Here is a 72,089-nt window from a genome sequence, read left to right as displayed (position 1 = left end):
AAAAATAATGCATTGCTGGAGTGTGTCACAAAAGTGACGCAACTCCAGCAATGGGTCATTGCGCATGGGCAAGTCTCATTTCAAATGTGCCTGGGTCAGTCTTATGCCTGCTGTCAGGCAGGCGTAAGATACTGAGGCATTTGCGTCCTAGAAGTGGCGCAGTGAAATCTCATAAATTTCACTGCGTCACTACTACGAGGCTTACTTGCATGAGGCACGCCCACTCTGCATACATTATACCTGGCGCAGGTATAATGAGGTGCAGGGGTTTACAAAGTGACGCATCTACCTAGATGTGTCACTTTGTAAATATAACGCGATGGTGCATTCTTTACGCCGCTGGCACTGGTAGAGCAAAAGTGAAGCAAGGGCTCATAAATAGGCCCCTAAATATGTAGATCATTAAGGGGAATGTTATTTTGCACAACACCACATTTGTATCTGCATAGATTACATGCACGGCCACTTGAATTATGAATTTCTATGGCCTTGGTGTTTGCCGCATAATTATAGATTTGCAGCATTTGACACATAACTCTTTATTTGTTGCATAATTTATAGATTTTCACAAAAAAAATTGTTTCTAGCCAGGGCACAAGTCCTATAAAAAGAGGTGAGGGGACTGCCTGAGTTGCAGGCAGTATGCAAGTAACACCATGACGCATGCCAACACAGCACATGACGTCACGACGCGTGACTTCTCACATGGCATCACAGGCAGTGACCTCACTGGAAGACTCTGCATTACGATGAGTAGCGCTATAAAAGAAATAAAATAGCGCTATTTATATTGTTATTTGTGTAATTACTGGAACAGACCAACCCATCTGACCAACCCATTCTTACAGTCCGTGCACTTATATAAAGGGCCCTAGAAAAGTAAATCGCTTGCATCTCCTAAGTATCTGTGAAGCTTTGAACTTTTGTTTGCTTTCCTGTGCATATGCATTTAAGTGAGAGGGTCCAGGTCGCCTCCTATTCGATAATCGATCAAAATAGGCCTGATGATCCTTTAACGTCTGCTTTTATCTCTATACAGCTGAAGTTGTAAAAAAAAACCCTGTGTCCTGATGTCTGAAAATGACACTGGGACAAGTTCAACATATTTCTGAGGGGCCCAACTTATTGGCAGAGGGGACGGCGTCCACCCTGTGAAATTTAAAGTGACTAAAAACGCAGCGAGACGTGTTGCCGTGCAGTAGCAGACACTTTCCTAAGGTTCACTGATCGCCTTTTGATTGCTAATTTCTGAATTTGGGGATTAAACTGGTACGAATGAGTTCTGTCCTTTGCCCAAACAGTGTAAAAATGTTTAAGAACCTTGGTAAAGAGAACAGGTCTCGCCTTTGGGATCTACTGGCTTTGCCAATGGTTTTGTTGCTCTACAGCATGGCTACATCATTTTGTAGCTGTGCGCATGCCTAAAAGATGACGCAGGTACCTGTTTTTTTTTGTTTTTATTTAACAATCCAACAAGCGCCAAAGTTTTTTTTAAAGCTTTAAACAGAGTAGTGGCTGGATGGCCAGGGAGGCCAGCATGAGATGGAAGCTACAAGGGTTAGGGGGAAAGCTGTATGAGGACAGAGATTTGGGGGCAAGAGGTAAGCAAAAGAGGGAGAACAACATGTGTGAGAAATAGCAATGTGGAGCGCGGGTAGGGAAGGGTAGCACACAGGCGTAAGCAGAGGAAGTCATAGCAAGTTGGGGCAGAGTAGTACAGGGGCCTGAGATTAATATGGAAAGCAGGGAACAGATAAGCTCACGGGTGAGACAGGAACATGAGCGCTGGAGGAGAGACACACATGAGCAAGAGAGAGCACCATGGACCATGAGGGGAAAGTTGCACACTGGCAAGAAAGCAACATGGAGAGTCGGGGATCAGAGAAGCACAATGGGCGGGAGAGGAACACAAGCGCAGGAGGGAGAGAAGCACAAAGGCGAGAGAAAGCAATACCGAGGATGGGTGGAGAGTAGCAGATGAGGGAGACAGCTGGAAAACACATACACTCCGACGAAATGCTTGAACTAGAATCAATGGAATGTATAAAAAACAGACAGTCTGAGCAATTGTAAATAGGCTCTGATCCAGGCGAGAGATAAACACAAGATTGACATGCATCTACACAGAAAGCCATTGAATAAGAAGCAATGAGAAAGATCATTTAACCCTACCAAAAGCAAGCAGTGGGAGGGCTCTAAGCCCAGGTAAACTCTTGGTAAGTCTGCTATAGGTCTTTTGCCAACAGACAACTGCACTATCTTTTAGGTTCAAACCAATAATGACAAAATACACAGATACCTCTATCAGCTACATGATTCTATCCTGTATGTCGTACGTAGACAGCTCACACTCACCCTATTGGATCCACACCCAACACCCTAACCCGAAACCTTGGAATAATGATAGACAGCAAACTGGACATGACCACACAAGACAATGCTGTCACCGCATCCTGCCTCCCCACCCTGAAAATGCTGAGGTAGATCCTGAAATGTATCCCTAGCAGCACCAGAAAAGCTGGCACCCACAGCTCGTCACCATCAAACTATACTACAGAAAAACCTTCTACGCTGGTATCACCGAGCAACTCACCAGAAGACTACAGACCATCCAGAACGCAGCAGCAAGACTCCTCCTCAACCTCCACATAGAGTACACATCACCCCATGCCTCAGGGTGCTCCACCGGCTCCCGATACATGACCTCACTAATTTCAAACTCCTCACACACGCGTTCAAAGCACTACACAACTTAGGCTCCACCTACCTAATCAGCAGCATCTCCTTCTACTAATGACCCAGGCACCTACACTCCATAGGGCTTCGACCCACATACATTCCACAGAACCCGGGCAGGAGTTCAGGTGTTCACTTACATCGCTCCTAAAGCGTGGAATGAGCTACCGCTTCACATCACAGCCTCCTCTTCTCTTCTTGAATTTTGGAAGCAGCTGAAGGCCTAGCTCTTTAATTAACATACAAGCCCTAGGCTGGTTCAGACCCACACATGATCAGTGCCAAGATACCCTCTTGGGTGAGAGTGGGTGCTACAAATACATAAATTGGCCTTAACCCTATTACATTATTCCAGTGCCCCTGGTGATATGTGATACATCTTGGCATAGATAGTATGCATACATGGGGACTTTTAATTTGTCTGACCATCAGATCTGCCATCATATGTCATTTCATAGAAATTAATTGGCCCACTCAAAAGTAAATTTGGTACCTGGTATTCTTAAAAAATCAGCTCTCATGGCAGTATTACGTTTCCTCCTATAAGTCAATTAGTGGTAGGGTGCAATGTAGCTGTACACTGTGTCTTTTTCATTTGGTACCTGTTTGGACAGGAAGGACCTCTGCATGGTGATGCGAGCATGCACCCCTACCCTGAATTAACTGGTAACCTTTACTTGTGCTAGGTGCACAGAAGGTAGTGCATTGCCATACTGCACCTTGTTGTTTTATATGGTCCATCGTGATCAGGGCACTGGGAAGCAAACGCCTTATTTTCAGGATATCCACATCAGGTAAAATTAAAGATAACACATAACATTTAGCATGCAGTTGCATATGCATATCCTGAATATCTGGCATGGATCCGGCCCTCCTGAACCTAGATTGGACACCCTTAATGTCATGTAATGTCATGGATTTGTAGAGCGCTGCTTGTCACCTGTGAGTGTATCCAGGCACTGATCTAGTCCATAGTCCCTATTCTAGACTCCAATCTAGTCCCTAGTGAGTAAGTGCCGTCACCGTTAGTGTCCAGACGCGACCAATCAGGACTAATTCGCTAGACGGAACATTTTAGGAATAGAGCCTTTTACAGGCGAATATCAATATTGCAACAAGTTCCAAGGTCCTATTAAAGGGGTTGCACTAATTTATCAAATATGCCAGTCCTGACTCCTGTGCCTATATTTCGACATGTGACAGGTGCAACATGATTAGTTCCAGACTGCTAACTAGGCCCACCTTGGCATTTACCCTGAACTTAAGGAGTTTGGTCAATATATTCTGTCCAGCCTCAGCTCTCTCCCTAACTGTGAGAAAAAGCAAAGGTCGCGCCACCTCGCGCCATTTGGACTACAGCAGCCCACGGGTAACTGGGTAGCATTCCCACCAAACCAAGCTTCTGAGTTTGTTATGTTTCCGACCTTTCTGTTATTTTGTTAGCTGAAGCAAAAAAAATCCCCATGTGGAAGCACAAAAGAAAACACTCCCCCCCCCCACCACCCCAGCCCGGATCTGCACTTCGCTCCAGGCCTGGCAAATTCCTGATGTGTTACAGCCAGGAACGCAACAGTGATAACAACACCCTCTTTGAAGGCATGTGACGCTTGTGATTGTAGGGCTGGGAGAACACGATGAATGTTTGAATTAAATCAGCCCTCTTCTGGCTTGAGAACCACGGGCCAGGCTTGTGAAGACCCTGACGCCGCCGGCGACGCAAGACTGCGCCGTGACTCCCTTCATTTCACGCAAGGGCGGGCGCAGTGAGCGCGCGGGAGTATGCTGGACTGCGGCTGCGCACCTGCGCTCCGGTCCGCCCTGCTGTCTTGGGCGACTTGTTTCGTGAATAGTGGAGTCACTAAGAGATTTTCATAGAGGAACTCGATCTAGGTCGCAGGACCTGGGACAAATTAGATCACCGGAAGTGACATCACATGGACTTTGCCCCACATGAGAGGAACTGACATCACACAACTTGAAGAAATCACAGGAAATGGATTGAACAACGCACAATAAAGGTAAAATGTATAAATAGCCAGAATATACAAAAACAAGGGTTAAAGACACAGGTGTCTGAGATGAAGGGGAACCTATAGGACCACAGCTTTCACCCCTAAATTACGTCATTGCAAATGAAGAAGGCACCTCCAAGACAGAGTGACATGAATTCTGTTGGTGACACAGTAACTGGAGCCTTATTCTGTTGTCATCTGTGTGTGTGTTTCTGAAAAGACTCTCCCCTTTTCGGGCTTGTGTTGTCCTGAGGACACAACATTGAAGGCCCCAGTCTCACAGTCCAGTGACTCTGATAATAAAATGGAGGTGGGCGCATGTGCCCTCACTCTAGGCTCACTGAGCAGTCCTTTATGCCAGCACTCCGTTAAACCAATGCAGGCCTAAGACTCACAACATGACCAGGCTCAACATCCGCCAGCCTACATCCTAAAAGTTATATTGTTTTGTTGAACTAATGACGGCTCACCGGCATCGTAAAGAGTGGGGACAGCTCTTCTCTCTGTTAGTAGCCAAGGCTTGGTGTCGCCTACCGAGGGTGTGAGCCGAGGAGCCATTAATTGTTGAATTGATCTGTACCCGTCTTATCAATGAGTCCCTTGTTCTTCTGCCTGGAAATATTGAAGTAGCGGCCATTGTAGGACTCTGGCACCGAACACCAACCACCCACCAGATCTGCTCCAGTGAGGAAGAGGAGTAAGTAAAGGGCATCACCTATTGCCCCGATTGTGTCATCAATGTCACAGAAGCTCATTTAGGCTTGGCATAGCAACCCACAAGTGGCATGACATGCTACTGCCGTTTGGTGCCCGTACAGGAAGTCTTCACGGGTAGGAACAGTGCAAAGAATTTCAGCATCTTGACGGTTGTATTTGCCGCTTCAAGATACAATCTGGTACTCTCTGTTGTTCCTACTGGTGGCCAGTGCTTAATTAAAAAAAAAAATAATGCTAGGACCTTATGTGCGGCTCCCCCGAATTGGGGGAGCCTTACACATTGTCTTTACTTACATGAGACTTAAAGCCCAACCGATGCTTACCAGTGGTTGGCTACAATGTTACTTGCATTTCCTTGCTTCTCTTTTGTCAACCCATGGCAAATTCACTTCCTTTTAATTTATTTGCCTCTCCCATGGAGCATGGCCCAATTACCGCTTCCTACCACTGCTTGCGCTTAGGGAGCAACCTTTTGTTGTAGTTGCAGCACTCCCTAAGAGTGCCTCTGTTTACAGAATGCTTCCCGGTTCTGTTCTGCATTGTAGGCTTTATTTTTATATAGCATATGATAGGCCCTGGGCATAGGTGTACATTCCGTTGTTGCTTTCTCCACCCCCACCTTCCTGTTGTTGCTTCCACCCCTCCCATCCCGCCAGAAAAAAAAGTATTTGCAAAGGTGATACGTCTTGCTTAAGTGATCTATTGGCTGTGTCGATATTTTTAGCCATGCTGCACTGCAGCGCAGCTGCCGTGCAATAGCTGAAAGATGTTTTTTTTTAAAGCTTTATAATGTTGACAGTGTCTGCCCCATCTCGCACTTTTTTTAATTGAAAGTGGGCGGGAGGTATAACTATACCCTCCTGTTGCACCACCTTCCTCCGAGATGCTTCCCACCCCACTCTCCAGCCAGAAATGTTGAAAAAGTGATATGATGCAGCCAGCGCTCGCCACGTGATCACAGCGCTTAAAAAAAAAAAAAACTTCCATCCATGCTGCACAGTATCCTTGCAAGTGTGCAACATGGCTAAACCCTGACAAAGGAATAGCTCCAACAGGCGAGATCTATTGGCTTTGCCAACGCCTGTCTACTTTAGTTACTACAGGGAACAATATTGTGCACCTATTCTCTCCCACAGACAACATTCTACCAACTCCATACCCTCCCTGCTCGTTTTCCTACCTAGCAGCCAGACACTTAGAACAGCATACTCAAAACACACGATATTAGCATATTGAGTAAGACTACTACATTCACAAGGCTCCTTCCCCAATCCCTTGTTTCTCTTATCTTGTTCCATCCTCTCTCCTGCTCAGGAATGCTGCGAGAATTGTCTGCTGGAGGGCTAGCAGTAAAAAAGGCAATTTTCGAGCCTGTTGTAATTTTGCACAAACACTAGTTGGTTCCCTAAGGTTATGACTCACTTTTCCTCATGGAAACCCCGGACCAGCTCCTTGCCCATCTCTAAAACCCCCCAGCAGCGCTTTAAGTCGTGTCGTAAGGCGCTAACAAGAAAGCAACATCCATGAAGTGGTGCTGTGCCTGCAAGCACGACCTCCTCTCAGTACAGCACAAGCCACATGCACCTTCTTTCTTGTTCGCCACAGATCCGCAGGAAGGCATGCCTCACCGCAGATGGATTCAGCATCTTTAAACCCAAAGCACAGCGCCTTAGTGTGAACAGTGCAGCGCTTAACAGGCATGTGATTACAAGTAGGAGCCGCTTCACATCTTGGGAAGCTTTGGCAGGCAGCAGACACTTGCCCCAGCTCCCCTTCCTCTCCTCTTGATGTCCCCATAGAGTGTAATTAGGTCTGGCTGGGAAGTTTTGCATTCCTGCAGAAGCCTGGATTAGAAGAGCTTTTCCAGCAGCAACAGCAACCCATCAATCCTGGAGGGTTATCTGCCCCATCTCACCGCCATTTGTAGCAGCCATTAGCACTGTGGTAAATCTTAATCTAGGCTGAAGGGATCACCTTTCAAAGAGGGGGACCTCCTTCATGCTTTCTATTAGCTCCCTAATTCCTGTCCATTATTCCCACAGTGGTTGCAGCTCTGACATTCCAGGCCCATTTGTTCAGGCCCATACAGCATGCTTGCTTATGACAAAGTGTAATGCAGACATGTCCTTTTAGGCCCCAAAGGAGGAAGACAGATGAAAAGGTGAGCTTTGTTGTTACGCCTCAAACTGCAATTGCACCAAAGTGGCTTTAAATGTGGCCTTTGAACAGATCTGCAAGCAGTGATTACAGTCAATGCCCACCTGCCCTAGTGTATGTGCATTGCAGATTCCAAACTAAAATACAGGAAGCGCTGTAATTCGACTACTTCCTGTGACAAGTAGATGTAATATCCGTCTTGACCCTTGATCTTCACTCAAATGAGACAGAATGGTACCCTTTTCTCGCACGGCTATGGCAGGACATCTATCAAATGTAGAAATACCGACACCCAGATCCAGTATTGTAAAACAGTGGAACTATGAAAAATGTTTGAAAAATAATGTATTTTGACATGACGAATTTGTGTCTGCTACATGGTTAGTTTCAATTTCTACAAATTTATTTCGAAGAATTATATTGCATTGTGCCCAAGGTGTGCAACAGGCGTGCCCTCTCACTATGATACCACAGTAGGGGCTGCAGGCACTTGTGCGGCCCCTTCTGTAATGCTGATAGCGCTGGCAGCGCTATCTAGGGCGTGGCCCCTTGCAAATGAGGGAATCACTTTGTCTCAGCAACCAGCACTGTACCGGAAGCGGGCTCAGGGGCAAACAGGACTTTAGGAAGCGCACTGACTGTGCGTCACAAAAAACTGGTCCATTGTCAGTGCACCCCATCGAGGCAGCTCTCTAAAGGGTGAAAGGGAGTCCCATGCAGGGCTCGAGTCGGGGTACCACGTGGGTGGACGGCGTTCCCCCACTTATTTTACCGGGTGGACGCTGTCCCCCCTGCCAAACAGCTGGACTTCACTCTTTGACCTCTCTGTCATTAACTGCGAGTGCCGAATGCTAATTTGTGCATCGTCTCCTGTGGATCTCGGTGCCGGTGCGCCACTAGGTTTGTTAATTTCGAGAGGACACCATTATCTTTGCTGAGGGGAGGCAATGAGCGTGATGGTGCAAGCCACCTTTCGTGATGTCACTTCCTGTGACAGCGTCCCCCCACTTATTTTTTTAGGACTTGTGCCCTGGTCCCATGGATACCACAGAGGTCCCCCTGCAGACGGGTGCAGTGAGTGACAGCCCCCAACTGCAGGAGGGGTTCTGTCCCCTCTATAAAGTGAAGACGAGTGCTGCCTGCACTGTGAAACACCGAGTATTGAACTGAATGTGCTGCCTCCGACGGCAGCCGCGACGTTTGCGCTGCTCTGGGGACAGCGCATCGATTCTAATAGGAAACATTCTTTGTCTGCACCCAGGGCACCTGATAAAAGGTCCACCATGTTGCAAACAGGAACAGTTCGCCCATTACATAATACAGGCCCAGGTATGCAACTTTTATGCTAAATGTGCAACTTGCAAGTATGGTAGTAGCAGTGCCTAGAAGGGGGCACACATGAGTGCTTGGCTGTAAATGGCTGCTCCGCACTCCGTGGTACTGGTGTAAATTCAGTCCTAGTTCATCACACATGGTTTGTAGGTGGCCAGATGAGAAATGAGTTCAAGGTATCATGTGGGTAAGTGGCAACTCACAAAACAAGCACTGGCGTGCATTTAAGTATTGACTAAAACATTAAAAACACTCTGCACCAGTGGGGAAAAAAAACAATTATTGGTGTCTGTGTACAATGCATTTATGAGATAATGTATTTACTTAGCAATGATTCAGAGCAGCTTTGATATATAAAATATCCCCATTTGCACTGCAGTGCCACCATTGGAGGCAGAAGGATACACTAAACAGGCAACAGCAGGAGGTGACTAAATAGTCCTCTCAGCGTATCCGAAGCATACTTTATTCACAGTTTGAACAATTGGTAACGATAGAACTTTCACAAAGTGGACCTTTCAAGTCGGAGCTAAACAGATACGATCATAATATGCAAACCTTGCCGGCTATCTTTACTGGAGGCCAAGAACCCAACACTTCTAGATCCTGGCATTTCCATTGAGTTCCTATTGGACCTGAAGGATTGAATTGTGACAGTAATACATTATTCAGGTGGACTATCAATTGCTGTCCATGTAGGCCTTTTCACCATGCAATAGTACTTCACTTTAAAAGAAGTGTTATGTTCATTAACAAGTAATAAAGAAGCCGAAGAGATATTCTGCTAATAGAATTGTACCTTGTACAGGCAAGAATCGTGGCTTGTCCTGAAAGAGGCAGTCATCAGATTGTACCAAGCCGAGCCCTACACTGCCCAAGAGCTATTACATTTACCAGCTACCATCTTTGAGGGTAGAATTTACCAGTGGCAGTCGGCACGGATTGTTGGTGGCAGGGCGGGGGGATGTCGGGGGTATGGGAATTAGGGGTATATAAAAATGTAAATAAATTTACCTCCTCGCCGCATCCTCATTCCCCGCGTCCTCCTCGTCACATCTCTCCTCCGGCTGGAACACAGACCAAGAAGCACCCGGACGGAAGCTCCCCTGTACAAATCAGCGCTGGGAATGGACTGAGTGCCTTGGTTTGGCGCTCAAATGGGGACAGGGAGCCTGGGCATGTTCTCCATACAGGCTGTACTGCTGTCTGGGTGGAGAACATTCTAAGTGCGCATGAAAGTTTGACCGGCCCATGAGTGCCGGCCATAAATTCATGCGCACTTTAGCAGTGAAAACGAATCCTCCCCTCCTCTGTCAGCAGAGCAGCCCTGTCCCGCCTGGCAGAGCTGCCGTGCCTGCCACAGGAATAAATAAAATGAAATAACATTCAGTTTCAGTTACTATCATTTTATGTTTCCTTACACTGCTGATAAGCAGTGGGGCTATACCACTCTGCCTTAGCGGAAGAGCAGCCACTGGAATTTACAACATTTTCTCTGCCCAGACGGATCAGCAGCTCACCCGCAAGCACCTTGAGACCCTCATGGATGAGTACACGCGCTCTACAAACTCATTCATTTAATTGATTGATAAAAAAACAATCAAACAAATTTATCCTTATAAACCATAGGAATTGGTGCAGTGGCGTAGCTCCCCTTTTTGCCAGCTACGGCGTACCATACCTTTGCCGCCCGTGGCGGTCAAATGTAAGAGTGGGGTTGGCAGTGCTGGTGATTCCTGTATTTATTTTGCTGCCCTGCGACAGCCGCAGGTAACCGCCCCAAAACTGATGCCACCAATGGCAGATCGCACCACTGCCCCCTTGCCACGCCACTGAATTGGTGAGGAAAGACAGTAATCTCAACCGAGGGCCGTGTTTTGACTTGTCTAAAAGAACCTCTAGACGAGCAAAATGAATTGGAAAACTTAATAGCAATTTCTAACTTCCTTATGAGCATCTGTTGCCGACTGTTGTGGGCAAGTGTAGGCAGGCATCGGTAGGTACTGCGCCACTCCTTACTGCCACCTGTCTTTGGTTCCATACTGTTTGGAGGATTGGATTACAACAATAGCCTTCATATATGATCTGAGAGTTGAGATGGATCATACCTGTGTCAAATCACTTGTCATTTTATATTGACCTGCTGCCTTTGACAACATTGACCAGGATATTAGAAGACGTCAGTATCAATTGTGTGGATCTTAGATTTGGTTACATCCATGTTGACTGCACAACCTGACCTGTTGGATCCTACAGTGGTTGCATTATCACCCACTGTTCTTCAGTGCCTAAACCCTGCCTCTTGCAAAAATGAACCACTTAATTAATATCCGGAACTACATCCACGCAGATACCGGCAGCGCTTACTGATTGTTTGCCCACCCTCTGTTAAAGAAAGTAACACTATGTTAGCATCTCTAATAGCAAATGCAAATAGATAAATCACAACTGCTTATATGTGGTCCCCCCAGAAAATGACAACAGAGAGTGGTAGAGGGCCAGTTTCCAAGCACAATGCAACAGGGCTCACCTACTATACCCATGTCTGTAGTTGAGAACTTTAGTTTAATTGTGGCGCTAAGCTACCACTAGCACCACAAATTTCTAACATGTTTTATTTCCAACTAAAGATAGAGTGAATGTCTGACAGAATATCGACGAACAGAAAATCGACCTACAGAAATATCGATGCAAGAATATCTAAGTCAATAATATCGACATCCTATCTACATTATGGTAAGTACACAAATATCAAAAAATAAATATCGATGTCAAAAATATCGTTGTTAAAAATATCAGTTGTTTTAGTTAAAAAAATAATGTAAAATAAATTAAATAATACATATATTTAATAATAAACATATACGTACGTACTAATAATTTTTAATACTTTAATAACATATATATATTTTTAAAATATCATATAAATTATAAATACATCTATACACATAAAACAGTAATATAAATGCAAAAAATATAACACATTTTAAAAAATGTAAAAGAATTACTCTTTTAAATATTAATTATATACTGCATTTACTAAAATAATAGAAAAAATATTAGATAGTGGAGGTAATAAAATTACTATTCCAACTCCAAACAGTGCTACAGTAGGGAAAGTGTTGGATAGCATAGGGGTTAAAATAACTATTCCCACCCCAGGGAGTGCACCAGTAGGGTAAAAGTGTTATATAGCGTACGGGTAAAAATTACTATTCCCACTCCAGTGAGTGCAACTGTAGGGAAAGTGTTCGATAGCCTAGGGGTTAAAATGAATACTCCAACTCTAGTGAATGTAAGTGTTAAAAATGTAGGATAGCATAGGGGTTAAATTAACATACTTATTAATTAAATAATTTTTGAAAAATAAATAACATTAACAATTAATTAACTGAAATATTAATAATAGCATTATATTAATATTGACTTAAATAAAATAAAATGACTTCCCACCCTATTCCCTCAAAAACACGAAACCCGCTACACATACTAATTAACATATTTAATTTAAGTATCATTTATTAAAAATTAATGACCAATTAATACTAAATTAACAATAAATTAATTAACAATAAAAACAAATAAAAATATAACTACCTTAATTATAATTAATATTATTATAAATTAATCAATTATTAAAATGTAGTTACCAATTAATAATAAATTATCAATAAATTAATTATCAATACCAATAAATAAATAATATCTAATTAATTTATGATCATTAAATTACTTCCCACCCTATTCCCCTATAAACCCACAACCAGCTATGCATAACAATTAACATAATTAATTTCATTATCAATTAATGAATTAATAAAAATTCATTTCCAATTACTAATTAATTAGCAATACATTAATTAAAAAACAATATATACAAAATAAGTATAATTAATATGCTGATAAAGTGATCAATTAATAAAAATAAATACCAATTATTAATTAATACAATACAATACATTAATTAACAATAAATTAATAATGAATAACAATATATAAAAAGATATTAATTAATTAATTATAATTGCATTACTTCCCACCCTATTCCTAAACCCACAACCCGCTCTGATACTAAAATCCAAAAATTACATTAAAAAAAGTAATAATTTCTATAAATGTAATACTTATACTTAAAAATAATAAAAATACATTACAATTTTTTTAAACATATGTATAAAATAGATAATTAATATAAATATCGATGTTATTAACAACAACATTTTTGCTAACAATATTACTTTCTACGATATTATTGACTTCGATATTACTTAATTCGATAATAAAAAAATGATATTACTTACCTTAAGGTCGATATTCTGGTCAGCGATATTCTTGACTACGATATTCTGTCCCTATGATATGAAAAACCCGATATTACTATATGTCGACGTAAAAAAAAATCGATATTTTATCTGTTCACCAGGCAGGGTACATGCAGTGGTGGCACGTGTTCTTTCTTAATTAGACTATTCCAATAGTGCACAATGAGGGCCATGTTTATCAATGAGGTGTGTGTTTCATTTTGAAGTACACAGAGAAAGAGGAACATGGGATGTTTTGTGCAGGGAGGTGACCCTTTCTGCACAAAAACAATACTGCCTACAACGCTAGCGCTTTTATACCATGGTGCAAGGTGGCCTGCATTGGTGGTAGGGCGCACATTGCGCGCCAGCACAAAGAAAATACAGAATTGCGCTGTATTGTGTTAAATACTTTGCATTCCTGCCCTTTCCTGTAAAGCAGCGCAGCCCAGCCTAGCAAGGTATCCTGCTGCTATTCATGACTTGATAAATTGCCCTTTAATCCTCCCACTACACTGACTTCATGGCTTAGAGCCACTCCAGAACAGTGTGTCAAGCACTCTGAGTCAATTTAGTTACTTTGCGAGAACAACCCCAGCATACTATCACTGCACAGATTTCTGGTGAAAGAAAGAATGCATGTAGGGTAAATTCAACAAGGGGGTTGCGTCGCTTTTGTACCACCCAACGTGGTGCATGCATGACGCAACTCTAAAATGTGATTTATCAAGCCACACAAGGCCCTCTGAGTGGCCCTGAATGGCTTGATAAATCATGAGTAATGCGATACATCGCTATGTTGCGTTACTTTGGCCCAAGGAGGCATTCCATAGGCATTGCATGGGAGTACCTAGGCAAATCCCATCAGTTTTGACACATTTCAAGAATTAGCATTATTGGTAGACCCGAGAATGAGCCAAAACGCTATACCTTGCCAGGGAAAGCGTAACAAAGAGAAATATCTTTATTTACCCTCGTAACATCCTCTTTCTCTGTGTGCTGCATTCTGCAGCATACATAGAAAGAGGAATATGACATAGACAGAGGTATATGCCTCATGGGATTGTTTTTTGTGCAGGAAGGTGCCCCTTTCTGCACAAAAACAATCCTGCATGAAACACAGGCACCCTTCACCATGATGCAAGGGTGCCTGCATTGGCACTAGGCAGACCATTTTGCACCAGTAGTGGGAAAAAGCAGGAAAGCACTGCATTGCGATAAATATGTTGCATTCCTGCCCTTTTCCTGTAACGCAGCGCAGCAAGGTGACTTGCTGTGCTGCGTTGCTTTTAGATAAATATGGCCTTTAAAGTCTATGTGTAGGGTCCACTGTGATATTCAGTATGTATTATCTTATTTTCTGACTGAACGATTCAACTCTTGAGAGTCCCAAAGTTTAAAATAGACATACTCTGGTGGACATGCTTTGTCCATTACTGTGGAACCCCTTAACAATCAATATCTAATGAATCTCTCTCATCCTGTGCTCAAACCATCCATCTTCCTTATCTGAGCAGGTTAACAGGGAGAAGTGTGGCTCAATAGCGAGAAGTGTGGCTCAATGGTTAGAGCGGCAGACCCTGATGCAGAGGTCTAGCCCGGGACCAGGATTCAATTCCCCGCCTCGGCGGGTCTTGGGCTCTTGGGCTCAAAATTCCACGGACTTGATAATTCTCGCCTCGGTGCCTATTCCAATCATGGAGTCCCACTCTGCAACTCTGGGCAATAGCTTGCTTAATCTCCACAACGGCCCCCACAACGCTAAGGATGCCTGGCCTCCACCTTGGGGGTACCCAGGAGTGGACACCTCACAGGGAAAGCCAGGATGGGTTCCACAGCGGTATTCGTACAAGCGCCTTGAGACCCTTGCGGGTGAGTAGTGCGCTATACAAGTATCAAGTATCAATTTCAATGTGGGGCACGTGGTGCTCTGAGGCTGGTCTTCGTGGTCTGGGGCCAAAAAGCCATCACGGCGCTGAATACTGTGGTTAATAAATACATACCACATGAGCCACATGAGGGAGAATTTCAGGCAGTCCTAGTTTTTCAGTCAATAGCGCAAAGCATGTTGAGCCGTCAGATTCTCTACTCCATTATAATTATGAGCAAAAGAACTATGCACGGTGAAATGCATGAGGGTGTAAACGGCACAGTGGGTGAACAGTGACGTAGAGCCCACACAAAAGAGCCTCCGTGCCCAGTGTCATTTTATCATTGGTATTAATATTAATATTATTACTAATAGTGTAGTATTAGTTGTAGTAGTAGTATTTCTAGCATTCTTATTATTATGTGTATTGTTATTAATATTATTATTAATAGCCATATTGTTATTATAATTATTATTATTATTAAATACTGGTGATAATAATAATAGGAATAGTATAAATAATATTAAGGAATACTTAATAATTTGTACCACATATCATTATATATATATATATATATATATATATATATATATATATATATATCCAAAAACCACAATCAGGCTCCTTCTGGATTATGCCCCTTAGTAGGGTGGCGCACCTCCGGCTGAAACCCACTGCCGGTAAATTCAATCACCAATATTCCACTTTGCAAATAATGATGCGCTCCCAGAGACCACAGTTACTTCACCAACGATTTATTTTCGTTACAAAACCACTATATATATATATATATACACAACAATTATTACTATTAATAATAAAACATTATTAAATACATTACTTTATTTAAATTATTATGATGTTTATTATTATTATTATTATAAACTAACTTATTATAATTATCAATATTATTATTATTGGTCTTATTGTTCTTATTATTATGGGTACACAAATACTACTACTACTACTGCTACTACTACTACTAATAATAACTTGTTTAATGTGTCACTGGCTACTGCAGGATTTACCAGGTACCTCTGAAACTGCAACCGGCCTCTCCGGCAGCTCCCTTTCAGACTAGTCCAAACAACCAGTGTCCTCAGGCTCACGCAGTACAGAAACAATATTCTCGTCACTTGGGCATTGTCTAAGCCAAGGATGGAACCTTAAATGTTCCGTATGATTGTCTCTAGCTTCGCCCCGTAGTGACACGGGTGCCCTTCCGATGGATAATGGTCCACGGTTCTTGCTCAAAGGGCAATCGAAATTTTTTGCCAGTCCAGCGATTCTGTATCAGCACCGGGTCACCCACCTTTAAGTTGGACATCTTGGCTTGTCGACGACGACTTGCATGATCATTTAGCTACTGACGCCTTCCCTGGACTCAAAAGGATTGGGTTGCCACCCAGGATGGTGTGGAATACATACTCACGTAGTAGAGAATATATCGCAAGTTTGAGAGGTTGTTTGCTCGCATATGCAATCCGAATGACTTTATTCAAAATTCGCATGAAGCTTTCGGCCTCTCCCTTTGCCTGGGGCCACCACGGGGTAATCGTCTTGTGAGTAATCCCAAAGTAAGACATAAAGGCCATCATCTCCTGTCCATAAAAGGGAGGGCCATTGTCAGTTTGCAGTTCCTTTATAAAGCCATGAGTGGCCATCACTTTCTCCAATTTGGGGGTCAGCTCGATTGCACTCAGCCATAATGCAACCTCTACCTCTGCATACTTGGATTAGTCATCAATCATTACAACTTTATGCCTGCCATAAAGCAGACTCCCAAAGTCAAGGCTGACACACATCCATGAATTTTATGCTCCGTTCTTGGTTATTACAGGGGAGAGTGGACTGGCCTTCCCAGTGGCCTGGCACCATGAACATGACCTGACCACTTACTCAACCTTTTCATCCATCAGAGGGAACCACACCTTGGTTCGCAATTTATTCTTGGTTTTGACCATGTCTTGATATCTCACATAAGCTAGTTGTATAACTCAATCCGTGAGGGCAGTGGGTATGACAAGGCGATGTCCTCTCAAAAGGCACCTATGGAATCTTCACTCAGCTCTAGGCGAATAAGATACAAGCTCAACATCTTCCTCCACGCTTCCATGGTAAGCAAAACCCAGGCCTTCTTGAGCTTCTGCCACTGGTTGTGTTTCATAGTCTCCAGCACCCCCTGAAGGTAATCATCTTGGTGGGTAGCTAGGCACAGAACTTTCATGGACAGTGGAATGGGACAAGATCAGGCGGGAAACATCCATTACAACGAAACTTTTACAACGCACTACCATTATGACACAACTTTTACAACGCAAACCATTACACCGCATAGCGCTGGGGGGCGCTCTAGGATAGGGAATGTATTTAATATACTATCCAACACCTGCCCTACTATCCACGGGGACTGGAGTTGGAATAGTAAATTAAATAAATCACTATCCAGCGCCTAAAAGCATTATGCGTTGTAATGGTATGCGATGTAAAAACCGCGTTGTAAAGGCATGCGATGTAAAAGTATGCGTTGTAACGTCATACATCCGATCAGGCTGTCACATGTTGAACATACTGCTCGCACTCATCAACATCAGTTTCCTCTTCAGAAGTAGCCACTCGAGGATGCCGGGACAAATAATATGCTGGGTTGTGAGATCCGGGATGGTACTGCACCTGACGATTGTACTTCTATAGTTGGAGAATTCATTTTTATATTAGCTGAAGTGGCTTAACAGCCGTGCCCTTGAACAAAGGAAGGAGCAGCTTGTAATCTGTGGTTACTCTGAATGAATGACTATAGACATACAGGTGGAAATGTCGGCATCCCCAGTGAATGGCTATCGCTTCCTTCTCAATTTGAGAATATCTCCGCTCAGTGTTCATTAGTGAGCGACTGGCAAACGCCACCGGGGCCCAATCATCGTCTTCAGTGCATTGCTGCATCAGTACAGCCCCAAAGCCTTTGGGGCCAGCGTCCACCACAATCATGATGTCCTAGCGGGGGTCAAAGTATGCCACTGTAGTTTTAGATTAAAGGGCGTGTTTAATAGCCTAAATAGCCTAAACATTTTGATGAGTTTGTGTAAGGGCTGCGTCCCCTGGCTGCATCAATGTTTTAAGGTCCCAAATAAAACAGCCACAATAACTGACCATCCCTAAAAAAATGCATACCTCCGTCACAGTAGCAGGAGCAGGAGCCTCCTTAATGTCTCGGACTTTATCTGAATTTGGAGGTACTCCTGCAGACGAGAAAACGTATCAAAAGAAGTGCTACTTCTGCTATAAGGATTCACATTTGTTGCGGTGTAACGTCAGACCGGCCTCTTGCATCCTCAGGAGTACTTTCTTCAATCTCACATTGTGTCCGGAATTGTCTTCGTGTAAACCAAAATGTCATCACTGACATTGAGAACGCCAGGGAGATCAGCCAAAAGTTCCTGAAGAGTGTTCTGAAACACCTCAGCCGCGCTGGAGTTGCTGAAGCTTAACCGCTTATAGTGCCTCAGGCCTAAATGGGTTGAAAATGTTGTGTATCTCGACTCTTCATCAAAGACTAATTGTTAATATCCTGAAAACAGATCGAGTTTCGAAAACCAGCTAGCTCCACTCAAATCTCCAATCAGGTCATCAATTGCGGGTGTGTGGTGTCGTACCCTTTTTATGGGCACATTGGGCATGACCATGTCCACACATATTTGCACCTCCCCTAGCTGCTTGAGTTTTCGAGTGATCATAATACTTTGATTAAATTGTGAACAACTGCCACATGCTATGCTAAAAATCAATTTAATCTGCTCAATGCCCCTGTGGCCTGACATATGTCGGCAAAACCACAAAGGAAGATAAAAGTAATCTTGACAGAGCACAAAAGCAATATCCGAACCTACTCTGAAAGGTCACTTGTAGCAGTACACTTTACCAATCATTAGCATAATATCAGCCAATTGAGATTCTTGGTATTGGAACTGGTGCCCATATTAGAGGGAGTTGACAACAGGAAACGCTTATTGCAGCGGGACCTTATCTGGATTAAAAAATGTAACTCTTGCTATCCGAATGGTCAAATTGACAGATTGGAATACAGTTGCTTATTGTAAATATTCATGCACTCGCAACAATAGGCTGTAGATCTATCGTCTCACAATGCATTATTCATTTTTCCCGCAAATTGTTATTTTCAACATATCACATGCAAACAGTTGTTTTTTGTAAATATTCATGCATCCACAGCAATGGGCTGTAGATCTATTGGTCACGGAAGGCATCAATAGACTTTTCAGGGTGCTGTCTTACATGACGAAATACGAACCTCTCGTAGTCCGGCTTCGCCATTGGTTCGAAATGCGCAGTGAGAGTTGCTATTAGGGTGAGGTGTGTCTTGGGAGCTGCTACATTGATGGACTTAGATATTTTATACATGTCTCTTGCTCCTAAATGCAGAATCATGGCTCTCTTTTGTGCATTGTCTGCTTTGGTGGCTACAAAGAAGAGTAGTACTCTTTCCACCCACTCTTTCCATCTGGGGGCTTGTACTGACAGGGCACCTTCTACTCTAATGCCGGTATGTCATTGGGTCACACAAAGAAACTCTTAAACAATCCACTCTCTTGGATGTGATTTGTTACTTTATTTTTTTATTTTTAACTAGGTTGTAGCCTGGATCAGTACAGACTTGTCCACCTTGCTGCAACAGTCTCTCTCTCTCAGTAATTCTGGACCCTGATACTAAGTTCTTGATTATGTGTTTGCACATGTTCTGCTACCAGGCCCATTGAAACACACCCCCGCCGGGTCAACTTAATCATATATTACTTCCATTGTGTTGCAGTGGAAAAAATGGGGCACTCACCAGAGCAGTACCAACTTATTGTCGATGGACTCTTTCTGGTGCAACCACATACACCACTGTCAGACTTCCATTGACAGTAATTCTAGACCCTGATACTAAATTCTTGATTATGTGTTTGCACATGTTCTGCAACCAGGCCCATTGAAACACACCCCTGCCGGGTCGACTTAATCATATATTGCTTCCATTGTGTTGCAGTGGAAAAAATGGAGCACTCACCAGAGCAGTACCAACTTATTGTCGATGGACAGCCAGCAGACTGCTGCTGCATCACCTGTCCTTTGCGTCCACACATGTGGTCCTTGCTGCACCAGCGAACGCTATTGCGACCAAGACTGCCTGCTGAATTTGGGATACTCTTCCCCGACTGTGCTATGCAACAGGAGTACTCCGCTGTCAGCATTCAGCGCACAGCACACGCGGGGTCATCTGGCAACTGCCATGAGCAACGTGCACATTGGAGGTCCACACACAGCTGCCACCCAGTCTTCCGGGTGGTGAAAAGTCACCAACTAGTCGCCAATGTTATGTCTTGGGTTTTATAGCAGGGCATGGCATGCCGTATCAGACGAGTAGTACAAACCTAGTGAAGGGGCCTTGTACCACCATGAAAGGAGTCATGGACACCGCAGATAACTGCCTCAGCCCCGGCCCAGATCTCTTCTTACCTCATATTTGTCTGGGGTTATATTTATTAACACTGCACCATGTGGCGCAGCACCAACCATTAGGACAGAATAGTACAGGGGGGCTAGACCAACACCCCTTTATTGTGAGCTCAAATGAATTGATATGTGACACTCCTGTTACATCACAGGAGTGACCCTATAATGGTCACAGTACCCCACAGACTCGTGTGTTTACAGAAATAATAGCCATCTTGGACTTTTAGGTTTAATTTTTCTTGTGATGGTTGGCAACTCTGCTAGGTCATCTGTGCTATAATGTTGCTACAACGAAACATGACTACATGGAATTTGGTTTTTAAGAAGCAAGGCCTCAAGTTACCTACGCAGTCGATTATAGGTATTCTAACTCTCAGGTAAGTATCTAGTATCATATGTGATTTCCAAAGGAACGCTAAACTACTTTGCGCACTTGTTTCAGCGCTAAAGACTTGGGGCCTCATTTATGAAACGTGATGCATCGCTGGGTGGAAACAGCAATGCGTAACTTTTCCTCGTTCCCTCCTTGTGACATGCTGGATGCGTCATATTTACAATATGACGCAACATGTCCCAAGGAGTTACAGATAAGTTAGTATTTCTGATGTGTCTGTAGGCGCAAAAATTATCATTGCTACAGTGTGTCACAAAAGTGACGCAACTTCAGCAATGGGTCATTTAACATGGGCAAGTCCCATTTCAATGTGCCTGCGTCAGTCTTATGCTTGCTGTGAGGCAGGCGTAAGCTATTGATGCACATGAGTCCTAGAAGTGGCGCAGTGAAATCTCATAGATTTCACTGCGTCACTTCGACGAGGCTTACTTGCATCAAAACGCCCCCCCTGCATACATTATACCTTGCGCAGGTATAATGTGGTGCAGGGTGTTACAAAGTGGCGCATCTACCTGCATCACTTTCTAAATATAACGCAACATGGCGCATTTTGTACGCTGCTGGTGTGTCACAAAAAGTGACGCACCGGCAGCGCAAAAGTGATGCAGGGGCTCATAATTAAGCACCTTGGGTTATATGCTTTGCTAAAAGTTTCTGTGACAGAACGGGAGTGAAACTAACAGGGCATTTCATATGCACACAAGTATTGATGCACACAGTGGCTAACGGATTAGAATTCCACTTGCAAGCAGGATGCTAATGAAATTTCATATGTTATCAGAAATTATGATTACCATTCACAAGAGAGGGTATAGTGATACAGCATGAGTTATTATAACTTAGGGAAATGTGCAGTTGTATATATGTCTTATGTCTATCAAGATAGTCATGTTTCCTTTTGTTTAGCTGGTATATGTGGTCATTGGAGGGGGTAGGGAGAAATGGAAAATAATAGAACTTCCATTGGATCTTGCACACAAGGTTAGTGTAAACCCTGGTACTGTGTCCCCTTCTGTGAATGCATTCACCTGTCTGGGAGAAGCTGGGAAGCAATAAATAGAATTATTATTAATTGCCTAAGTAAATGTTGGTACTCAGTGTGTGGTAATTGATGAATCTATCAGTGATCATGGACCTGAAAGGGGAAGGATACATAATGAGCCCTGGCTCAAGGGTAGTATAAATTACTCCTTCACCTTGTAGGGAAGCTCTGATTTCACCCTCCCAAACCTTGAATGGTACTCCAACCAATCACTACACAGATGTCAAGAATGATCCCTGACTATCTAAGCATACATGAACTTCCAACTATGTCTGTCTCTCTTATTTCCTCATTAATTACTTTGTACCAAAAGCTTTTGCACAATTACCTAAGTAAGTGGTTAGTAGCAACTCTTCAGTTGTAGCCCTTGGGACGAAATTAGCTTTTTTTTCTTCTCAAAAGTATCATATGCTACTAATGAGACTTCCGCCCAGCTGGTCACGCCCAAATGCAGGTAACATATCAAGGAGACATAGCGTTTTCATAAAGAAATCGAAAGAAATGCATTAAAAAAAGTTGTATCTGTCTCACTGGCTTTGTAGCTACCGGTTGACACCCTTTGCACAAGCCCTGGGTGCACTGGTGCACAGTGGGTGAGTCTCACCGCATGCATAAATGCCCCAGCTGCAAACTGGCCTATACAGTGGCCAACGAATCCAGCCCTATTTCTGCATATTCATGTCTAACTTTGTGGTCATTATTCTGCTTTGCTATGGGCAAGAAGAAAAACCAGACCTAATCCTATATCAGAAAATAATATCCACTGGATTATATCTACCTATAGTGCCATACCTCTGCAATATCATTGATACAATGTCCTTTCAAATAGATGTCAACTTCTAAAAAACAAATCGTGCCTCTTATTGTCAAGGACAGATCCTCATGCATGAATAGAAGTTTGTTGCAGCCTAGATTTTAGACCACTTCCGCAGAAAGAGCTCTGTCGGGCAAACACTTCAACAACAATTCTACACTTGATCCATGCGCTGATATTCAGTATGTGTGCAGAGTGTGTGTATATGCAGTGGAGGTGTTACATTGGTATGGTAGTAGGAATCAATGTATGATGAAAGTCAGAGTACCAGGACAAGTGAGAACCATTTTGGACAGCCTCTGGTTCAGCATGACACAAAATGGAAGGAAGATACAGCTGCCATAGAAATTGAAAGTGTATTAATTGCATTGCTCTGATTGGAGGATGGAAAACCAGGCATTTAAGCAAGGGAGGATGTAGATGGAACTATCCTCAGAAATACAATGAGCACCTTGTTGGAAAAAGGCTGCTGATAAGTTTCTCCCAAACATTACCATTTCTTAGATGGTAGTGGTAATAGTGAGGCAGTATTTGTTTGTTGTTTGAAGACGTTTCCAGGCCAGGGACAATATACTTCTTGCTGGAGTTGCAAAGGGTCTGCCTAGCACCTAGAAACCTCCCTGTTTTCTAAGAGAGGATAAGGTTGTACTTGACCCTGCAGGAGGAGAGACTCCCAGAAAGAGGTGCCCGGCTCATTCCCAATGTCAGGAATACCTAGATGAAGAAGTTTATGTGGAAGTGAAGGCAGAAGCAACCTGTGTTGAATGAGATCTCCCTGAGCGCGTCCCACTGGGAACTGCACCAGGCCATTGAAGTGCAAGGCAAGATTGTGTCGTCTTGTGCTCTGCCGCGTAGCTTAAGGACTGGTGCTGCTGCTTGGCATTGGAACCATCCCAAGAGGAACCACCTTAACCGCTGATGGAAAAGCTCTGATCAAGCCAAAAGGTTGCCTCTGCTAAAGATGACCACTCTCTGAAAACCCTGCTGGGAGGCTACATTTGCCTTGGCCAAGAGCCCGTCTACAAACAGTCTGGAGGCTACAACTGCCATAGATGATGGCCTCGAGGCAGGCCTCCTACCCAACGGTCAGCAGGTAAGGCGGGACCCAGTGTCAAGCAGATTGAGAGACTGAACATGCTGAGATTTCTGCCATGTGACCAATAGACTTTTTGCCCATGTGGACTATTTATGTTAAAAAGCCATCGAAATGATCTACCCATTATCCAGTAGGGTAATCCAGAGTGGGGCAATTGTACAAAGGGATTGCAACACCGGAACGTCACTTTTTTCCTATATTAAAATTGACTCACAAGCAGCTCAAGGGCCTTGTAAATAAGCCTCTCTTAATGTGCTTAATATGGGAGTTATACAGAGGGGACCAAATACATTAGAACTCTTAGAAATGTGAGAGGGTACCTAAGGAAGTGTAGCGCCTTACTGGAGAATGAATATTTGACTGTGAGATTACACTTTGTAACTAAGAATGAGCGCTGGGCTGCACATTTCATTATTGCACAGCAGCGACATAGTATTGTTGTGTAGCAAATTACGTGCACAAAATGACCAATAATTTGTGGTAACACCCCACCAGTACCATTCAATTATGAGTTTAGCCACTTGAAATTGGGAATTACTGTGAGGACGAGGAAGTACTGTGCCGCGTTCTGAGCGATCTTCACTTTTCCGAGGGGTTTGACACACATGTGGACTTTACCACCTAGTCTGAGCATGTGGCAAATGTGTGGGGCAGAAATAGGGGGAAGAGAGGGCAGATAGGGGATTGAAGTTGAAAATTAGCTTTGACAGAGGTAAACGATGGAGTGGAGCAGAGGACAAGGCTTGGCCTCCTGAGCCTTTGGGGATTTTACCAGTTAGAATTACTGAGCAGGTTTAAAAAAGGACTAATGATGGTGCATCCATGAACAAAAACAGGTCCATGAGTAAAGATGTATAGAGATGCTGGACTCCTGTATTCATGTAGGGAGCCCCTTATTAGTAGCAGAGTACAGAAGAAACACAGGTCAACCATAGCCATTCATTGTTAACGGTATAAAATTATGGTTCATCCAATGTACATTAACACGTCTGTGAGTAAAGATGTATAGAGATGCTGGAATCCTGTATTCATGTAGGGAGCCCCTTATTAGTAGCAGAGTACAGATGAAACACAGGTCAACCATAGCCCTTCATGGTTAACTGTATATAATGATGGTTCATCCATGAACTGATACACGTCTGTGAGTAAAGAGGCGGGACTCCTGTATTCATGTAGTTATGTCACATAGGCCCTCCAGGTTTCGTGACACTAGTGCCCCTCATGTCCATTACAGGTGGGTGGGTTGCAAAAGTTAGTTATGTCAGAAGATGAACCGTTTCTCTAAATGGTCAGGGAACCACTGGTATGCAGAAATATCTGACTTAAAAACATGTTCTACATAATGTATGCATACATGTGCGCCTGCTGGGTGTACTTTTTCGGCTCCTAACTCAGGTGGGTTGATGATTGATCGTTTTGTAAAATATATTTCGGACACAATATTTATGGCGGACGATCATCTGACCACAATATGTCTGGTACTGCATATGCCTGGTGACGTGTAAACATACCACTCTGGGAAGAACGGGCAAGAATGCCAAGTACACACAGTTACTTGTCTGCGTGGAGAATTGGAAAGGCCTTGTTTGTTTACTGTCTGTTGGCAAAATGCATTGTCCATCCTTTGCCACACAGACAGGGAAAGTATGTGTCACTTCATGAAAGGTCGGACCCTCTGAGGCCATGACACTACAAGCGAGGGCATGTCTTATTGTACCTCCCTGTCTGATGTGCACATTTTTCTCTCCTACTTGACAAAAGTCAGCAGAAGGGAAATAGCCCGCGTGGGAGTTAACAACGACCTGCGGAATGGTCAGCGCGGGTGTTAGATTCCCAGCCCAGCTTTCCCAGGGCTCCTCGGAGCTGCCCTGTGACACATTTTGCTACAAGGCTACTCTTTGGCGCGGGCAGGGTGCTGGGAAGCGGGGACGGGGCCAGTTTAATCTGGTGCCGCGCCCCTGGCTCGCAACATTAGGCCGGGCTGAGGCGTCCGTGGGGAGGGCACACCTGGGACCTCGGGGGCTCCGGCCTTGAGAGCCAGGGACAGGCGCTCCGACGCGGACGGGGCTTCACGGCCATTGATTCATCCGCCTGTGTTTGATGTGGTACCACGCGCGGCTCCAGGGCGCGCCTGTGGAACAAAATATACAAATATAGAATATACCCCAGAGGATGTACAGGGGTGCTGCTGCCTGCAGGACGCTCACCCTGCCCTGCATCCGCGCAACATTTCACTGGTTCAGGAGCCGTGCGCGTCCCCATCACACTGTCCTAGTGAGAGTGCAACATCCGGCCCTGCCAAATGTCATACAAATTCATGAGCTTTGGGGCTGAGGGGCTTCAGTTAGTAATTTTTACAAATGGTCAACGCTCTGTGACACACTTTGAGCCAACAACACACCGGTGCAAGTCCTGGATCCTGTGCACTGATCACAGGTGCCGCCTCTTGAACCCGCAGACTGCAAACACCTTCTCCACAGATCATAGTCTGAAAGAGATCATATCACAGGTGAGTATATGTACTGTCTCCTTGAGTGGCCATATAGATAGTGCAAGAAAGAAGCATTGATTTGTGATGTCAGTGGTGCAAGTTGATCAGTTACCTCCATGTAGATGTACAAACCTCTGAACTGCCGGAGTGCATATCCCTCACATCCCTGGGGTCAGAACAACAAACAATAACTTGTGCCCGACATAAGTAATGGTGACTCCAATTACTTTACCAAATCATTTTTCTCCCACACCGTCTTGTTCTCTGGACCAGGCCTCTCTTTTGAACTCAAAAATGGCGTTGTTACTTACCTGTAATCTTCATTACAAGGTAGACTAGGACTCATAGTAATGAAGATCGCTGGTAACTTTCTGGGCCAAAACCTCCTTGTCTGGCTTGCTCATCCTAGTTCCAAGTTACCGAGGATGTACCCAGACCAAGGTAAGGGAGTACAGGGCTGACGCAAGAAATAAGCATTGGCAAAGCTAATAGCTCTGAAATCCAAAAGGTCTCCCATTTTGAAGCTATTGGCTTTGTGGATGTATTTTAGCCATAATGTACAGCAGCGACGAAGCACGACCAGCGCTGGCCACATCTTTGCCTTTTTCTATTCCACTGAGAGGGAAGAGTGGCAAGCAACAATGACGAGAGGGAGTAGCAAAGCAGAGACACCGTAAACGCTATGACACAGCCAATACTAGCCACGCAAAGTGCTTTCTTTCTTGCAGTAGGATGGTGGGGCAGGCAACAATGCCAGGGATGGATGGAGGAGAGGTAAGCAACGATGACGGGAGGCGGTACAAACAACAACAACAGGAGGATAAGTAACCATAGCTGCAGGGGAGAGGAGAGGCGGGAGGTGCAAGGAACAATGCAGGAGGGTGAAGCAAAAATGACTAGGAAGCAACAACGACTGGGGAAGCAACAAGTTGAAAAAAGTACCTCAATCTGAGCACAAGCAGCCAAAGGAGACTAAGAAAGCACTTAATCAGTACTTGGTCTATGTGCAAGGAAAGGACAAATGCACAAAGAGAAAGTTTAATCAGCATCGATTAACCAATAAGAAGCAAGGAAATGGGACTGACAATGAAGCCAATAAATGGTAAGCAATAGGCAGGCTACAAGCCCCTGTTAGTTAACATCTCGCAATCAACAGCCCATGCGCTGTCTCTAGCAAGACCTACAAAGAAGGATTAGTTGTTTCCAGTGGAATTTTAGGATCTTAAAAAAAGGAATCAAGGCCACAATGTAGCCAACTCTTTAGATCAGTGGGGCCCTATTTATTATGCCTTGCGACAGTTTCGCGCTGCCGTTGCATCACTTTTTACGACGCATTGGCAGCGTAAAACATGCTCCTTGTGACGCACTATTTACAAAGTGACGAGTTTAGGCAGTTGCATCACTTCTAGGACACAAATGCGTCAAAAACTTACACCTGCCTCATGGCAGGCGTAAGGGTGACGCAGTGCTATATCCATAGCCCTCAACCTGCATTGCTGGAATTGCATCATGCTTCCGACACAACTCCAGCAATGCGTCATTTTTGCACCTACAGATATGTCAGTAAAACAGTAAATATGACTCATCCATCATGTCGCAATGAAAAGTGGCACATCGTTGTTTCCACACAACGATGTATCACTTTATATAAATGAGGCCGTGAGTCGTCAGGGAAACCTACGCTTAACTGCAAACGGTAATAAAACAGGAATGTGTGGGGTTTCCAAGGTTACTGCAACGAACCTATCAAAAGCTTTTGCTGGGCCCTGTCATAAACATCACAATGGGCCCCTCTATGTTATTATGGTAGCATGGCCATCTCGGTCATAATACAAAACAATGTCCTGGAACATATTTGGAAGCAACGCCACAATATGCCGCCACCTAGTGGTGGCTAAAGGTACTAGCCACATCATGAATATCTCAGAGTCTGTCTTTTTTCTTTTAAGTGAAAATTGTATCGTTTAGGAGAAAGGAAACCAGCAGTGCTTGAGCTAATCTATACTCTAATTATCATAGCACGTAATCTATACAATAATTTGATAAGGATTTAATAGCATGAGGTTTGGGAGGTCTTAATGGGAAAGTGCATCTGAGCAGTTTTAAGGTGTTACAAGCACTTGCAAAGTTAATAGGTATTGCCTTTGGAGGTATGAATGCAAGTGGTAGGATAGCTATTAAATTAGAAACAACCAAACTAGACAAGAAAGTTGTAGTTGTAACAGGGTTTGCTTGATCTAAGGGCCATCAATTGAATGCTTGGCCCCGTGCAGTAATAGTCTTCAGATCATACTTGTAATTTACACGAGCAGTGAATTCTAGTGGATGTCTTTCTTCCTTCCGAATTTACTATGGGACCTTTTTGGCTTGAATAAGTGAATCCTGCCTATTTCCATGCCTTGGACTAAAAATAAATTATTATTGGAATTCTATATTGGACACTCTGGTATTTAGTATTGTCTGTCCTGATGATGACTACCAAATTCTAATGTGGTTGAAACGCCTTCAACGGCTTCATGTCACCCTGATTGTAGAGGACGCATTCTTCGCTATGTTCTGTTGTGTACAAACTCCATATTTGTAATTTTACACAGTGTATTTTCTGTATGGTTGTTTGTGTAACTTATTAAGTGTCATTGTTATTTTTGTCTTATTAAAAAAAAGTTTGGTATATATTTCTGTTAATTTATGTAAGGGTATCATTTGTTAGAAAGCTATTCACAATTTTGATTTTACAAAACTGTTTACATTACTGTCTTGTTTTTCTTTACTCTATTAATTTTGGCCTTAACTTATTGTTACTGTTAATGTGTATTCTACGTTAGACATTTTACTTGTACCTTTGTAAGGATTCTAGCCTTTACTTTGCCCCAGGTTCAGGTTTTAGGGCAGCCCCTGTTTGTGGTAACTAAGTATTTAGGATATGGGCATAAAGCTCCATCCGTTTTCCGTCCATCTTTTTGCTTGGCTCCTGTCACTGTCCTTTGTAAATGGTGGTTTTTCATTGGTCAATAGGCTTAGTAGTCCCTCCTTTTGTTTTCTTGTGTCCTCCCAATATGACCTCCCTTGTTACATGTGTTGTTGCTCGGTAGGCTTTAATTACAACCTGCGAGCACTCTTTTCTTAAATAGTTTTCACCTGCCTGCAGTTGCTGGCAGAGCACTCTCTCGCAGTGTTTTTTCACAAAAATGTAGGTTGCGCAGTATGTTGTGCCTTTCTTTTTTGATTGCGGCGCTGAACACAGCCGCATTCATTTCTTTTTCAGTTTATTATTTGACATTACATTTTTCAAAGGCGGCATCGTGCTTTAGCTTTATACATCTTGAGCTAAAATGGTGGTGCCGCTATTGCTTCAAAAGTAAAGAAATAGAAAAAAATAGATCTTTTTTCTATTTCTTTACTTTGAAACAAAAGCAAATAAATAGAGGAAAAAGTGTGTGGCTGCAATTTTTTTCTGTTTGTTAACTTTTGTTACAACCGTGGCACCCGTGTTTTAGCTTTAAACATCCTAAGCTAAAGTGTGGGTGCCGCGTTTACTACAAGAGTAAACATATAGAAACAAAAGTTTTTTCTATTTCTTTACTTTTGAAGCAATCGTGGCAACCACGCTTTACCTTAATTTGTGGAAAGCTAAATTGTGAGTGCCGCAATGACTTTGCTACAAAATAATTTTTCATCCTTGACATTGGTTTGATCTGTTGATCCGTTAACAAGAACAATGACAATTAGTGTGTTGGCAACTCGCTCAGATAAAAGAGGTGAGTGATTGGAAGCAATGGAAGAATTGGCAGCCATTCAAAGCTCTGGATCTTTTATGCAACTTAAAAGTCACCTCTGTCTGAGCGGTAAAAACACTGCGATCCAAGTCACAATCACTCTTTCCCCTACCCTTTTGCAAAATACTCTGGCCTGTGTGGTAATTCTTGGCCGCGTCTGAATGCCCAACTCTGGTACAACCTTCCCCATACAGCAAATGCATTCCCACGTACATTTCTTTTAGGAAAACTTTAAAACACTGCTCTTTTTTGTAATTGTCTGTTTCTAGCATATTTCCTGCTTATTGTACTGTTCCATTACAGATGACACACTAGACAAGGCAAATACGTTTAAGAACTGTATGGAGCAGGTTAGTCTATGGATGGAGAGAAACTGCTTAAAACTCAATGGGGAAAAAGTGAAGTTATGATACTGGGCTCAAAGACAAATATATGGTCGCCAGATTGGTGGCCGGTCAATCTTAGTGACTGTCCCTCACCTGCTGAGAAAGTTAAAAATCTAGGCGTTATGCTGGATAACAGACTTATATTTAATGCTCAAGTTAACAAACTGGTAGCCACGATGTGGTTTATTCTAAAAATGATTAGGAAGCTGCTGCCCTACATCCCTATGGACTCTCGGAAAACGGTAGTTACCACACTAGCCTTGTCTAGGCTCGATTATGGGAATGCACTATATGTCGGGTTGCAGACCCAATACCTATCCAAACTACAACGGCTGCAAAATTCAGCGGCAAGGCTAATACTAGATATCCCGAGATCAGAGCACATTTCCCATCACCTGAACACGCTTCACTGGCTCCCTATGGCGAAGCGGATAAGATTTAAATCTTTATGTCTCACTTACAAAGCACTCCAGCGTTCGGGCTCACTATTCCTCAGATCTCATCTTAAGCCATATGTTCCAAAGAGGGAGCTACTATCCAGCCAAGTGAAACTAATACAAGTTCCTCGGTTCAAGCAGGCTAGGGAAGTGGATGCTTCCTACTGCATGCCGCTAAGGACTGGAACCGTCTTCCCCTTGTTATTAAGAACAGCACCTTCCTGCTATCTTTTAGGAAAGCAGTGAAAACTTGGCTGTTCAAATCCAGATAGGCAGCCCAGCATCGACTTTCTGCCTCACGCTCTGCAGCAGTTATTTCCCCAGCGCCAAGACGCCCACGGGCATACGAGCGCTTTATAAAACCACAAATCAATTCAAATCAAATCAAATTCCATGGCGCAAAGATACTTGTGTACAAGTGCTGTGTAAGTAAACAGTCAATTCACCAATCAATCAGTTCCAAGAAAACCTGCCTGACGAATTTCCTGAAGTAAAATATCACAGGAAACTATAAAGGAGAAAGCGGCATCCAATCAAAAAGACAACACGGCAGTGGACAGGAAAACTGGAGTTAGAGGAAAGGGACCTAAGAGAGATTGATGTTCAACAGCAAGTTCAGTGATTAACACGTAGACTGTCGAGGTGGATATTTAGACTTCATACTTAGCTAAATAAAGGCCACCAGATTCCATCAAACAATTCCTGAAACTGAAGACGGAATTTTTTATATCAGAGGTGGTCAAAAAATTATAGTCCAAGTATTGTAAAGTGAATCTATCATCTAGTAGGGACTGAGCTATCATGGACTCGCCTTAAGAATTACACCCATTTGGTACCTGTTATAGTATGGTCCTTATCTACCTTTGCTACCTTACTATAAAAATGCTTCCATGAGCCCCAACTGCAATGGTGGCTCAAATCCCCTCAAGACTTTACTAGACAACTTGCGTCATGGGAGTACAGTGTTTCTCTGCCTGGGTAACCTCTGTTTTCACTGCAACCTGTCACCATCCAGGGTACAGACAGGAACTGCTACATACACGTTCTTGCCACCACATACTCTTGCCAGTGAGGTCCACATTTCATTGGAATGCTTCGACAAGACGAATACCTGTTTTTATCCCTCCTACAAATGAGACCCTTCCCACCAATCACTGGATTTTCTTTACATGGGATGGCCCATCCTGTGATTGGGTGTACCTTTGCAAAGGATACGGACTCTGTCCCAGATTTATGATTCGTTAACGCAACACAATGCAGCAAGACACCTTGCTAAGCTGCATAAAAGGGAGTGGGTAGAAATGTGCGGTGCTTATGAAGATATGGCACATTCCGGTCCTCTCCCTGCGCTGGCACATAAGCGCCGATGCTAGGTGCAAGGGTGCCTGTGTTACAGGCAACATTGTTTTTGTGCAACTTCCTGCACAAAAACAATCCTTTGAGGCATGCAGTATGCAGCACACTTAGAAAGAGGAAACAACGAGGAAAAATACAGATATTTTTCCTCATTGCACCTCTATTGGGTAGGCGTATAATTCTCACCCATACCCAGGTCTACCAGTGCTGCTAAATATGGGAATTCTTCAAAATACATGACTGCATGCATGGGAATACCCATGCCTCCACTCATGTAATGCCTTCCCGGTGTGGTGTAATGCAACAAAGCGACTGGCACTGCCTTTTATTACACCAGATTTACTAAGCCATACAGGGTGCCTCTGCATGGCTTGACAAACCTCATTCTTTGCTTTGCGTCACCCTGCATCGCCTTGTTTGTCGCTAGGGTGACAGAAAACTTGATGAATCTGTGCCTCTGTATATTACTTTTTTTTCTCGTTGAATGTAATAGGCTCATTTGCAGGCTATGTATTCTTGTTCTCAATGTCTACAAAACATTTCAATGGATCCCTATCATCACTTGATATGGAGCTATGGTAAATTCTGGATTGCATTTTGCATCTGAGCGGTGGAAGCAAGCACAGGGCTCGTTGAGGCTAGAAGAGGATGTAGAGATGAACATACAAGAAAAATATTTTCAGGAACAATATAACTATACCAACTAGTAGAGAAAATAATTTCAATCTTAACTGACTTTTGGCTATGGAGAAGAATTCCTGTACTTGCCTTAAAGCACTAAACCTTAAGAAAATTACCTTTTCTAGCTAGCAAGAAGAGAGTCTCTTCCTTCAGCGTATCTTCAAACAATTTGGGGAGGTGCTACGCGATTTAATGTTAATCGTCATAAATGATGGATTGGAAATACTCATTTTGAAATGGCTACTTGGGACTTTCACACTTTCCTATATTAATGGGTAGATGTGGAAGCAGGTGCTTTGTACAGGAGTCCTAGCCTAAATATTACCTATTATCAACTACCAAGACACTTAATTAGTACCATCTCTATTTTGAATTTTTCGAAATCGAAGCAACACCTGTAGCGCCTTCAAGAAGTACAGTTAGGAAATTTATGTTGGCAGCAGGCTGGAAGCAGTTACATTACTTTTGGTTTGTAGTTAGGATATTTTGAGATCAGATTCTTGATTAGCACGCTCTGTTGTTTATACTAAGTGTGGTAGTTATATATGAGTGCTATATGTGCTATCAATGTGTAGACCTTCTAGTCCCAGAGAGAGTGACAGAGTGTCTGTGATGTCATCACAGAATGTTGAGACTGGGGCTGGCTTAAAGTTTTTTGTGAGCGTAAGGTGAGAGTCGTTGGGATTGAGGAGAGGACTGAAGGTCCTTCATTGAAGGTGGTCTCATGGGAGAGTTTTTATTTTAGAAACCTACTGTTGGAGAGGGATCTCAGAGACTGCCCCAAATTCATAAGATCTAAACACTTACATTAATCTGGTGCTGTAAAATGAACGGTGGGTAATGTGATCATAGGATAGTCAAGTCAAGTCAGAGACTCTTGTATAGCGCACAAATTCGCCGCTAGGTCTCATGGCGTTTGCAGAGGCTCCGGCATTCTAGACCAGGTGAACCAGCAGGATCCCAGCTTAAGAGACATTAAATAAAGTTATATCCTGATGATGAGCTGCTAAAAGCAGCTCCTGCAACAAGTGTGTAAGAGAAGTGGAATAACTAATGTATGCAGGTGTCCAGGCATGTCAAATGCTTTGGTGGGACTGGGCCTCCATTATTTTATTTATTTATTTATTGACATTTTTAGAGCGCGAACAAATACCCGCAGGCGTTTCGGCGCTAAACAAATCGCATGACTTCTGCTCGATGTTAAATGCTCCAGGAGATGTTTAGTAAAAGCTATTGATTAAAAAGCCAGGTCTTTACTTACTTGCGGAACTGGATGAGTGAAGAGCTCAGCCTGATGTCTTGAGGCAAGGTGTTCCATAATTTGGATGCCCCAACCAAGAAGCGGCGATCACCCCATGCCACTGTTTTAGAACGTGGGACCATTAACTGGTTGAGGGTGGAAGAGCGGAGCTGTCTGGAAGGTGATAAGGTACCAGCTGGTCCTTGAGAAAATACGGTCCTTGATCATTAAGTGCTTTATACACTATACATAGTGATTTAAATTTGATCCTGTTCCGGACCGTCAACCAGTGGTATTTTTTAATTTCATCTGAAATGGGCGCAAATTTAGGTATTCCAGAGAGCAGGCGTGCTGCGGCATTTTGTATTGCCTGTAGCTTCGTCGTGACCCTCACCTGTGCATTTAAGAACAGTCCGTTACAATAGTCGAGGGACGATAGGACCAAAGAACTAATCAGTGATTTAGTGGCTGCCGTTGGCAGGAACGGACTAATTTTCCTGATCATGCGTAATTTGTGATGGCCTGTCATTGCTACTTTATTCGCATGATCCATAAAATTGAGGGCCTCATCAAATGTGACTCCCAAGTTCCTAACCTTGGCTACTGGACTTGGGAGTGCGCCATCTGTAGGTGGCCACCAAGATGTAGACCAGGCTGGTGATAAAGGTCCGAAAATAACTACCTCCGTTTTTTCGGAGTTGAGCTTCAGGCAATTTGTTGCCATCCACTCTCCGATTCCTAGCATTCCATTTTGGAAGCGTTGAGCCACTTCACCTCCGTTACCTTTGATGGCCAGAACCAATTGCGTATCGTCCGCATAGGAGGTTAGGCTCATCCCATGTGCTTTGATGACATTAGCAAGGTCCGACACGTAGATATTAAATAGTGTCGGACTAAGGGAGGAGCCTTGCAGAACCCCACATGGCAACGAAAGCTTTGCCGATTGATAAGGCCCCAGAGTGACGGCCTGAGTTCTATCTGCAAGAAATGATGCAAGCAGATCTCTTGCGGTGTGGCCAATGCCCATCTTTCCGACACGGTCGACCACGATCTTATGGTCGACCGTGTCGAAGGCTCCTGATAAATCAAGCAGTACCAATACTGCTGTACCGCCCTGGTCCCGAATTGCTCTAACCTCATCTGCGGCTTTAATTAAGGCAGTTTCGGTGCCGTGGTATTTTCGAAAGCCAAATTGTGTGTCGTCCAGCAATCGTTGTTTCTCAATATGCTCCGATAGTTGAGAATTCATGGCCTTTTCGACGACCTTGGCTAAGAAAGGGAGGCTTGCTATTGGCCTGTAATTTTTTAATTCATTTTTATCCAGGCTTGGCTTCTCTAACAAAGGTTTCAGCAGAGTATTTTTTAAAGAGTTGGGGTATGTCCCAGAGCTCAGTATGGAGTTACATACTTGTGTGATGACCGGAATAATCGAGTCCATCACTGGTGGCAGGACTGAAAAAGGACAAGGATCAAGCGCAGAACCAGTTTTAATTGTAGATACAATCGTTCTTGTGAGGTCGATTGTCAGATCTTTAAACCTAGTAAAGGTAGGTACCGGTAGTGTGCTGGAAGGAGAGAAGTTCATCTTAGTGGAGTTAGTGGTAAATGCTTGATAAATATCATTAGGTTTGTGATGCAAAAGGCAGTTTGTAATTAGGAGGACAGACAGTAGGGTAAAGTGAAAACTTGGGGGCCGATTCGGATGGCGGATGGACTTGCGTCCGTCCGCCACCCCAGAGGTGGAGGGGCCGTCCGTAGGGGCAGCGGCGGTCCCTCCGTGCAAATTAGGATGTGAGCGCCACCCTGGCGTTCACATCCTGGATATTTAACATTGCGGCGGGTGCTGCTTCAAGCAGCACCCACCGCAATGTTAAAAGTGCATGTTTAACATTTACATGCACAAAGCGGCAGGCACCGCGCGGTGCCTGCCGCTTTGTGCATGTAAATACTGGGGGGTACCATAGGTACCCCCCATGTGCACCCCCCACCCGCCTACACCCTGGGGGCCCGCAACGGGCCCCCAAAATCAAAAGTACACATGCTTTTCCACGGCGGAAAAACCGCCGCGGAAAAGCATGTTTACAAATGCTTCCTAATTTGGCTGACGGTGTCAGATAGACACTGCCAGCCAAATGAGAGCTTTTCTGCCGCGGTTGTAATCTGACCGCGGCGGAAAAGCTGCGGACAGAAACCAAGACCCACCAGCCATCGTAATGCGGCGGTGGGTCTTTGGTGACTCCGCAGAGGATTTTCCGCCTCCTCCGGACCGGAGGTGGCTTCCGCCGGCCCAGAGGAGGCGGAAAGTCCTACATCATAATGAGGCCCATAGTATGTGTGCCATCTGTTGGTGTTGCTGAGTTAGCTGCATTAAGAAGGAACAGGTCAGGGCTACTGTTTTATTATTCAAAAGCATGACGAAAAAGAAGACGCAGACTATATCACATTTTCATGCTCATTTTCATTTTCACTCAAATAAAATCAGGCTCCACCCTGGATCTGGCAACCCCGCACATCCTACGCAGAGCTGGAAACTTGACCTTCCCCACCATTTTGGAAATTGTAAATGTGTCCATCTCCACGGGATTAGTTCCCCCACCATGGAAACATTTCACTATGATATTGTTGATCACATGAGAGACATCCCAAAACACACCCCACTTCACATACCAGTTAGGACCGCCGTTGCCTTGCAGCAGCCTACAGGAAACCACTGTTGCACGGCGGTGTTGCCGCAGGCAGGTGGCATCAATACGGTTGGCAGGACCCTCCAAGCCTATTAGGAGTTTCCTCTCCGCCATGATTTTTATGGCTGTTCCTCCTCCATGCAAATCCTGGCAGAGAGGGAACAGTGTCAACTAATATATTAGTATTACTCAGCTGATGAACAGCTTGAACTAGTCTCACAATTACTGGGTAACCTTTAATCACCCTGGCGCAGCGCAAAACCCAACTGTGACCCAAAACCTGCCCTTTCTTTAAAGCTACACATTATAACACATTAGCATTAAACAGTGTTACCAAGTAATACCACATAACACACTTTGTAATAAATACCGTATTGCTGAACTGAAGGAGAATTCCTATTAAAACCAGGGCTTGATTTGTGCCAGTGGTTTCTGGTTATCGGCACCAGCACTTAATTGTCAAAACCGGTGCTTGTGACAGACTGCCACAAGGTGGTGCTGTCTCGATAATTTAGAGATTACCACAATACCAGTTAATTATTGATAATATATACATTAAAAATAGCTATTACCAGCCACCCAAGCCTATCTTTTAGCTTTAGAGGCCTGAAATAGTCCCAATTGTCACACTTGTAGGAGTGTGATGGTTAGTAGTTGTGTTGTTACTATCATTGGCAGCATGGCAGGGGCAATGTGTGGTGCAAGCTGTCGTGCCCTCCCTCCTGACGAGTGACCCGGCAATTATATTTTTTTTGTCACATATTAAGGACTGATTAAAACGTTTTTAGTTTCCTTGGGCCATGGTCTGCCTTGCTGAATATATATCAGTCTGACCAGTGGAGCAGTTTCATTCATCATCTTTAGAATCCTGTGAATAGTTCTATAGACAAATCTTTTTTTTTTTTCTATTGATGCTCGTCTGGTTTTATTATATTTTCATTACTGTAGTTTGTTATTAATAGTTTATTTTCTATATTATCACATTTTGTACATCACTTACTTTGATTTTACTCCTAAAATGATTAACATTCCTAGAAAATGTTCATGTGGACAGCACTGCCTTTACACATTTCTAGTTGACCAGCTGTAAAGGGTCTGTACTTGAATAGATGCAGCCTGTTTACGTCACTTCATGTCCCACAGCCCATGTGGCAGTAATTGTACCCTGAACCATCTGAAACTTGCCAACTGGATTTTGACAGGGGCTGTCGTTAGGGCGTCGGTATTCAAGAGTGAAGCTACAGCCTGGAGAGTGTGCAGGGGCAGCAGGTAGAATCATGATAACAATTAACCCACCATGCTTTACAGAAACCAAATAAAGCCGACTGAAATACTAAATCACTTTAAAACTAGTGAAGAAGACACGAAAGGGGACATTTCCACCGAGCACTGTGCAGCCCAGCTGCAGCTCCTGCAATGCTCCAACAAAATGGTGCGGAATGGCATATCTCAGTGGAATCTGATAGCCCACTACATTTGGGCGAGTGTACTACTTGCCAGCAGTTTCACAGACCGCAGTTGCTGGTTGATTCGTGACGCCCGGCAGCTGCATCCTTCCTGTCCATGCAGCCTGGCGCATGCCACAGGAGTCTGGGGAGCAAGGTCAGACTCAAGGACTGCTGCCAAGCCAGGAATTTGAAAAAGTAAATGCAGCCACTTCCTGAGAAGCTCCCATGGGCCGCTTTCGGGGCACATGAAGATGTCATCTGCTGTGCAAGAGTTCAGATGAGCTGTCTCTCAAGAGAATGCATGCCTTTGCCCTTGATTGACAGCCTGTCCTGTGGGGAGAACCTACCAACTGAAGTCTGTGTGTAGTAACTGATGGTAGGGATATCGATCGAGGCAACGGGGTGCCACCCTGCGAGGAGCACTAATCAGCAAGAACTGAGGGGCATATTATCAAGGGATTTATCTCCGCTTTTTTGGCTTTAAAAGCCAAGAAAGCGGAGATAAAATTATCTCCCTATTACCTAGCTGTCGCTAACACCAGTTAGCGACAGCTAGTAGGAGATAGCGACCATCTTGGGCCCCGCTTTGCATGTCAGAGATATTTATCACTAATGACATGCAAAATGGGCGTGTCAAGATGTTAGTGACTGGAAACAGTCGCTAACATCGCTATCTCCTATTACCAACTTTTGGAGATATTCGCGCTAAGCGCGAATATCTTCAAAAGCTAACATCTGCCCTGAGCAGTTCTTAGCCATGTTATCCAATGGGAGGTGGATAACATGGCTAAGAGCATTAGCTCGGTAATGCACGAATATCGCTGACTTTACAGCGATATTCATGCATTTCGGCCAATTTTTATCGCTTAGGAGATAAACCTTGATAATAGTAAGGCTCCTAAACGATAAAAATCGCCGCAACATGGCGATAAAATTATTGCCGCTAAACCAACATAGCAATAATTATCGCTAGTTGTTGGTAATATGCCCCTGAGGTCTTTGGTGGCAGCTGAAAGGTGAGTCCATGACAGTAGAATGTTATCACTGTCAATGGGTCCCTAAACTCTCACTGAACCCAGCAGCTCAAACAGTGAAAGACAAACCGCGATTCATAGTCTCCGCTTGTTCTTAAGCAACAAAGAATTTCTCCCTGGAACTCCACAATACTATTTACCAACTATGGGGCATATTTACAAGGGCTTAATCTCCGCTCTTTTGGCTTACAAAGCCAAAAAAGCGGAGTTAAAACCAGCACCCTATTTACAAGAGGGTGCAAACATGCATAATCGCATGTTAGCACCCTTTTTCCCCAACACCTCCCTTTGCATCACCACTGAGATGCAAAGTGGGCGTTACTGGGCGTACCCAAGATGGACTACCTTGCATATATCGCTGATTTTTACATCGCAATATTTACACGGCAGCCCACATGATTTTAGCACACATAAGATTTTCGCCAAAACCATAAGCCATCCCTAACATAGGGGATGGATTTTGCTGATACAACCCTGTGGGTCATGTCAGCAAGGTTATCGCCCTTTTGCAGGGAACAATCGCAGGGAACATCACTGCAAAACCAGCGAAGTTCCCTGCAAAAGGGCAGGAATTTTGGAATTTTTATTGCCCTGAAGTAACGCGTTGTTAATCACGCGCTACCAGGGCGATAAATACCCGAGATAGCCCGTGATGATATAATTATCACTTAGCACAGCCAGCGATAATTATTGTTAGCCGTTGTTAATATGCCCCCAAATGACTAGTTCTACTAACTTTAGTGATCTTTTAACCAACAGCACTAATAAGAGACGCCGATCACTAAAACGTGGCCCCAGTTACTCTCTTCAGCGAATGCACTGTCTTCAGCAAGTAGGTTTCACTCCAGACTGGTTCTTTTACAGACTATGGGGGAAATTTTCAACAAAATGTCAGAGCGTGGTGTTACGCAAAATTGGTAACACCGTGCTCTGACATTTTTAAAATGCAGGGATGCGCTGTATTTACAAAAATACGGCACATCCCTGTGTTTCTTCTATCACTGGTGCTAATGTAGCTGCCTAGCACTGCAGCAGGCACCCTGCTGCCATGTTTCAAGGGTGCAGGGGTGTTAGACGGGGACTCTGAGGGTCAGCCGGATGCTGAGGGAGAGATCCCCGAGGGGGACCGTCTCCGGCGATCGTACAGACAAGTTACCTCCCTCCCCACAAATAGGCACCACACCAGGTCGAGTTCAATACTTTATATAAGGTTCGTAAGGCAAGGATATCAGCGATACAGGATAGCTCGGACCCGGGGGTCCTCTCACTTCTAGTCTCTGTAGGGAAAGGGGGTAGCGGGACAGTCTTGGTACCGGGTCGGTACAGGTGGTGGTAAGAGGCAAGCTCACAATCCTCGAGCTGGAGAGTCTGCGAGTTGGGCCGCGGCAGCGCCAGCAGGCCAAGATGATGGTTTCACGAGGCAGAGGGCCGCGGCAGCGCCAGCAGGCCACGATGATGGTTTCACGAGGCAGAGGGCCGCGGCAGCGCCAGCAGGCCAAGACGATGGTTTCACGAGGCAGAGGGCCGCGGCAGCGCCAGCAGGCCAAGACGATGGTTTCACGAGGCAGAGGGCCGCGGCAGCGCCAGCAGGCCAGTCACGGATGAGTTCTTCTCGGGTCTCTCGACTCCAGGATACAACTGCCTTCCTGGTCTGGCCCTGCCCCAGTTATAGGTCTGGTCCCCTTTGATGTCCGGACCCTCGCGCCTGGGGGCCAGGAGGTCCGGGATGAGGGAGTCCAGACACCCAGCAGGGGGGTGGAGCCAGCGCCCAGGGCGGCCGGGGGTGATCGACACCTGGCGGAGGAGAGCCGTTGACGATTCCTTCTCCCATTGACTCGCCAAGTGGTCACTCTGCCTCCTGGGGGGAGGTTGGTGCCTCGATGTCGGGGCCGGCCGGGCCCAGGGTTAGGGTCGAGTTGAGGCCACGCGGCCTCGTGCTGCAGTGCCCCAAGATGGCGGCTGGGCCGAGGCCGTGGTGTGGATGGTGACCCGGGCCAGCTGGGTCCGGGGCTGGTGTCTTGTGGTGGAGGGATTGCAGTGTACTTCGGGTGGTCGTCGGGGAATCTGGCTGGGGATGCAGGGAGAGCCAGGGTCCAGGTCCCATTGCGGGGAGGGGGGACAGCCCGACCATGCGGCCTGTCCAACATGCGTCCCCCCCAGCTGAAGGCGGGGAGAGTCAGCCATCTTCCTGGGGACTCTCCTCGCTGAGGCGGAAAAAGCGTGACAGGCCGTCGGCGTTGGCGTGGTCCTGGCCCGGACGATGTTCCACCGTGAAGTCCATCCCCTGCAGGGAGATGGACCAGCGCAACAGCTTCGGGTTCTCCCCCCGCATTTGCATCAGCCATTGCAGGGGTCGGTGGTCTGTTTGCACCCGGAAGTGGGTGCCGAAGAGGTATGGCCGGAGCTTTTTGAGTGCCCAGACTACGGCGAAGGCCTCCCTCTCAATGGTGCTCCAGCGTTGTTCTCGGGGCAGTAGGCGCCTGCTGATGAAGGCCACTGGTTGGTCGACCCCTTCGGTGTTGAGTTGGGAGAGGACGGCCCCCACACCATGATCGGAGGCGTCCGTCTGCACAATGAATTCCCGGCTGTAGTCGGGAGCCTGGAGCACGGGGGCCGTGCACATGGCGGCCTTTAGTTTCTCGAAGGCCGATTGGCAGTCCGGGGTCCAGTTGACGGTTTTGGGGCCCTTCTTGGAGGTGAGCTCGGTGAGGGGCCCCACGATGCTGCCATAGTCCTTCACGAACCGCCGGTAGTATCCGGTGAGCCCCAGGAAGGCCCGGACCTCCGTTTGGGTCGTAGGGGGTTGCCAGGTCTGGATGGCAGCAATCTTGAGTTGGAGAGGGGCCACCAGCCCGCTTCCCACTTGGTGTCCCAGGTAGGTCACGGACCCTTGGCCAACCTGGCACTTGCTGGCCTTGATGGTGAGCCCGGCTTGCTGGAGGGCGTGCAGAACCTCCCGCAGGTGGCGGAGGTGGTCGGTCCACTGGTGGCTGTACACAGCAATGTCGTCCAGGTAGGCGGCGCTGAAGTCTTCCAGGCCCGCCAGTACCTGGTTTACCAGCCGTTGGAACGTTGCCGGGGCGTTTTTCATGCCGAAGGGCATTACTTTAAAGTGGTAGTGCCCGTCCGGGGTAGAGAAGGCGGATCGTTCTTGGGCCCTAGGGGTGAGGCCGATCTGCCAGTAGCCCGCTGTTAGGTCGAAGATGCTCAGGTAGCGGGCGGTCCCCATCCGGTCAATTAGCTCGTCTGCCCGGGGGATGGGATGAGCGTCGGTCCTGGTAACTGCATTCAGCCCCCGATAGTCCACGCAGAACCGGAGCTCAGGGGCAACGCCCGGGGCGGCCGCCTTGGGAACCAGGACGACTGGGCTCGCCCAGGGGCTGTCTGAGGGTTCGATCACTCCCAGGGTCAGCATTTTGGACACCTCGGTCTGGATGCAGGCGCGCACCCGGTCTGGTACGCGGTACGCCCGGTGTCGAATAGGAGGGCTGTCCCCGGTGTCCACATCGTGAAGGCACCAGGGGGTGACTCCGGGGGTGAGGGAGAACAGGGAGGCGAACCGCCTCAGGAGCGTTTGGCAGTCTTGGCGTTGCTCCGGGGACAGGGCCTCGGAGAGCTGGACCCCTTCCACCGAGCCATCCTGCTCGAGGGCCCTCAGTAAGTCCGGAAGGGGTTCGGAGTCTTCTTCTGTCCCATTATCGGTAGCCATCAGGAGGCTGAGTTCGGATCGCACAAAATGGGGTTTGAGCCTGTTGGCATGGAGGACCCGTAGGGGGTTCCGGGCAGTCTCCATGTCGATTAAATAGGTGACGGGCCCCTTGCGTTCGATCACCTTGAAGGGCCCGGACCATCTGTCTTGGAGTGCACAGGGTTCAACCGGGGACATCACCCAGACCTGTTGTCCCGGTTCGAACTCAATGGAGGACGCGTGCTGATCGTACCACCTCTTCATGTCCTCCTGACTGGCCTCGAGATTGGCTTTGGCGGTGTCTCGGAACCGCCGGGTCTGGTTGCGGAGAGCCAGGAGGTACCTGTAGATGTCCGGGGGAGTTTTCTGGGGAGGCTGCTCCCAACCTTCCTTGACTAGGCTGAGGGGGCCCCGGACGGGGTGCCCGTACAGGAGTTCAAATGGGCTGAAGCCGAGGGATTTCTGCGGGACCTCCCGATAGGCAAACAGGAGGCAGGGAAGTAGCATGTCCCACTGGCGTCGAAGGGGTTCTTCTAGGCCCATAATCATTCCCTTGAGGGTGCGGTTGAACCTCTCGACCAGTCCGTTTCCTTGCGGGTGATAGGGGGTCGTGAATTTGTAGGTGACCCCGCATTGTTGCCAGAGAGACTTCATATATCTGGAGATAAAGTTCGTGCCCCTGTCACTGACGACCTCCCGGGGGAACCCCACCCGGGAGAAGATCCCCATCAGAGCTCGGCCCACCACGGGGGCCGTCACAGTCCGCAGAGGGATGGCCTCGGGATAGCGGGTGGCGTGGTCTACTAGGACCAGGATGAACCGGTGTCCTTGGGCTGTTCGAGGGTCGAGGGGCCCCACAATGTCTATTCCCACTCGTTCAAACGGGGTGGTGACGACAGGAAAGGGTTGTAAAGGTGCTTTGATTTTTCGGCCACTTTTTCGGCTGGCCTGGCAGGTGGGGCAGGCCTTGCAGTGGTTGGTGACATCCTTTCGCATTTGGGGCCAGAAAAAATGGGTCACCAGGCGGTCGTAGGTTTTATCCTGTCCCAGGTGTCCGGCCAGGGGGACATCGTGGGCTAAGTTCAGGAGGAAGTCTCGGAGGCGAAGGGGCACCACCAGCACCCGACTGGCTCCTAGTTCTGCAACTTTCTGCTCGCTGTAGAGCAGGTCTTGGTCCCAGTAGATCCAGTGGGCCCCCGAGGTATCCCCGGTGCTCTGGGCCAGGGCTTGCTGCCGAAGTCCTTTGAGAGAGGGACATGTTTTCTGTTCGGCCCGGAATTATTCCTGAGTGGGGCCTCCCTCCTGCCGCCATTGTGCCAGGTCAGGGACGTCCCGAAGCTGGTCGGATCCTTCTTCTGTTTGGGTCGAGGGACTGGCTTCGGGGGCGGCCTCCTCTGGGATGAGCGCGGGAGGAGGTTCCGGCCACTCGGGCTCTTCTAGACTGGGGACCGCGCGGGCGGTCATGGACCGGGTCGTGACGCAGACCCATTTGGGGAGGCCGAGCATCCCCAGGTGTTCCCTCCGTTCGACAGCTGCCCAGGGAGAGCTTTCGAGGTCGTTTCCTAGGAGGCAATCCACGGGGGCATCATCGCGGACAGTTACCTTTAACATCCCCGTTACTCCTCCCCACTCGAAGGGGACGCAGGCCATGTGGCATAGGCTTTCGGAATTGTCTGCTGAGGGGACAGGGCAAAGAATGTTCGGCAGGATTTGGTCTGGAGTGACGAGGTGGCGTCGGACCGCCGTTACACTGGCCCCGGTGTCGCGGAGGGCTTCCGCCCGGCGGCCATTAATGTTGACCCATTGACTGTACTTCTGCGTGTTGGCGGGAAGGGGGGCCCGCGGGATCATCTCTCTCTCCCCTAAGCAGACCAGTGCCATGGCGGCGGGTGCCCATTCAGAGGGGTCGGTCTCGTACTCTTCTTGGTCTTCCGGGATTAGTTCTTCCCCTAGGGCGGCCGCTGCGACCTGGCGGGGGTAGTGTTCGGATTCTTTGGGCAGTTGGGATCACTGGCGTAGTGGCCGGGTCGCTGGCATCTGTGGCACATAACGTTGGCCCGGAAACCGGCCCGGATGGCAGGGCTTCCTTGGCCGACCGGGGTCGAGGGGTTGCTGGGGGGTGACGAGGAGCCGGGGTCTCTCCCCCGACCCTGGCCTCCTCCTCCTCGGGGGCGATGGGGCCCTGGGTACGGTCTGGATGATTCGCTGTGTCCGTTCCGGCCAACTCGGGTGCTTTCCCACCGGTCGGCTTCGGCGGCGAGTTGTCGAGGTTCGGTTAGCTTACTGTCCAAGAGGTGTTGCCGGAGCTCCACGAAGCAGTTGTTCGACAGGTGCTCCCATACGATAAGGTCAAAGAGTTGTTCGTAGGTGGTCACTTTGTTGCCCTTGATCCACCCCTCGAAGGCTCGGCTAAAGAAGTTCACGTACTCCACCCAGGTTGTACCCGGAATCCGTTTGCAGTCGCGGAACCGTTGGCGGTACATCTCAGGTGTGAGCCCGTATCGAGTGAGGAAGGCGGCCTTCATGTGGTCGTAGGATGTCATCAGATGGTCCGGGAGTTGCAGCAGGGCGTCCCGCCCTTCGTTGACAAACCTCCCCCATAATCCGGCTCCCCAGTCGCTTCGGGGAATCCGGTGGGAGGTCATTGCCACCTCATAGGCTTTAAACCACTGCTGTATATCATCGTTCTTGTGGTATTCCCGGATGACATCTTTGGGGATGTGAACCTTGGGCTTGGTAGAGGCAGACAGGGTCGGTCGTTCGGGGAGCCTGAGGTCTTTATTCTGTTTCTGGATCTCCAGTTCTTTGAGATGGCGCTCATGTTCGTACGCTAGTTTCTTTTCCTCTAGCTCTCTCTGTCTTTGCTTCTCGTCTCGCTCCTCTCGGAGCCGTAAGTGTTCCAGAGTTATTTTTTGTTCCGCCAGCTTGAGTTCCCCATCCAAGCGAAGTCGGGCTAGTTCTAACTCGTGGAGTCTGCTTTTTTCTCTTTCTCGGATCTCTTCCAGGGAGAGACCCGCTCTTCTTTCTTCAGTTGGTGCGGGGCTCGTCTCGGTTGTTCGTGTTCGGGGTACGGCCGTACCCGGTTCCGCCCAAGCTTCTAGGGCTCGTTTGAAGTCTTCCATTGTGCTCAGACCTGTGGTTGGGAGACCAAGTTCTATGCAATATTGCTTCAGTTCTCGGTGGTTGTAGTCTTCCAATTTTTCCATCTGGAATTTCTCCGTTGTTCCGCTCTCTGTTGTCATGGTGGTCGTGTGCCGTGGGTCGAGTGACTTTCTGTACGATTATGCGTAGGTTCGGATCCCGTCGCTGGCCACCAATGTTAGACGGGGACTCTGAGGGTCAGCCGGATGCTGAGGGAGAGATCCCCGAGGGGGACCGTCTCCGGCGATCGTACAGACAAGTTACCTCCCTCCCCACAAATAGGCACCACACCAGGTCGAGTTCAATACTTTATATAAGGTTCGTAAGGCAAGGATATCAGCGATACAGGATAGCTCGGACCCGGGGGTCCTCTCACTTCTAGTCTCTGTAGGGAAAGGGGGTAGCGGGACAGTCTTGGTACCGGGTCGGTACAGGTGGTGGTAAGAGGCAAGCTCACAATCCTCGAGCTGGAGAGTCTGCGAGTTGGGCCGCGGCAGCGCCAGCAGGCCAAGATGATGGTTTCACGAGGCAGAGGGCCGCGGCAGCGCCAGCAGGCCACGATGATGGTTTCACGAGGCAGAGGGCCGCGGCAGCGCCAGCAGGCCAAGACGATGGTTTCACGAGGCAGAGGGCCGCGGCAGCGCCAGCAGGCCAAGACGATGGTTTCACGAGGCAGAGGGCCGCGGCAGCGCCAGCAGGCCAGTCACGGATGAGTTCTTCTCGGGTCTCTCGACTCCAGGATACAACTGCCTTCCTGGTCTGGCCCTGCCCCAGTTATAGGTCTGGTCCCCTTTGATGTCCGGACCCTCGCGCCTGGGGGCCAGGAGGTCCGGGATGAGGGAGTCCAGACACCCAGCAGGGGGGTGGAGCCAGCGCCCAGGGCGGCCGGGGGTGATCGACACCTGGCGGAGGAGAGCCGTTGACGATTCCTTCTCCCATTGACTCGCCAAGTGGTCACTCTGCCTCCTGGGGGAGGTTGGTGCCTCGATGTCGGGGCCGGCCGGGCCCAGGGTTAGGGTCGAGTTGAGGCCACGCGGCCTCGTGCTGCAGTGCCCCAAGATGGCGGCTGGGCCGAGGCCGTGGTGTGGATGGTGACCCGGGCCAGCTGGGTCCGGGGCTGGTGTCTTGTGGTGGAGGGATTGCAGTGTACTTCGGGTGGTCGTCGGGGAATCTGGCTGGGGATGCAGGGAGAGCCAGGGTCCAGGTCCCATTGCGGGGAGGGGGGACAGCCCGACCATGCGGCCTGTCCAACATGGGGCGTTTGTTTATGTGCAGGAAGGGAGACCTTCCTGCACATAAACAATCTTGAAAGGTGATCTGCTCTTTCTTTGTGTGTGGACTGCAGAAAATATGGAAAGAGCAAAAAACGAGGAGAAATTAACAATTTCTCCTTGCATCGCCATCCAACAAGCTTTTACCAGGCCTTAGTTTTTTAGGCACTGCCCCAGCCTTGTAAATACGGGGCTGCGTCAAAAAGCATCGGTTGCTGTGGCGGAACACCCACTACAACACCCACTGCACTCCCCTTTCACACTTGGCAAGAAAAGGGGCCTTATTTACAAGGTGTATAATACGTTATAAATAAATAAATAAATCCACGTTAAATGGCTAAACACAGCTTTGTAAATAAGGAGAAGGCTAATGTTCTGTTCCATTCACAAACATAAAACAGAGAGAATTCAAAATTTCAGTTTTAATGGGAGGGTTCAAACTTTTCAAAATGTATTTTTATTTAAAAAAGATAAGCGATGTGCTAGATTCTAGCATATCATTTTCTTCTTAAGCTTAGATTTCAGTGAAATGTAAGAGTCAATCAGATTAGAACTCAGTAGTCCATCCTGGCATTTATTATCTGTGCCAGATATACGGCAGTTTTTGCATGCGCAAACGGATTTGCGAATGCAAATACCAATAGGGGTATGCAACATACAAAAATAGCAAGTCGCAATTTATTTGCAACTAACTATTTGGGAATTACGAGTTTATATTAGGAAGGGGCGTTCCCTTCCTAATAGCGAGTGCAATCCCATGTACAAATCTTTTGCAACCGCAATTGCGGTTCCAAAAAACTCACAAATTACCACCCTCTTCAAGATGTTGGTAATGGGGTCCCAGGGATCACTGACTGCCCTTAATAAAATTATTATTATTTTTTTTTTTTTTAATGCATCCCGTTTTACTTTAAGGAAAGTGGGCGGCATTTAAAAAAAACCGCTGCTTTATTTAAAAGCAATCCTAACCATGGTAGTCTGTTGAGTCCAGCATGCCACCATACCTGGGAATGCTTGTTATTCTCAATGGGCTCAGAAATTGCGAGAGGCTCATTAATATTAATGAGCCTCACAATTTGCGACCCCATTGAGAATCGCAAACAGTGTTAAACACACTGTTGTACATGGCAAATTGTAACTCGCAAATGAGTCGCAATTTGCGAGGCGCAATTTTACTAGTCATACATCTGGCCCCCAATCCTTCGAATCTGATCTGAATTAGACTTTGCACTATATTTCACGGCTCTTCAATATGAGTGTGATTACATTCAAATAAGGTAAATTTAGGATAGGGTTGAATCCCATATATTCCCAAAGCTTAAATGTAAATTTTCGGCCAAATACTTTGGTGGCCTCTTAGACTAAAATGTGCCTGATCTCAAATGTACTTGGTTGCCTTTCAATGTCATCACTTTTATCACTTCATCCAAGAATTCTTATAACCCTTTTTATTAAATACGGATGTTTGACTCAAAAGGGCACCAAATTATTAATTGCTGTAATTAGATTTATGGGTATAACATTAGTACCTGTGGACTTTTTAACTTCTTTAGAGGTGGTGAGGATAATCATTTTTCAATTCCACATCATTAAGGGCCAGATGTCACAACATTGCATTTTGCGATTCTAAAATCGCAAATTTTTGCGATTTGCTATTTTAGAAACGCAAAATGCAATGCATGTAGGTTTCGCAAAAAAATAGCGATTCCTAAATATTCCTCACTATTAAGGAATGCATTCCAATTTATTCCTATGGGCCTAGAGGCCCATAGGAATGAATGGAAAGGCATTCTCAATTTGCGATTACCATATAGGTAATTGCAAATTACGAATGCAATTTCAAGGGTGCCAGGTGCCGCAAGGCCCCTGACGCACCCTCAAAAAAGATAAGTGCGAAAATGTGGCGCACACACAAGGGCATGTGTATTCAATTTTTCGAATTTTTCTAAGGATTTGCAAATTACCACCAACTTGAAGTTGGTGGTAATTTGCTATTCCTTAAAGTAAAGTCACATTCTGAGAATGCTTCTTACATTGCATTTAGGGAATCACAATTTCCGATTCCCTAACTGCATTCGCAAAATAGGTAATCGCAAAAATTACAATTGCCTATTTTACGAATGATTTTGGGTTGATACGTAAAGAAGATGTAGCGGCCCTATTCTTAGCCATGCTGGGAAGAGCAGGGAATAGTGAATCGCTTTTTTGTGGAGCATGCGTTTGACCTCTAGGAACAAAGCCCGTTGTCATTGCATAGACCGGGAGTAGTCTGGGAACAGCATAACTGCCTTGTCTTCTACTTTTATGGGTCCCTGTTGCCTGCCAGCCGTGAGCACTGCATCTCTGTCTCTGAAATGCAGGAATTTCAGTAGTAGAGGTCTAGGTGGATGTCCCGGAGGTGGCTACCTTGCTGGCACTCCGTGTGCGCTTCCCACCAAGAAATATGGGGTCCATTCCAAGTGCAGAAACAATGATTTCAGCCAGGATTCTACATATTTGACAGGATTGGGGTCCTCCACTCCTTCCGGCAGATTGACCACTCTAATGGTCAATCTGGACCGGCCTTCCAAATCGTCTGTGTTTTCCTCCAGGGCCTGTACTCTGCATTGAAGGTCTGTTAGAGTGTCCTGCTGAGTTTTGAGTTGGGGCTCAATTGACTGGAGGGCTTTGTCTCCTTGTGCCACCCTATCTGCTAATTTCCAGTGGTCGTCTCTGAGTAGGTTGAGATCTGTGGCTAAGTCCCCAAATCTGTCTTCCATTGTTAATCGTGAGTGTTCAATTACCTCCAGTACTTTGTCCAGCTTGTCTGACATTGACGCTGGTGTTTCAGCATCCTCGTCCGTTCTGGAACTTTTTGTGGATGGGGAGGATTGTCTTGTGTTGGCTGGCCTTAGTGGGATCCCGGTTATGCGTTGCCGCAGGGTCTTCCTCACGATCACCACTTTTTGTCCTGAGGAAGACCCCGCTAGTAAGGGTTGGAAGAACCTTCGCACACACAGGAGTCGAAATGTCAACACTTCATAAATGCCAGTCCCTACAATAGTACTTACTTTACTGTGGAATCGTGTATTACATGGCAGACTTGTACAGTTGTTATGTACTCTTAAGTACTGTGATGAATATCTAATTGTTTTTCATTTCCTGGCATATGAATAATATATGCTTCAATATATATTTGTGATTTTATCACCACCTATATTTTGTTTACCTCACTACCGCACTCGAATCACTGTCCTGCGCTTTCCCACGCTCCCCTTTGGGCACTGCAATGATGATATCTTTTAGAACAAGCATTTACAATGCAACGGTTTCGCCTTTGCCAAAGTTAGAGCTATTAGCATTGTAAATGACAATATTTTTATTTATGTGTTGGTTTTGAAAACAGATAAATAAATGGCATTGTCATTTACATTGCCAACAGCTTAATCTCTTGCAAATGTAAGACCTATTGTACCCTACTGGATTTCACTGAAGAAATTCAGAGTCTGGTCTGCAGGTGTCACGTGACAGATGCCCAATTGACAGCTGAGGGGGTTAAATCGTGCTTGTTAGACGGGGACCCTGGGGGTCGGCTGGATACCGAGGGAGAGATCCCCGAGGGGGACCGTCTCCGGCGATCGTACAGACAAGTACCCTCCCTCCCCACAAACAGGCACCACACCAAGTCGAGTTCAAGGCTTTATATAAGGTTCTTAAGGCAAGGATATCAGCGATACAGGATAACTTGGACCCGGGGGTCCTCTCACTTCTAGTCTCTGTAGGGAAAGGGGGTAGCGGGACAGTCTTGGTACCGGATCGGTACAGGTAGTGGTAAAAGGCGAGCTCACAATCCTCGAGCTGGAGGGTCTGTGGATCGGGCCGCGGCAGCGCCAGCAGGCCAAGGTGATAGTCTCATAAAGCAGAGGGCCGCGGCAGCGCCAGCAGGCCAAGTCGATGGTTTCACGAGGCAGAGGGCCGCGGCAGCGCCAGCAGGCCAAGACGATGGTTTCACGAGGCAGAGGGCCGCGGCAGCGCCAGCAGGCCAAGACGATGGTTTCACGAGGCAGAGGGCCGCGGCAGCGCCAGCAGGCCAAGGCGATAGTTTCACGAGGCAGAGGGCCGCGGCAGCGCCAGCAGGCCAAGACGATGGTTTCACGAGGCAGAGGGCCGCGGCAGCGCCAGCAGGCCAAGTCACGGATGAGTTCTTCTCGGGTCTCTCGACTCCAGGATACAACTGCCTTCCTGGTCTGGCCCTGCCCCAGTTATAGGTCTGGTCCCCTTTGATGTCCGGACCCTCGCGCCTGGGGGCCGGGAGGTCCGGGATGAGGGAGTCCAGACACCCAGCAGGGGGGTGGAGCCAGCGCCCAGGCGGCCTGGGGTGATCGACACCTGGCGGAGGAGAGCCGTTGACGATTCCTTCTCCCATTGACTCGCCAAGTGATCACTCTGCCTCCTGGGAGGATGGTGGGGCCTCGATGTCGGGGCCGGCCGGGCCCGGGGTTAGGGTCGAGTTGAGGCCACGCGGCCTCGTGCTGCAGTGCCCCAAGATGGCGGCCGGGTCGATGTCGTGGGGTAGATGGTGACCCGGGCCAGCTGGGTCCGGAGCGGGTGTCTTGTAGTGGAGGGACTGCAGGGTACTTCGGGTGGTCGTTTGTGGACTCTGGCTGGGGATGCAGGGAGAGCCAGGGTCCTGGTCCCATTGCGGGGAGGGGGGACAGCTCGAACATGCGGCCTGTCCAACATGCGTCCCCCCCAGCTGAAGGCGGGGAGAGTCAGCCATCTTCCTGGGGACTCTCCTCGCTGAGGCGGAAAAAGCGTGACAGGCCGTCGGCGTTGGCGTGGTCCTGGCCTGGACGATGTTCCACCGTGAAGTCCATCCCCTGCAGGGAGATGGACCAGCGCAACAGCTTCGGGTTCTCCCCCCGCATTTGCATCAGCCATTGCAGGGGTCGGTGGTCTGTTTGCACCCGGAAGTGGGTGCCGAAGAGGTATGGCCGGAGCTTCTTGAGTGCCCAGACTACGGCGAAGGCCTCCCTCTCAATGGTGCTCCAGCGCTGTTCTCGGGGCAAGAGGCGTCTGCTGATGAAGACCACCGGATGGTCGACCCCTTCGGTGTTGAGTTGGGAGAGGACGGCCCCCACACCATGATCGGAGGCGTCCGTCTGCACAATGAATTCCCGGTTGTAGTCGGGAGCCTGGAGCACGGGGGCCGTGCACATGGCGGTCTTTAGCTTCTCGAAGGCTGATTGGCAGTCCGGGGTCCAGTTGACGGTTTTGGGGCTCTTTTTGGAGGTGAGCTCTGTGAGGGGCCCCACGATGCTGCCATAGTCCTTCACGAACCGCCGGTAGTATCCGGTGAGCCCCAGGAAGGCCCGGACCTCCGTTTGGCTCGTAGGGGGTTGCCAGGCCTGGATGGCAGCAATCTTGAGTTGGAGAGGGGCCACCAGCCCGCTTCCCACTTGGTGTCCCAGGTAGGTCACGGACCCTTGGCCAACTTGGCACTTGCTGGCCTTGATGGTGAGCCCGGCTTGCTGGAGGGCGTGTAGAACCTCCCGCAGGTGGCGGAGGTGGTCAGTCCACTGGTGGCTGTACACAGCAATGTCGTCCAGGTAGGCGGCGCTGAAGTCTTCCAGGCCCGCCAGTACCTGGTTTACCAGCCGTTGGAACGTTGCCGGGGCGTTTTTCATGCCGAAGGGCATGACTTTAAAGTGGTAGTGCCCGTCTGGGGTAGAGAAGGCGGATCGTTCTTGGGCCCTAGGGGTGAGGCCGATCTGCCAGTAGCCCGCTGTTAGGTCGAAGATGCTCAGGTAGCGGGCGGCCCCCATCCGGTCAATTAGCTCGTCTGCCCGGGGGATGGGATGAGCGTCGGTCCGGGTAACTGCATTCAGCCCTCGATAGTCCACGCAGAACCGGAGCTCAGGGGCAACGCCCGGGGCAGCTGCCTTGGGAACCAAGACGACTGGGCTCGCCCAGGGACTGTCTGAGGGTTCGATCACTCCTAGGGTCAGCATCTTGGACACCTCGGTCTGGATGCAGGCTCGTACCCGGTCTGGTACGCGGTATGCTCGGTGTCGAATAGGAGGGCTGTCCCCGGTGTCCACATCGTGGCGGCACCAGGGGGTGACTCCGGGGGTGAGGGAGAACAGGGAGGCGAACTGCCTCAGGAGCGTTTGGCAGTCTTGGCGTTGCTCCGGGGACAGGGCCTCGGAGAGCTGGACCCCTTCCACTGAGCCATCCTGCTCGAGGGCCCTCAGTAAGTCCGGAAGGGGTTCGGAGTCTTCTTCTGTCCCAGTATCGGTAGCCATCAGGAGGCTGAGTTCGGATCGCACAAAATGGGGTTTGAGCCTGTTGGCATGGAGGACCCGTAGGGGGTTCCGGGCAGTCTCCATGTCGATTAAATAGGTGACGGGCCCCTTGCGTTCGATTACCTTGAAGGGCCCGGACCATCTGTCTTGGAGGGCACAGGGCTCAACCGGGGACATCACCCAGACCTGTTGTCCAGGTTCGAACTCAATGGAGGACGCGTGCTGATCGTACCACCTCTTCATGTCCTCCTGACTGGCCTCAAGGTTGGCTTTGGCGGTGTCTCGGAACCGCCGGGTCTGGTTGCGGAGAGCCAGGAGATACCGGTAGATGTCCGGGGGAGTTTTCTGGGGAGGCTGCTCCCAACCTTCCTTGACTAGGCTGAGGGGGCCCCGGACGGGGTGCCCGTACAGTAGTTCAAAGGGGCTGAAGCCGAGGGACTTCTGCGGGACCTCCCGATAGGCAAACAGGAGGCATGGAAGCAGTACGTCCCACTGGCGTCGAAGGGGTTCTTCTAGACCCATAATCATCCCCTTGAGGGTGCGGTTGAATCTCTCGACCAGTCCGTTTCCTTGCGGGTGATAGGGGGTCGTGAATTTGTAGGTGACCCCGCATTGCTGCCAGAGGGACTTCATATATCTGGAGATAAAGTTCGTGCCCCTGTCACTGACGACCTCCCGGGGGAACCCCACCCGGGAGAAGATCCCCATCAGGGCCCGGCCCACCACGGGGGCCGTCACAGTCCGAAGAGGGATGGCCTCGGGATAGCGGGTGGCGTGGTCTACAAGGACCAGGATGAACCGGTGTCCTTGGGCTGTTCGAGGGTCGAGGGGCCCCACAATGTCTATTCCCACTCGTTCAAACGGGGTGGTGACGACAGGAAAGGGTTGTAATGGTGCTTTGATTTTTCGGCCACTTTTTCCGCTGGCCTGGCAGGTGGGGCAGGCCTTGCAGGGGTTGGTGACATCCTTCCGCATGTGGGGCCAGAAAAAATGGGTCACCAGGCGGTCGTAGGTTTTATCCTGCCCCAGGTGTCCGGCAAGGGGGACATCGTGGGCTAAGTTCAGGAGGAAGTCTCGGAAGCGAAGGGGCACCACCAGCACCCGACTGGCCCCTAGTTCTGCAATTTTCTGCTCGCTGTAGAGCAGGTCTTGGTCCCAGTAGATCCAGTGGGCCCCCGAGGTATCCCCGGTGCTCTGGGCCAGGGCTTGCTGCCGGAGTCCTTCGAGAGAAGGGCAGGTTTTTTGCTCGGCCCGGAATTGTTCCTGCGTGGGGCCTCCCTCCTGCCGCCATTGTGCCAGGTCAGGGACGTCCCGAAGCTGGTCGGGTCCTTCTTCGGTTTGGGTCAAGGGAATGGCTTCTGGGGCGGCCTCCTCTGGGATGAGCGCGGGAGGAGGTTCTGGCCACTCGGGCTCTTCTGGGCTGGGGACCACGCGGGCGGTCATGGACCGGGTCGTGACGCAGACCCATTCGGGGAGGCCAAGCATCCCCAGGTGCTCCCTCCGTTCGACAGCTGCCCAGGGAGAGCTTTCAAGGTCGTTTCCTAGGAGGCAGTCCACGGGGGCATCATCGCGGACAGTTACTTTTAACATCCCTGTTACTCCTCCCCACTCGAAGGGGACGCAGGCCATGTGGCATAGGCTTTCGGAGTTGTCGGCTGATCGAACAGGGCAAAGAATGTTCGGCAAGATTTGGTCTGGAGTGACGAGGTGGCGTCGGACCGCCGTTACACTGGCCCCGGTGTCGCGGAGGGCTTCCGCCCGGCGGCCATTGATGTTAACCCATTGACCGTACTTCTGTGTGTTGGCGGGAAGGGGGGCCCGCGGAATCATGTCTCTCTCCCCTAAGCAGACCAGTGCCATGGCGGCGGGTGCCCATTCAGAGGGATCGGTCTCGTACTCCTCTTGGTCTTCCGGGATTATTTCTTCCCCTAGGGCCGCCGCTGCAACTTGGCGGGGAGTCGTGTTCGGATTCTTTGGGCAGTTGGGATCACTGGCGTAGTGGCCGGGTCGCTGGCACCTGTGGCACGTAATGTTGGCCCGGAAACCGGCCCGGACGGCAGGGCTTCCCCGGCCAACCGGGGTCTAGGGGTTTCTGGGGGGTGAAGAGGGGCCGGGGTCTCTCCCCCGACCCTGACTTCCTCCTCCCCCTCGGGGGCGATACGATCTGGATACTTCGCTGGGTGCGCTCCGGCCAACTCGGGTGCTTTCCCACCGGTCGGCTTCGGCGGCGAGTTGTCGAGGGTCGGTTAGCTTGCTGTCCAGGAGGTGTTGCCGGAGCTCCACGAAGCAGTTGTTCGACAGGTGTTCCCATACGATAAGGTCAAAGAGTTGTTCGTAGGTGGTTACTTTGTTGCCCTTGATCCACCCCTCGAAGGCTCGGCTAAAAAAGTTCACGTACTCCACCCAAGTTGTACCCGGAATCCGTTTGCAATCGCGGAACCGTTGGCGGTACATCTCAGGTGTGAGCCCGTATCGAGTGAGGAGGGCGGCCTTCATGTGGTCGTAGGAGGTCATCAGCTGGTCCGGGAGTTGCAGCAGGGCGTCCCGCCCTTCGTTGACAAACCTCCCCCATAATCCGGCTCCCCAATCGCTTCGGGGAATCCGGTGGGAGGTCATTGCCACCTCATAGGCTTTAAACCACTGCTGGATATCATCGTTCTTGTGGTATTCCCGGATGACATCTTTGGGGATGTGAACCTTGGGCTCGGTCGAGGCAGACGGGGTCGGTCGTTCGGGGAGCCCGAGGTCTTTATTCTGTTTCTGAATCTCCAGTGCTTTGAGATTGCGCTCATGTTCGTACTCTAGTCTCTTTTCCTCTAGCTCCCTCTGTCTTTGCTTGTCTTCCCGCTCTTCCCTGAGCCGTAAGTGTTCCAGGGTTATTTTTTGTTCTGCCAGCTTGAGTTCCCCATCCAAGCGAAGTCGGGCAAGTTCTAATTCGTGGAGTCTGGTTTTTTCTCTTTCTCGGATCTCTTCCAGGGAGAGATCCGCTCTTTCTTTAGTTGGTGCGGGGCTCGTTTCGGTTGTTTGTGTTCGGGGTACGGCCGTACCCGTTTCTGCCCAAGCTTCTAGGGCTCGTTTGAAGTCTTCCTTTGTGCTAAGACCTGTGGTTGGAAGTCCAAGTTCTATGCAATATTGCTTCAGTTCCCGGTGGTTGTAGTCTTCCAATTTTTCCATCTGAAATTTTTCCGTTGTTCCGCTCTCTATTGACATGGTTGTTGTGTGTGGTGGGGCGAGTGACTTTCTGTACGATTATGCGTAGGTTCGGATCCCGTCGCTGGCCACCAATGTTAGACGGGGACCCTGGGGGTCGGCTGGATACCGAGGGAGAGATCCCCGAGGGGGACCGTCTCCGGCGATCGTACAGACAAGTACCCTCCCTCCCCACAAACAGGCACCACACCAAGTCGAGTTCAAGGCTTTATATAAGGTTCTTAAGGCAAGGATATCAGCGATACAGGATAACTTGGACCCGGGGGTCCTCTCACTTCTAGTCTCTGTAGGGAAAGGGGGTAGCGGGACAGTCTTGGTACCGGATCGGTACAGGTAGTGGTAAAAGGCGAGCTCACAATCCTCGAGCTGGAGGGTCTGTGGATCGGGCCGCGGCAGCGCCAGCAGGCCAAGGTGATAGTCTCATAAAGCAGAGGGCCGCGGCAGCGCCAGCAGGCCAAGTCGATGGTTTCACGAGGCAGAGGGCCGCGGCAGCGCCAGCAGGCCAAGACGATGGTTTCACGAGGCAGAGGGCCGCGGCAGCGCCAGCAGGCCAAGACGATGGTTTCACGAGGCAGAGGGCCGCGGCAGCGCCAGCAGGCCAAGGCGATAGTTTCACGAGGCAGAGGGCCGCGGCAGCGCCAGCAGGCCAAGACGATGGTTTCACGAGGCAGAGGGCCGCGGCAGCGCCAGCAGGCCAAGTCACGGATGAGTTCTTCTCGGGTCTCTCGACTCCAGGATACAACTGCCTTCCTGGTCTGGCCCTGCCCCAGTTATAGGTCTGGTCCCCTTTGATGTCCGGACCCTCGCGCCTGGGGGCCGGGAGGTCCGGGATGAGGGAGTCCAGACACCCAGCAGGGGGGTGGAGCCAGCGCCCAGGCGGCCTGGGGTGATCGACACCTGGCGGAGGAGAGCCGTTGACGATTCCTTCTCCCATTGACTCGCCAAGTGATCACTCTGCCTCCTGGGAGGATGGTGGGGCCTCGATGTCGGGGCCGGCCGGGCCCGGGGTTAGGGTCGAGTTGAGGCCACGCGGCCTCGTGCTGCAGTGCCCCAAGATGGCGGCCGGGTCGATGTCGTGGGGTAGATGGTGACCCGGGCCAGCTGGGTCCGGAGCGGGTGTCTTGTAGTGGAGGGACTGCAGGGTACTTCGGGTGGTCGTTTGTGGACTCTGGCTGGGGATGCAGGGAGAGCCAGGGTCCTGGTCCCATTGCGGGGAGGGGGGACAGCTCGAACATGCGGCCTGTCCAACAGTGCTGGGGTGGCACATTAAGGCAACGCTTGCTGAAAGCACTACACTAGCCTACTGGAGTGTCAGTCTTTTTGGACATGGTCCACTCACTCATCTTGAAACAGGAAGCTCGCCACCAGTTCCACAAAAAATACCGTCATTAAATCTTTCCTTTTTAAGGGTTGGACATTTCAGTTGGCGTCTGCTCTCAGTCACGCTCGTCTTGTCGCCCATTGTCAATCACGCGCCTCTCTGTGCCTGGCTGTCAAGTGCCGGCGCCATCCTAGTGCGCATCTTCAGTCAGCCACGGTGTGCTAGCCAACCGAACTGCATTATGGGATGGCATGGTGGGTTAAAGAACCTGTTTTACAAACATGTGTCCGTGCTTGTGAGGAGGTAGTGCACCTGTTGAGGGAGAGAGAGTGTGTTTGCATATGTGCGTGCATGCATGTGTGTGTGTGAATAAGCACTTCCAAGATTTAGTGGGACTAGAGTTTTTATCTACAAATCATTGTTTTCAGCTGTGTTCTAATGGAATCAAAGCAACACTACACCCCCCATAATGCATAGTGTGATCACATAAAAGTACAGAACTGGAAAGAGTGTCCATAATGACCAGCAAGACGGTTTTCACCCTAAGAAGGATGTGCTTCAGTCTCCAGTGCCACGGGCGAGTGGAAACACACACTGTGCTGGTGGAGAAGTAGAAGAAGTACAAGTGTCCATAGAAGAGAAGTAAAGGGGATGCACTCTCCATTCCCTATGCACTCTCCACTCCCTATGCACTCTCCACTCCGTATGCACTATCCACTCCCTATGCACTCTCCACTCCCTACGCACTCTCCACTCTCCACTCCCTACGCACTCTCCACTCCCTACGCACTCTCCACTCTCCACGCACTCTCCACTCTCCACTCCCTACGCACTCTCCACTCCCTATCCACTCTGCACTCCCTATGCACTCTCCACTCCCTATGCACTCCCCACTCCCTATGCACTCTCCACTCTGCACTCCCTATGCACTCTCCACTCCCTATGCACTCTCCACTCTGCACTCCCTATGCACTCCCCACTCCCTATGCACTCTCCACTCTGCACTCCCTATGAACTCTCCACTCCCTATGCACTCTCCACTCTGCACTCCCTATGCACTCTCCACTCCCTATGCACTCTCCACTCCCTATGCACTCTCCACTCCCTATGCACTCTCCACTCTCCACTCCCTATGCACTCTCCACTCTCCACTCCCTATGCACTCTCCACTCTCCACTCCCTATGCACTCTGCACTCTCCACTCCCTATGCACTCTCCACTCTGCACTCCCTATGCACTCTGCACTCCCTATGCACTCTCCACTCTGCACTCCCTATGCACTCTGCACTCCCTATGCACTCCCCACTCCCTATGCACTCTCCACTCCCTATGCACTCTCCACTCCCTATGCACTCTCCACTCCCTATGCACTCTCCACTCCCTATTGTTAGACGGGGACCCTGAGGGTCGGCCGGATACCGAGGGAGAGATCCCCGAGGGGGGACCGTCTCCGGCGATCGTACAGACAAGTACCCTCCCTCCCCACAAACAGGCACCACACCAAGTCGAGTTCAAGGCTTTATATAAGGTTCTTAAGGCAAGGATATCAGCGATACAGGATAACTTGGACCCGGGGGTCCTCTCACTTCTAGTCTCTGTAGGGAAAGGGGGTAGCGGGACAGTCTTGGTACCGGATCGGTACAGGTAGTGGTAAAAGGCGAGCTCACAATCCTCGAGCTGGAGGGTCTGTGGATCGGGCCGCGGCAGCGCCAGCAGGCCAAGGTGATAGTCTCATAAAGCAGAGGGCCGCGGCAGCGCCAGCAGGCCAAGTCGATGGTTTCACGAGGCAGAGGGCCGCGGCAGCGCCAGCAGGCCAAGACGATGGTTTCACGAGGCAGAGGGCCGCGGCAGCGCCAGCAGGCCAAGACGATGGTTTCACGAGGCAGAGGGCCGCGGCAGCGCCAGCAGGCCAAGACGATGGTTTCACGAGGCAGAGGGCCGCGGCAGCGCCAGCAGGCCAAGACGATGGATGAGTTCTTCTCGGGTCTCTCGACTCCAGGATACAACTGCCTTCCTGGTCTGGCCCTGCCCCAGTTATAGGTCTGGTCCCCTTTGATGTCCGGACCCTCGCGCCTGGGGGCCGGGAGGTCCGGGATGAGGGAGTCCAGACACCCAGCAGGGGGGTGGAGCCAGCGCCCAGGCGGCCTGGGGTGATCGACACCTGGCGGAGGAGAGCCGTTGACGATTCCTTCTCCCATTGACTCGCCAAGTGATCACTCTGCCTCCTGGGAGGATGGTGGGGCCTCGATGTCGGGGCCGGCCGGGCCCGGGGTTAGGGTCGAGTTGAGGCCACGCGGCCTCGTGCTGCCCCAAGATGGCGGCCGGGTCGATGTCGTGGGGTAGATGGTGACCCGGGCCAGCTGGGTCCGGAGCTGGTGTCTTGTAGTGGAGGGATTGCAGGGTACTTCGGGTGGTCGTTTGTGGACTCTGGCTGGGGATGCAGGGAGAGCCAGGGTCCTGGTCCCATTGCGGGGAGGGGGGACAGCTCGAACATGCGGCCTGTCCAACATGCGTCCCCCCCAGCTGAAGGCGGGGAGAGTCAGCCATCTTCCTGGGGACTCTCCTCGCTGAGGCGGAAAAAGCGTGACAGGCCGTCGGCGTTGGCGTGGTCCTGGCCTGGACGATGTTCCACCGTGAAGTCCATCCCCTGCAGGGAGATGGACCAGCGCAACAGCTTCGGGTTCTCCCCCCGCATTTGCATCAGCCATTGCAGGGGTCGGTGGTCTGTTTGCACCCGGAAGTGGGTGCCGAAGAGGTATGGCCGGAGCTTCTTGAGTGCCCAGACTACGGCGAAGGCCTCCCTCTCAATGGTGCTCCAGCGCTGTTCTCGGGGCAAGAGGCGTCTGCTGATGAAGACCACCGGATGGTCGACCCCTTCGGTGTTGAGTTGGGAGAGGACGGCCCCCACACCATGATCGGAGGCGTCCGTCTGCACAATGAATTCCCGGCTGTAGTCGGGAGCCTGGAGCACGGGGGCCGTGCACATGGCGGTCTTTAGCTTCTCGAAGGCTGATTGGCAGTCCGGGGTCCAGTTGACGGTTTTGGGGCTCTTTTTGGAGGTGAGCTCTGTGAGGGGCCCCACGATGCTGCCATAGTCCTTCACGAACCGCCGGTAGTATCCGGTGAGCCCCAGGAAGGCCCGGACCTCCGTTTGGCTCGTAGGGGGTTGCCAGGCCTGGATGGCAGCAATCTTGAGTTGGAGAGGGGCCACCAGCCCGCTTCCCACTTGGTGTCCCAGGTAGGTCACGGACCCTTGGCCAACTTGGCACTTGCTGGCCTTGATGGTGAGCCCGGCTTGCTGGAGGGCGTGTAGAACCTCCCACAGGTGGCGGAGGTGGTCGGTCCACTGGTGGCTGTACACAGCAATGTCGTCCAGGTAGGCGGCGCTGAAGTCTTCCAGGCCCGCCAGTACCTGGTTTACCAGCCGTTGGAACGTTGCCGGGGCGTTTTTCATGCCGAAGGGCATGACTTTAAAGTGGTAGTGCCCGTCTGGGGTAGAGAAGGCGGATCGTTCTTGGGCCCTAGGGGTGAGGCCGATCTGCCAGTAGCCCGCTGTTAGGTCGAAGATGCTCAGGTAGCGGGCGGCCCCCATCCGGTCAATTAGCTCGTCTGCCCGGGGGATGGGATGAGCGTCGGTCCGGGTAACTGCATTCAGCCCTCGATAGTCCACGCAGAACCGGAGCTCAGGGGCAACGCCCGGGGCAGCTGCCTTGGGAACCAGGACGACTGGGCTCGCCCAGGGACTGTCTGAGGGTTCGATCACTCCTAGGGTCAGCATCTTGGACACCTCGGTCTGGATGCAGGCTCGTACCCGGTCTGGTACGCGGTATGCTCGGTGTCGAATAGGAGGGCTGTCCCCGGTGTCCACATCGTGGAGGCACCAGGGGGTGACTCCGGGGGTGAGGGAGAACAGGGAGGCGAACTGCCCCAGGAGCGTTTGGCAGTCTTGGCGTTGCTCCGGGGACAGGGCCTCGGAGAGCTGGACCCCTTCCACTGAGCCATCCTGCTCGAGGGCCCTCAGTAAGTCCGGAAGGGGTTCGGAGTCTTCTTCTGTCCCAGTATCGGTAGCCATCAGGAGGCTGAGTTCGGATCGCACAAAATGGGGTTTGAGCCTGTTGGCATGGAGGACCCGTAGGGGGTTCCGGGCAGTCTCCATGTCGATTAAATAGGTGACGGGCCCCTTGCGTTCGATTACCTTGAAGGGCCCGGACCATCTGTCTTGGAGGGCACAGGGCTCAACCGGGGACATCACCCAGACCTGTTGTCCAGGTTCGAACTCAATGGAGGACGTGTGCTGATCGTACCACCTCTTCATGTCCTCCTGACTGGCCTCGAGGTTGGCTTTGGCGGTGTCTCGGAACCGCCGGGTCTGGTTGCGGAGAGCCAGGAGATACCGGTAGATGTCCGGGGGAGTTTTCTGGGGAGGCTGCTCCCAACCTTCCTTGACTAGGCTGAGGGGGCCCCGGACGGGGTGCCCGTACAGTAGTTCAAAGGGGCTGAAGCCGAGGGACTTCTGCGGGACCTCCCGATAGGCAAACAGGAGGCATGGAAGCAGTACGTCCCACTGGCGTCGAAGGGGTTCTTCTAGACCCATAATCATCCCCTTGAGGGTGCGGTTGAATCTCTCGACCAGTCCGTTTCCTTGCGGGTGATAGGGGGTCGTGAATTTGTAGGTGACCCCGCATTGCTGCCAGAGGGACTTCATATATCTGGAGATAAAGTTCGTGCCCCTGTCACTGACGACCTCCCAGGGGAACCCCACCCGGGAGAAGATCCCCATCAGGGCCCGGCCCACCACGGGGGCCGTCACAGTCCAAAGAGGGATGGCCTCGGGATAGCGGGTGGCGTGGTCTACAAGGACCAGGATGAACCGGTGTCCTTGGGCTGTTCGAGGGTCGAGGGGCCCCACAATGTCTATTCCCACTCGTTCAAACGGGGTGGTGACGACAGGAAAGGGTTGTAATGGTGCTTTGATTTTTCGGCCACTTTTTCCGCTGGCCTGGCAGGTGGGGCAGGTCTTGCAGTGGTTGGTGACATCCTTCCGCATGTGGGGCCAGAAAAAATGGGTCACCAGGCGGTCGTAGGTTTTATCCTGCCCCAGGTGTCCGGCAAGGGGGACAACGTGGGCTAAGTTCAGGAGGAAGTCTCGGAAGCGAAGGGGCACCACCAGCACCCGACTGGCCCCTAGTTCTGCAATTTTCTGCTCGCTGTAGAGCAGGTCTTGGTCCCAGTAGATCCAGTGGGCCCCCGAGGTATCCCCGGTGCTCTGGGCCAGGGCTTGCTGCCGGAGTCCTTCGAGAGAAGGACAGGTTTTTTGCTCGGCCCGGAATTGTTCCTGCGTGGGGCCTCCCTCCTGCCGCCATTGTGCCAGGTCAGGGACGTCCCGAAGCTGGTCGGGTCCTTCTTCGGTTTGGGTCAAGGGAATGGCTTCTGGGGCGGCCTCCTCTGGGATGAGCGCGGGAGGAGGTTCTGGCCACTCGGGCTCTTCTGGGCTGGGGACCGCGCGGGCGGTCATGGACCGGGTCGTGACGCAGACCCATTCGGGGAGGCCAAGCATCCCCAGGTGCTCCCTCCGTTCGACAGCTGCCCAGGGAGAGCTTTCAAGGTCGTTTCCTAGGAGGCAGTCCACGGGGGCATCATCGCGGACAGTTACTTTTAACATCCCTGTTACTCCTCCCCACTCGAAGGGGACGCAGGCCATGTGGCATAGGCTTTTGGAGTTGTCGGCTGATCGACAGGGCAAAGAATGTTCGGCAAGATTTGGTCTGGAGTGACGAGGTGGCGTCGGACCGCCGTTATACTGGCCCCGGTGTCGCGGAGGGCTTCCGCCCGGCGACCATTGATGTTAACCCATTGACCGTACTTCTGTGTGTTGGCGGGAAGGGGGGCCCGCGGAATCATGTCTCTCTCCCCTAAGCAGACCAGTGCCATGGCGGCGGGTGCCCATTCCGAGGGATCGGTCTCGTACTCCTCTTGGTCTTCCGGGATTATTTCTTCCCCTAGGGCCGCCGCTGCAACTTGGCGGGGAGTCGTGTTCGGATTCTTTGGGCAGTTGGGATCACTGGCGTAGTGGCCGGGTCGCTGGCACCTGTGGCACGTAATGTTGGCCCGGAAACCGGCCCGGACGGCAGGGCTTCCCCGGCCAACCGGGGTCGAGGGGTTTCTGGGGGGTGACGAGGGGCCGGGGTCTCTCCCCCGACCCTGACTTCCTCCTCCCCCTCGGGGGCGATACGATCTGGATACTTCGCTGGGTGCGCTCCGGCCAACTCGGGTGCTTTCCCACCGGTCGGCTTCGGCGGCGAGTTGTCGAGGGTCGGTTAGCTTGCTGTCCAGGAGGTGTTGCCGGAGCTCTACGAAGCAGTTGTTCGACAGGTGTTCCCACACGATAAGGTCAAAGAGTTGTTCGTAGGTGGTTACTTTGTTGCCCTTGATCCACCCCTCGAAGGCTCGGCTAAAAAAGTTCACGTACTCCACCCAAGTTGTACCCGGAATCCGTTTGCAGTCGCGGAACCGTTGGCGGTACATCTCAGGAGTGAGCCCGTATCGAGTGAGGAGGGCGGCCTTCATGTGGTCGTAGGAGGTCATCAGCTGGTCCGGGAGTTGCAGCAGGGCGTCCCGCCCTTCGTTGACAAACCTCCCCCATAATCCGGCTCCCCAATCGCTTCGGGGAATCCGGTGGGAGGTCATTGCCACCTCATAGGCTTTAAACCACTGCTGGATATCATCGTTCTTGTGGTATTCCCGGATGACATCTTTGGGGATGTGAACCTTGGGCTCGGTCGAGGCAGACGGGGTCGGTCGTTCGGGGAGCCCGAGGTCTTTATTCTGTTTCTGAATCTCCAGTGCTTTGAGATTGCGCTCATGTTCGTACTCTAGTCTCTTTTCCTCTAGCTCCCTCTGTCTTTGCTTGTCTTCCCGCTCTTCCCTGAGCCGTAAGTGTTCCAGGGTTATTTTTTGTTCTGCCAGCTTGAGTTCCCCATCCAAGCGAAGTCGGGCAAGTTCTAATTCGTGGAGTCTGGTTTTTTCTCTTTCTCGGATCTCTTCCAGGGAGAGATCCGCTCTTTCTTTAGTTGGTGCGGGGCTCGTTTCGGTTGTTTGTGTTCGGGGTACGGCCGTACCCGTTTCTGCCCAAGCTTCTAGGGCTCGTTTGAAGTCTTCCTTTGTGCTAAGACCTGTGGTTGGAAGTCCAAGTTCTATGCAATATTGCTTCAGTTCCCGGTGGTTGTAGTCTTCCAATTTTTCCATCTGAAATTTTTCCGTTGTTCCGCTCTCTATTGACATGGTTGTTGTGTGTGGTGGGGCGAGTGACTTTCTGTACGATTATGCGTAGGTTCGGATCCCGTCGCTGGCCACCAATGTTAGACGGGGACCCTGAGAGTCGGCCGGATACCGAGGGAGAGATCCCCGAGGGGGGACCGTCTCCGGCGATCGTACAGACAAGTACCCTCCCTCCCCACAAACAGGCACCACACCAAGTCGAGTTCAAGGCTTTATATAAGGTTCTTAAGGCAAGGATATCAGCGATACAGGATAACTTGGACCCGGGGGTCCTCTCACTTCTAGTCTCTGTAGGGAAAGGGGGTAGCGGGACAGTCTTGGTACCGGATCGGTACAGGTAGTGGTAAAAGGCGAGCTCACAATCCTCGAGCTGGAGGGTCTGTGGATCGGGCCGCGGCAGCGCCAGCAGGCCAAGGTGATAGTCTCATAAAGCAGAGGGCCGCGGCAGCGCCAGCAGGCCAAGTCGATGGTTTCACGAGGCAGAGGGCCGCGGCAGCGCCAGCAGGCCAAGACGATGGTTTCACGAGGCAGAGGGCCGCGGCAGCGCCAGCAGGCCAAGACGATGGTTTCACGAGGCAGAGGGCCGCGGCAGCGCCAGCAGGCCAAGACGATGGTTTCACGAGGCAGAGGGCCGCGGCAGCGCCAGCAGGCCAAGACGATGGATGAGTTCTTCTCGGGTCTCTCGACTCCAGGATACAACTGCCTTCCTGGTCTGGCCCTGCCCCAGTTATAGGTCTGGTCCCCTTTGATGTCCGGACCCTCGCGCCTGGGGGCCGGGAGGTCCGGGATGAGGGAGTCCAGACACCCAGCAGGGGGGTGGAGCCAGCGCCCAGGCGGCCTGGGGTGATCGACACCTGGCGGAGGAGAGCCGTTGACGATTCCTTCTCCCATTGACTCGCCAAGTGATCACTCTGCCTCCTGGGAGGATGGTGGGGCCTCGATGTCGGGGCCGGCCGGGCCCGGGGTTAGGGTCGAGTTGAGGCCACGCGGCCTCGTGCTGCAGTGCCCCAAGATGGCGGCCGGGTCGATGTCGTGGGGTAGATGGTGACCCGGGCCAGCTGGGTCCGGAGCTGGTGTCTTGTAGTGGAGGGATTGCAGGGTACTTCGGGTGGTCGTTTGTGGACTCTGGCTGGGGATGCAGGGAGAGCCAGGGTCCTGGTCCCATTGCGGGGAGGGGGGACAGCTCGAACATGCGGCCTGTCCAACACCTATGCACTCTCCACTCCCTATGCACTCTCCACTCTCCACTCCCTATTCACTCTCCACTCTCCACTCCCTATGCACTCTCCACTCTCCACTCCCTATGCACTCTCCACTCCCTATGCACTCTCCACTCCCTATGCACTCTCCACTCCCTATGCACTCTCCACTCCCTATGCACTCTCCACTCCCTATGCACTCTGCACTCTCCACTCCCTATGCACTCTGCACTCTCCACTCCCTATGCACTCTGCACTCTCCACTCCCTATGCACTCTCCACTCCCCACTCTGCACTCCCTATACACTCTGCACTCCCTATGCACTCACCACTCCCTATGCACTCTCCACTCCCTATGCACTCTCAACTCCCTATGCACTCTCCACTCCCTATGCACTCTCCACTCCCTATGCACTCTCCACTCTCCACTCCCTATGCACTCTGCACTCTCCACTCCCTATGCACTCTGCACTCTCCACTCCCTATGCACTCTCCACTCCCTATGCACTCTCCACTCCCTATGCACTCTCCACTCCCTATGCACTCTCCACTCCCTATGCACTCTGCACTCTCCACTCCCTATGCACTCTCCACTCTGCACTCTCTATGCACTCTGCACTCCCTATGTACTCTCCACTCTTCACTCTCTATGCACTCTGCACTCCCTATGCACTCTCCACTCTCCACTACCTATGCACTCTCCACTCCCTATGCACTCTCCACTCCCTATGCACTCTCCACTCTCTATGCACTCTGCACTCCCTATGCACTCTGCACTCCCTATGCACTCTCCACTCCCTATGCACTCTCCACTCCCTATGCACTCTCCACTCCCTATGCACTCTCCATGCACTCTGCACTCCCTATGCACTCTCCACTCTGCACTCTCTATGCACTCTCTATGCACTCTGCACTCCCTATGCACTCTCCACTCTGCACTCTCTATGCACTCTGCACTCCCTATGTACTCTCCACTCTTCACTCTCTATGCACTCTGCACTCCCTATGCACTCTCCACTCTCCACTCCCTATGCACTCTCCACTCTCCACTCCCTATGCACTCTCCACTCTCTATGCACTCTGCACTCCCTATGCACTCTGCACTCCCTATGTGTTGGTTTTGAAAACAGATAAATAAATGGCATTGTCATTTACATTGCCAACAGCTTAATCTCTTTCAAATGTAAGACCTATTGTACCCTACTGGATTTCACTGAAGAAATTCAGAGTCTGGTCTGCAGGTGTCACGTGACAGATGCCCAATTGACAGCTGAGGGGGTTAAATCGTGCTGGGGTGGCACATTAAGGCAACGCTTGCTGAAAGCACTACACTACCCTACTGGAGTGTCAGTCTTTTTGGACATGGTCCACTCACTCATCTTGAAACAGGAAGCTCGCCACCAGTTCCACAAAAAATACCGTCATTAAATCTTTCCTTTTTAAGGGTTGGACATTTCAGTTGGCGTCTGCTCTCAGTCACGCTCGTCTTGTCGCCCATTGTCAATCACGCGCCTCTCTGTGCCTGGCTGTCAAGTGCCGGCGCCATCCTAGTGCGCATCTTCAGTCAGCCACGGTGTGCTAGCCAACCGAACTGCATTATGGGATGGTATGGTGGGTTAAAGAACCTGTTTTACAAACATGTGTCCGTGCTTGTGAGGAGGTAGTGCACCTGTTGAGGGAGAGGGAGTGTGTTTGCATATGTGCGTGCATGCATGTGTGTGTGTGAATAAGCACTTCCAAGATTTAGTGGGACTAGAGTTTTTATCTACAAATCATTGTTTTCAGCTGTGTTCTAATGGAATCAAAGCAACACTACACCCCCCATAATGCATAGTGTGATCACATAAAAGTACAGAACTGGAAAGAGTGTCCATAATGACCAGCAAGACGGTTTTCACCCTAAGAAGGATGTGCTTCAGTCTCCAGTGCCACGGGAGAGTGGAAACACACACTGTGCTGGTGGAGAAGTAGAAGAAGTACAAGTGTCCATAGAAGAGAAGTAGAGGGGATGCACTCTCCATTCCCTATGCACTCTCCACTCCGTATGCACTATCCACTCCCTATGCACTCTCCACTCCCTACGCACTCTCCACTCTCCACTCCCTACGCACTCTCCACACTCCACTCCCTACGCACTCTCCACTCTCCACGCACTCTCCACTCTCCACTCCCTACGCACTCTCCACTCTCCACTCCCTATCCACTCTCCACTCCCTATGCACTCTCCACTCTCCACGCACTCTCCACTCTCCACTCCCTACGCACTCTCCACTCTCCACGCACTCTCCACTCTCCACTCCCTATGCACTCTCCACTCCCTATGCACTCTCCACTCCCTATTTACTCCCCACTCCCTATGCACTCTCCACTCTGCACTCCCTATGCACTCTCCACTCCCTATGCACTCTCCACTCTGCACTCCCTATGCACTCTCCACTCCCTATGCACTCTCCACTCCCTATGCACTCTCCACTCTCCACTCCCTATGCACTCTCCACTCTCCACTCCCTATGCACTCTCCACTCTCCACTCCCTATGCACTCTCCACTCTCCACTCCCTATGCACTCTGCACTCTCCACTCCCTATGCACTCTCCACTCTGCACTCCCTATGCACTCTCCACTCCCTATGCACTCTCCACTCTGCACTCCCTATGCACTCTCCACTCTGCACTCCCTATGCACTCTCCACTCCCTATGCACTCTCCACTCCCTATGCACTCTCCACTCCCTATGCACTCGCCACTCCCTATGCACTCTCCACTCCCTATGCACTCTCCACTCCCTATGCACTCTCCACTCTCCACTCCCTATGCACTCTCCACTCTCCACTCCCTATGCACTCTGCACTCTCCACTCCCTATGCACCCTGCACTCTCCACTCCCTATGCACTCTGCACTCTCCACTCCCTATGCACTCTGCACTCTCCACTCCCTATGCACTCTCCACTCCCTATGCACTCTCCACTCTGCACTCCCTATGCACTCTCCACTCTGCACTCCCTATGCACTCTCCACTCTGCACTCCCTATGCACTCTCCACTCCCTATGCACTCTCCACTCCCTATGCACTCTCCACTCCCTATGCACTCTCCACTCCCTATGCACTCTCCACTCCCTATGCACTCTCCACTATCCACTCCCTATGCACTCTCCACTCCCTATGCACTCTCCACTCTCCACTCCCTATGCACTCTCCACTCCCTATGCACTCTCCACTCTCCACTCCCTATGCACTCTCCACTCTCCACTCCCTATGCACTCTCCACTCTCCACTCCCTATGCACTCTCCACTCCCTATGCACTCTCCACTCCCTATGCACTCTCCACTCCCCATGCACTCTCCACTCCCTATGCACTCTCCACTCCCTATGCACTCTCCACTCCCTATGCACTCTGCACTCTCCACTCCCTATGCACTCTGCACTCTCCACTCCCTATGCACTCTGCACTCTCCACTCCCTATGCACTCTCCACTCCCCACTCTGCACTCCCTATGCACTCTGCACTCCCTATGCACTCACCACTCCCTATGCACTCTCCACTCCCTATGCACTCTCAACTCCCTATGCACTCTCCACTCCCTATGCACTCTCCACTCCCTATGCACTCTCCACTCCCTATGCACTCTGCACTCTCCACTCCCTATGCACTCTGCACTCTCCACTCCCTATGCACTCTCCACTCCCTATGCAGTCTCCACTCCCTATGCACTCTCCACTCCCTATGCACTCTGCACTCTCCACTCCCTATGCACTCTCCACTCTGCACTCTCTATGCACTCTGCACTCCCTATGTACTCTCCACTCTTCACTCTCTATGCACTCTGCACTCCCTATGCACTCTCCACTCTCCACTCCCTATGCACTCGCCACTCCCTATGCACTCTGCACTCTTCACTCCCCATGCACTCTCCACTCTGCACTCTCTATGCACTCTGCACTCCCTATGTACTCTCCACTCTTCACTCTCTATGCACTCTGCACTCCCTATGCACTCTCCACTCCCTATGCACTCTCCACTCCCTATGCACTCTCCACTCCCTATGCACTCTCCACTCCCTATGCACTCCCCACTTCCTATGCACTCTCCACTCTCTATGCACTCTGCACTCCCTATGCACTCTCCACTCCCTATGCACTCTCCACTCCCTATGCACTCTCCACTCCCTATGCACTCTCCATGCACTCTGCACTCCCTATGCACTCTCCACTCTGCACTCTCTATGCACTCTCTATGCACTCTGCACTCCCTATGCACTCTCCACTCTGCACTCTCTATGCACTCTGCACTCCCTATGTACTCTCCACTCTTCACTCTCTATGCACTCTGCACTCCCTATGCACTCTCCACTCTCCACTCCCTATGCACTCTCCACTCTCCACTCCCTATGCACTCTCCACTCTCTATGCACTCTGCACTCCCTATGCACTCTGCACTCCCTATGTGTTGGTTTTGAAAACAGATAAATAAATGGCATTGTCATTTACATTGCCAACAGCTTAATCTCTTGCAAATGTAAGACCTATTGTACCCTACTGGATTTCACTGAAGAAATTCAGAGTCTGGTCTGCAGGTGTCACGTGACAGATGCCCAATTGACAGCTGAGGGGGTTAAATCGTGCTGGGGTGGCACATTAAGGCAACGCTTGCTGAAAGCACTAAACTACCCTACTGGAGTGTCAGTCTTTTTGGACATGGTCCACTCACTCATCTTGAAACAGGTAGCTCGCCACCAGTTCCACAAAAAATACCGTCATTAAATCTTTCCTTTTTAAGGGTTGGACATTTCAGTTGGCGTCTGCTCTCAGTCACGCTCGTCTTGTCGCCCATTGTCAATCACGCGCCTCTCTGTGCCTGGCTGTCAAGTGCCGGCGCCATCCTAGTGCGCATCTTCAGTCAGCCACGGTGAGCTAGCCAACCGAACTGCATTATGGGATGGCATGGTGGGTTAAAGAACCTGTTTTACAAACATGTGTCCGTGCTTGTGAGGAGGTACTGCACCTGTTGAGGGAGAGAGAGTGTGTTTGCATATGTGCGTGCATGCATGTGTGTGTGTGAATAAGCACTTCCAAGATTTAGTGGGACTAGAGTTTTTATCTACAAATCATTGTTTTCAGCTGTGTTCTAATGGAATCAAAGCAACACTACACCCCCCATAATGCATAGTGTGATCACA

This window comes from Lissotriton helveticus, chromosome 3_2, assembly GCF_964261635.1.
Source record: "Lissotriton helveticus chromosome 3_2, aLisHel1.1, whole genome shotgun sequence".
Taxonomy (NCBI): domain Eukaryota; kingdom Metazoa; phylum Chordata; class Amphibia; order Caudata; family Salamandridae; genus Lissotriton; species Lissotriton helveticus.
This window is presented reverse-complemented; position numbering follows the sequence as displayed.